At 52.9% G+C, this 71,583-nt stretch overlaps 3 protein-coding genes across 3 annotated transcripts in view; 1 reads left to right on the forward strand and 2 right to left on the reverse strand.

Annotated features, from left to right (window-relative positions):
- The window catches only part of LOC144952213 (anosmin-1-like), a 70,786-nt gene extending 53,977 nt beyond the window's left edge, over positions 1 to 16,809 (forward strand). The window contains 12 exon segments of the mRNA XM_078882625.1: positions 1 to 36; positions 1,170 to 1,299; positions 1,762 to 1,864; positions 1,903 to 2,065; positions 3,791 to 4,085; positions 6,571 to 6,735; positions 11,212 to 11,330; positions 12,963 to 13,203; positions 14,056 to 14,219; positions 14,221 to 14,289; positions 14,412 to 14,604; positions 16,011 to 16,809. The exon segment at positions 1 to 36 is cut by the window's left edge and continues 98 nt beyond it. Coding sequence (XP_078738751.1) covers positions 1 to 36; positions 1,170 to 1,299; positions 1,762 to 1,864; positions 1,903 to 2,065; positions 3,791 to 4,085; positions 6,571 to 6,735; positions 11,212 to 11,330; positions 12,963 to 13,203; positions 14,056 to 14,219; positions 14,221 to 14,289; positions 14,412 to 14,604; positions 16,011 to 16,066 — 1,734 coding nt within the window. The 3' untranslated portion in view covers positions 16,067 to 16,809.
- A 21,241-nt stretch (positions 16,810 to 38,050) lies between these two features.
- Positions 38,051 to 44,517, reverse strand: LOC144952136 (protein phosphatase 1L-like). The gene is made up of 2 exons (XM_078882540.1): positions 44,467 to 44,517; positions 38,051 to 39,229 (listed from the first exon to the last, which is right to left on the reverse strand). The coding sequence occupies exon 2, from the start codon at positions 39,177 to 39,179 to the stop codon at positions 38,835 to 38,837; it is 345 nt and encodes a 114-aa protein (XP_078738666.1). The 5' UTR covers positions 39,180 to 39,229; positions 44,467 to 44,517; the 3' UTR covers positions 38,051 to 38,834.
- Positions 44,518 to 44,782: 265 nt separating this feature from the next.
- Positions 44,783 to 47,027, reverse strand: LOC144952174 (protein phosphatase 1L-like). The gene is made up of 3 exons (XM_078882575.1): positions 46,758 to 47,027; positions 45,958 to 46,135; positions 44,783 to 44,973 (listed from the first exon to the last, which is right to left on the reverse strand). Exons 1-3 carry the CDS (start codon positions 47,025 to 47,027, stop codon positions 44,783 to 44,785), a joined length of 639 nt encoding a protein of 212 aa, XP_078738701.1.
- Positions 47,028 to 71,583: the final 24,556 nt, after the last annotated feature.

The raw sequence follows: 71,583 nt of genomic DNA on the forward strand, positions 1-71,583 counted from the left end.
GAGTTGGCCGCGTCGCCCTGGGAGACCGTCTCCATGGTAACTAGCGTCTCCGTGGTAACTAGCGTCTCCTTAGTAACTAGCGTCTACCGTGGTAACTAGCGTCTCCGTGGTAACTAGCGTCTCTGTGGTAACTAGCGTCTCTGTGGTAACTAGCGTCTCCGTGGTAACCGGTGTCTCCGTGGTTACTGGCGTCTCCGTGGTAACTAGCGTCTCCGTGGTAACTAGCGTCTCCGTGGTAACTAGCGTCTCTGTGGTAACTAGCGTCTCTGTGGTAACTAGCGTCTCTGTGGTAACTAGCGTCTCTGTGGTAACTAGCGTCTCTGCAGGGTGACGGCATCTCTGTGTGTCTCTGAGTGTCTCCGCGCGTATCTCCGCGTGTCTCTCCGTGTGTCTCCATGTGTCTCCGCGTGTCTCCATGTGTTTTCGCGTGTCTCCGTGTGTCTCACCGTGTCTCACCGTGTCTCTCCGTGTGTCTCCATGTGTCTCCGCGTGTCTCCGTGTCTCCACGTGTCTCCGCGTGTCTCACCGTGTCTCTCCGCGTGTCTCCGCGTGTCTCCCCAGACATCCGAGTCCCGAGTCCGTGTCTCCGCGTGTCTCACCGTGTCTCCCCAGACGTCCGAGTCCCATGTCCGTGTCTCCGTGTCTCACCGCGTGTCTCTCCGTGTCTCTCTGTGTCTCTCACCGTGTCTCTCTGTGTCTCCGTGTGTCTCTGTGTCTCCGCGTGTCTCACCGTGTGTCTCCGCATGTCTCCCCAGACGTCCGAGTCCCGTGTCCGTGTCTCCGGCCTGCGTGGCGCCCGCTGGTACAAGCTGCGTGTATCTCCGTGTCTCTCCGTGTCTCCGCGTGTCTCCGTGTCTCTCCGTGTCTCTCCGCTTCTCTCCACGTGTCTCCACGTGTCTCACCGTGTGTCTCTGTGTGTGTCTCCGCGTCTCTCCTCAGACGTCCGAGTCCCGTGTCCGTGTCTCCGTGTCTCTCCGTGTCTCTCCGCTTCTCTCCACGTGTCTCCACGTGTCTCACCGTGTGTCTCTGTGTGTGTCTCCTTGTCTCTCCCCAGACGTCCGAGTCCCGTGTCCGTGTCTCCGTGTCTCTCCGTGTCTCTCCGCTTCTCTCCACGTGTCTCCACGTGTCTCACCGTGTGTCTCTGTGTGTGTCTCCTTGTCTCTCCCCAGACGTCCGAGTCCCGTGTCCGTGTCTCCGGTCTGCGTCCCGCCCGCTGGTACCAGCTTCGTGTGGCCGCCGTGAACGCCGAGGGCACCCGCGGGTTCACCACCCCCTCACGTCACTTCACCCTGCCCCGAGGTGGACACTCACTGGGGGTGGACAATCACTGGGGGTGGACACTCACTGGGGGGGGGGGGGTGGACACTAATGGGGGTGGACACTCACGGGGGGGTGGACACTCACTGGAGAGGGGGGGGGGTGGACACTCACGGGGGGGGGGGGTGGACACTAATGGGGGTGGACACTCACGGGGGGGTGGACACTCACTGGAGAGGGGGGGGGGGGTGGACAATCACTGGGGGTGGACACTCACTGGAGAGGGTCGGGTGTGGACACTCACGGGGGGGTGGACACTCACTGGAGAGGGTCGGGTGTGGACACTCACGGGGGGTGGACACTCACGAGAGGGTGGACACACACTGGAGAGGGGGGTGGGGGTGGACACTCTCGGGGGGGGGTGGACACACACTGAAGAGGGTCAGGGGTGGACACACACGGGGGGGTGGACACTGTGACCCCCACTCTCTCTCCCACCCTCAGATCCGTTACCTCCTCCCCCGCCCTCCTCCCTCCGGCTGAGTCACATGACCTTCGCGGGGGGCAAGGGGGGGGCCCCCGAGCCCCCCCGGAGGGGGATGGCGGTGGGGGCTGGGGGGGCGGGGGGGGCGGGGGGGGGAGGGGGGGGGCGGGGGGAGGGGTCCGGGCTCGAGTTTCTTGGGAGCCACCTGTGGACCCGGATGTACCGGTCCGTTACTACCGCGTGTCCATCACCACCACCGCCACCAGCGCCACCACCGGAACCACGCGGGGAGAGGGGAACAGGAGGAGGAGGAGGGTGGACACGGTGAGATCGCACTCACCCACCAGCTCGCCCACTCGCTCGCCCACTCAGTCGCCCGCTCACTCGCCCGCTCACTCGCCCGCTCGCCCACCCGCTCACCCACTCGGTCACCCATTCACCCACCCACTCATCTGTTCACTCGCCCACTCATTGACCCACTCATCCATTCACCCACCCACTCACTCGCCCACTCATTGACCCACTCACCCATTCACCCACCCACTCACTCGCCCACTCACCCGGCCACCCACTCACCCGCTCACTCACCCACCCACTCACTCGCCCACTGACCCACCCACTCACTCACCCACTCACTCGCCCACTAACCCACTCACCTATTCACCCGCCCACTCATCCGTTCACTCGCCCACTCATTGACCCACTCACTCACCCACTCACCCATTCACCCATTCACCCTCCCACTCATCCGTTCACTCGCCCACTCATTGACCCACTCACTCACCCACTCACCCATTCACCCATTCACCCTCCCACTCATCCGTTCACTCGCCCACTCATTGACCCACTCACTCACCCACTCACCCATTCACCCACCCACTCATCCGTTCACTCGCCCACTCATTGACCCACTCACCTACTCACTCACCCACCCACTCACTCACTCACCCACTCACTCACCCACCCACTCACTCGCCCACTCACCCACCCACTCACCCACCCACTCACTCGCCCAACCACTCGCCCACCCACTCACCCACTCACTCGCCCACTCACCCGCCCACCCACTCACCCGCTTACTCACCCACCCACTCACTCGCCCACTCATTGACCCACTCACCCATTCACCCACCCACTCACTCGCCCACTCACCCGCCCACCCACTCACCCGCTCACTCACCCACCCACTCACTCGCCTACTGACCCACCCACTCACTCACCCACTCACTCGCCCACTAACCCACTCACCCATTCACCCGCCCACTCATCCGTTCACTCGCCCACTCATTGACCCACTCACTCACCCACTCACCCATTCACCCATTCACCCTCCCACTCATCCGTTCACTCGCCCACTCATTGACCCACTCACTCACCCACTCACCCATTCACCCATTCACCCTCCCACTCATCCGTTCACTCGCCCACTCATTGACCCACTCACTCACCCACTCACCCACTCACCCATTCACCCACCCACTCATCCGTTCACTCGCCCACTCATTGACCCACTCACCTACTCACTCACCCACCCACTCACCCACTCACTCACCCACCCACTCACTCGCCCACTCACCCACCCACTCACCCACCCACTCACTCGCCTGCTGCTGATGCTGATGACACTGCTGATGCTGATGACACTGCTGCTGCTGATGACACTGCTACTGATGATGATGATGACACTGCTGATGATGATGATGACACTGCTGATGACACTGCTGATGATGCTGTGTGTGTGTACCAGCCACACTCGTGGCTGGAGGTGAGTGGACTGGCCCCGGGCTCTCGCTGCTGCTGCTGATGATGATGATGATGACGCTGCTGCTGCTGCTGATGATGATGATGATGACACTGCTGATGACACTGCTGATGATGATGATGATGACACTGATGATGATGACATTGCTGATGGAGATGACACTACTGATGATGATGATGACACTGCTGCTGATGATGATGACACTGCTGCTGATGATGATGACACTGCTGCTGCTGCTGCTGATGATGACACTGCTGCTGCTGATGATGCTGCTGTGTGGTTACCAGGCACACACGAGGCTGGAGGTGAGTGGGCTGGCCCCGGGCTCTCGCTGCCGCGTGTCGGTGCAGGCGGTGAGCGTGCACGGGGCGCTGCGTCTGCGCAGCATCCACGCTCGCCTCTACTTCACCACGCCGACACTGCCGGCGTTGACCACCACCACCATCACCACCAGCACCACCACCACCACCAGCACCACCACCACCAGCACCACCACCATCACCACCACCAGCACCACCACGACACCGGCGGTGGTGACGGTGGAGGAGGAGGAAGAGGAGGAGGCTGCGCTGTGGAGCGAAGGTGATGGCGGTGGTGATGGTGGTTGTGATGATGGTGGTGGTGATGGTGGTGATGGTGATGATGGTGGTGATGGTGGTGGTGATGGTGGTGGTGATGGTGGTGATGGTGGTGATCATGATGGTGGTGATGGTGGTGGTGATGGTGGTGATGATGGTGGTGGTGATGATGGTGGTTGTGATGATGTTGGTGATGGTGGTGGTGATGGTGGTGATGGTGGTGATGGTGGTGATGGTGGTGGTGATGGTGGTTGTGATGATGTTGGTGATGGTGGTTGTGATGATGGTGGTTGTGATGATGTTGGTGATGGTGGTTGTGATGATGTTGGTGATGGTGGTGGTGATGGTGGTGATGGTGATGGTGGTGGTGATGATGATGGTGGTTGTGATGATGTTGGTGATGGTGGTTGTGATGATGGTGGTTGTGATGATGGTGGTTGTGATGATGGTGGTGATGGTGGTGGTGATGGTAGTGATGGTGGTAATGATGGTGGTTGTGATGATGTTGGTGATGGTGGTGGTGATGGTGGTGGTGGTGATGATGGTGGTTGTTATGATGTTGGTGATGGTGGTGGTGATGGTGGTGGTGATGGTGGTGGTGATGGTTGTGTTGGTGGTGATGGTGGTGGTGATGGTGGTTATGGTGGTGTGATGGTGGTGGTGGTGGTGATGGTGGTGGTGTTGGTGGTGATGATGGTGATGATGATGGTGGTGGTGGTGATGGTGGTTGGTGGTGATGGTGACGGTGGTGGTGATGGTGGTGATGGTGGTGGTGGTGATGGTGGTTGTGATGGTGGTGGTGATGGTGGTATTGGTGGTGATGGTGGTGATGGTGGTGGTGATGGTGGTGTGATGGTGGTGGTGGTGGTGGTGATGGTGATGATGATGGTGATGGTGGTGATGGTGGTTGGTGGTGATGGTGACGGTGGTGGTGATGGTTGTGATGGTGGTGGTGATGGTGGTTATGGTGGTGTGATGGTGGTGGTGGTGGTGATGGTGGTGGTGTTGGTGGTGATGATGGTGATGATGATGGTGGTGGTGGTGATGGTGGTGGTTGGTGGTGGTGTTGGTGGTGGTTGGTGGTGGTGATGGTGGTGATGATGGTGGTGGTGATGGTGGTGATCATGGTGGTGATGATGGTGATGGTGGTGGAAGTGATGTTGGCGGCGGCGGTGGTGGTGATGGTGGTGGTGGTGATGATGAGAGAGACACGCAAACTCCACATCTACAGCAGCAGCAGGCATCGTCAGGGTCGGGATCGAACCCACGACCTCCTGTACACCAGGCGAGGTAGTCAACATCTCCTAGCCACCGTGATGATGATGATGAGATACACGAAAACTCCAAACATACAGCAGCAGGCATCATCAGGGTCAGGATCGAGCCCACGACCTCCTGCGCACCAGGCGAGGTAGTCAACATCTCCTAGCCACCGTGATGATGATGATGAGATACACGAAAACTCCAAATATACAGCAGCAGGCATCATCAGGGTCAGGATCGAGCCCACGACCTCCTGTACACCAGGCGAGGTAGTCAACATCTCCCAGCCACCGTGATGATGATGATGAGATACACGAAAACTCCAAATATACAGCAGCAGGCATCATCAGGGTCAGGATCGAGCCCACGACCTCCTGTACACCAGGCGAGGTAGTCAACATCTCCTAGCCACCGTGATGATGATGATGAGATACACGAAAACTCCAAATATACAGCAGCAGGCATCATCAGGGTCAGGATCGAGCCCACGACCTCCTGTACACCAGGCGAGGTAGTCAACATCTCCTAGCCACCGTGATGATGATGAGAGAGAGACACGCAAACTCCACATCTACAGCAGCAGCAGGCATCGTCAGGGTCGGGATCGAACCCACGACCTCCTGTACACCAGGCGAGGTAGTCAACATCTCCTAGCCACCGTGATGATGATGATGAGATACACGAAAACTCCAAACATACAGCAGCAGGCATCATCAGGGTCAGGATCGAGCCCACGACCTCCTGCGCACCAGGCGAGGTAGTCAACATCTCCTAGCCACCGTGATGATGATGATGAGATACACGAAAACTCCAAATATACAGCAGCAGGCATCATCAGGGTCAGGATCGAGCCCACGACCTCCTGTACACCAGGCGAGGTAGTCAACATCTCCCAGCCACCGTGATGATGATGATGAGATACACGAAAACTCCAAATATACAGCAGCAGGCATCATCAGGGTCAGGATCGAGCCCACGACCTCCTGTACACCAGGCGAGGTAGTCAACATCTCCTAGCCACCGTGATGATGATGATGAGATACACGAAAACTCCAAATATACAGCAGCAGGCATCATCAGGGTCGGGATCGAGCCCACGACCTCCTGTGTACCAGGCGAGGTAGTCAACATCTCCTGGCCACCGTGATGATGATGAGAGAGGGACACGAAAACTCCAAATATACAGCAGTTGAGTGAACGGAACGGCCTTGCCCCCCTCTCCGCAGGTTCCATGGTGGTGGGGGGGCCCCCCCCCTCCCCCGCGCCCCCCGGGCCCCCCCCCGGCAGCGTGAGGGGTGGGGGGCCCACGGTGTACGGAGTTCGGGTTGGAGCCCCCTTCTACAGGGAGAGGCAGCTACGGGCCAAGGCTGAGTGGCAGGCGGACATCAATGGTGAGTGGGTGGGTGGGTGAGTGGGTGGGTGGGTTGGTGGGTGGGTGGGTTGGTGAGTTGGTGAGTTGGTGGGTGGGTGAGTTGGTGGGTGGGTGGGTTGGTGGGTGGGTGGATGGGTGAGTAGGTGGGTGGGTGGGTGGGTTGGTGGGTGGGTGGGTGAGTGGGTGGGTGAGTTGGTGGGTGGGTGGGTGAGTTGGTGGGTGAGTGGGTGAGTGGGTGGGTGGGTGAGTGGGTGGGTGGGTGAGTGGGTGGGTGAGTTGGTGGGTGGGTGGGTGGGTTGGTTGGTGGGTGAGTGGGTGGGTAAGTTGGTGGGTGGGTGGGTGGGTGAGTGGGAGGGTGGGTGGGTTTGTGGGTGGGTTGGTGGGTGGGTGGGTTGGTGGGTGGGTGGGTTGGTGGGTGGGTGGGTTGGTGGGTGGGTGGGTTGGTGGGTTGGTGGGTGGGTGGGTTGGTGAGTTGGTGGGTGGGTGAGTTGGTGGGTGGGTGGGTTGGTGGGTGGGTGGATGGGTGAGTAGGTGGGTGGGTGGGTGAGTGGGTGAGTGGGTGGGTGAGTTGGTGGGTGGGTGGGTGAGTTGGTGGGTGAGTGGGTGGGTGGGTGAGTGGGTGGGTGGGTGAGTGGGTGGGTGAGTTGGTGGGTGGGTGGGTGGGTTGGTTGGTGGGTGAGTGGGTGGGTAAGTTGGTGGGTGAGTGGGAGGGTGGGTGGGTGGGTTTGTGGGTGGGTTGGTGGGTGGGTTGGTGGGTGGGTGAGTTGGAGGGTGGGTTGGTGGGTGGGTGGGTTGGTGAGTGGGTGGGTGGGTGGGTGGATGGGTGAGTGGGTGGGTGGGTGAGTTGGAGGGTGGGTTGGTGGGTGGGTGGGTGAGTTGGTGGGTGAGTGGGTGGGTGGGTGAGTGAGTGGGTGGGTGAGTTGGTGGGTGGGTGGGTGGGTGGGTGAGTTGGTGGGTGGGTGGGTTGGTTGGTGGGTGAGTGGGTGGGTAAGTTGGTGGGTGGGTGGGTGGGTAAGTTGGTGGGTGGGTGGGTGGGTGGGTGGGGTTGTGGGTGGGTTGGTGGGTGGGTTGGTGGGTGGGTGGGTTGGTCGGTGGGTGGGTGAGTTGGAGGGTGGGTTGGTGGGTTGGTGGGTGGGTGGGTTGGTGAGTGGGTGGGTGGGTGGGTGGGTGGATGGGTGAGTGGGTGGGTGGGTGAGTTGGAGGGTGGGTTGGTGGGTGGGTGGGTGGGTGGGTGGGTGGGTGAGTGGGTGGGTGAGTTGGTTGGTGGGTGGGTGAGTGGGTGAGTGGGTGGGTGAGTGGGTGGGTGAGTGGGTGAGTGGGTGAGTGGGTAGGTGGGTGGATGGGTGGGTGGGTGGGTTGGTGAGTTGGTTGGTGGGTGAGTGGGTGAGTTGGTGGGTGGGTGAGTCGGTTGGTGGGTGGGTGGGTGAGTTGGTTGGTGGGTGGGTGAGTCGGTTGGTGGGTGGGTGGGTGAGTTGGTGGGTAGGTGGCTGGTTGAGTTGTTGGGTGGCTGGGTGGGTGAGTGGGTGGGTGGGTGAGTTGGAGGGTGGGTTGGTGGGTGGGTGGGTGGGTGGGTTGGTGGGTGGGTGGGTGGGTGGGTGAGTGGGTGGGTGAGTTGGTTGGTGGGTGGGTGAGTGGGTGAGTGGGTGGGTGAGTGGGTAGGTGGGTGGATGGGTGGGTGAGTGGGTGGGTGGGTGGGTTGGTGGGTAGGTGATTGGGTGGGTGGGTGAGTTGGAGGGTGGGTTGGTGGGTGGGTGGGTGGGTGGGTTGGTGGGTGGGTGGGTGGGTGGGTGAGTGGGTGGGTGAGTTGGTTGGTGGGTGGGTGAGTGGGTGAGTGGGTGGGTGAGTGGGTGGGTGAGTGGGTGAGTGGGTAGGTGGGTGGATGGGTGGGTGGGTGGGTGGGTTGGTGAGTTGGTTGGTGGGTGAGTGGGTGAGTTGGTGGGTGGGTGAGTCGGTTGGTGGGTGGGTGGGTGAGTTGGTTGGTGGGTGGGTGAGTCGGTTGGTGGGTGGGTGGGTGAGTTGGTGGGTAGGTGGCTGGTTGAGTTGTTGGGTGGCTGGGTGGGTGAGTGGGTGGGTGGGTGAGTTGGAGGGTGGGTTGGTGGGTGGGTGGGTGGGTGGGTTGGTGGGTGGGTGGGTGGGGAGGTGGCTGGGTGAGTGGGTGGGTGGGTTGGAGTGTGGGTGGGTGAGTTGGTGGGTAGGTGAGTTGGTTGGTGGGTGGGTGAGTCGGTTGGTGGGTGAGTGGGTGGGTGAGTGAGTGGGTGGGTGGGTGAGTTGGTGGGTGGGTAGGTTGGAGTGTGGGTGGGTGAGTGGGTGGGTAGGTGAGTTGGTTCGTGGGTGGGTGGGTTGGTGGGTGGGTGAGTGGGTAGGTGGGTGGGGAGGTGGCTGGGTGAGTGGGTGGGTGGGTTGGAGTGTGGGTGGGTGAGTTGGTGGGTAGGTGAGTTGGTTGGTGGGTGAGTGGGTGAGTTGGTGGGTGGGTGAGTCGGTTGGTGGGTGGGTGGGTGAGTTGGTTGGTGGGTGGGTGAGTCGGTTGGTGGGTGGGTGGGTGAGTTGGTGGGTAGGTGGCTGGTTGAGTTGTTGGGTGGCTGGGTGGGTGAGTGGGTGGGTGGGTGAGTTGGAGGGTGGGTTGGTGGGTGGGTGGGTGGGTGGGTTGGTGGGTGGGTGGGTGGGTGAGTGGGTGGGTGAGTTGGTTGGTGGGTGAGTGGGTGAGTGGGTGGGTGAGTGGGTAGGTGGGTGGATGGGTGGGTGAGTGGGTGGGTGGGTGGGTTGGTGGGTAGGTGATTGGGTGGGTGGGTGAGTTGGAGGGTGGGTCAGTTGGTGGGTGGGTTGGAGGGTGGGTGGGTTGGTGGGTGGGTGGGTGGATGGATGGGTGAGTTGGTGGGTGGGTGGGTGGATGGGTGAGTGGGTGGTTGGGTGAGTGGGTGAGTGGGTGGGTTGGTGGGTGGGTGAGTGGGTAGGTGGGTGGGGAGGTGGCTGGGTGAGTGGGTGGGTGGGTTGGAGTGTGGGTGGGTGAGTTGGTGGGTAGGTGAGTTGGTTGGTGGGTGGGTGAGTCGGTTGGTGGGTGAGTGGGTGGGTGAGTGAGTGGGTGGGTGGGTGAGTTGGTGGGTGGGTAGGTTGGAGTGTGGGTGGGTGAGTGGGTGGGTAGGTGAGTTGGTTCGTGGGTGGGTGGGTTGGTGGGTGGGTGAGTGGGTAGGTGGGTGGGGAGGTGGCTGGGTGAGTGGGTGGGTGGGTTGGAGTGTGGGTGGGTGAGTTGGTGGGTAGGTGAGTTGGTTGGTGGGTGAGTGGGTGAGTTGGTGGGTGGGTGAGTCGGTTGGTGGGTGGGTGGGTGAGTTGGTTGGTGGGTGGGTGAGTCGGTTGGTGGGTGGGTGGGTGAGTTGGTGGGTAGGTGGCTGGTTGAGTTGTTGGGTGGCTGGGTGGGTGAGTGGGTGGGTGGGTGAGTTGGTTGGTGGGTGGGTGGGTGAGTGGGTGAGTTGGTTGGTGGGTGGGTGAGTGGGTGAGTGGGTGGGTGAGTGGGTGGGTGAGTGGGTGAGTGGGTAGGTGGGTGGATGGGTGGGTGAGTGGGTGGGTGGGTGGGTTGGTGGGTAGGTGATTGGGTGGGTGGGTGAGTTGGAGGGTGGGTCAGTTGGTGGGTGGGTTGGAGGGTGGGTGGGTTGGTGGGTGGGTGGGTGGATGGATGGGTGAGTTGGTGGATGGGTGGGTGGGTGGGTGGATGGGTGAGTGGGTGGATGGGTGAGTGGGTGGTTGGGTGAGTGGGTGAGTGGGTGGGTGAGTGGGTTGGTGGGTGGGTGAGTGGGTAGGTGGGTGGGGAGGTGGCTGGGTGAGTGGGTGGGTGGGTTGGAGTGTGGGTGGGTGAGTTGGTGGGTAGGTGAGTTGGTTGGTGGGTGGGTGAGTCGGTTGGTGGATGAGTGGGTGGGTGAGTGAGTGGGTGGGTGGGTGGGTGAGTTGGTGGGTGGGTAGGTTGGAGTGTGGGTGGGTGAGTGGGTGGGTAAGTCAGTTGGTGGGTGGGTGAGTTGGTGGGTGGGTGAGTCAGTTGGTGGGTGAGTGGGTGGGTGGGTTGGTGGGTGAGTGGGTGGGTGGGTGGGTTGGAGGGTGGATGAGTGGGTGGGTGAGTGGGTGGGTGGGTAGGTTGGAGTGTGGGTGGGTGAGTGGGTGGGTGGGTGGGTTGGTAGGTGGGTGGGTGAGTGGGTTGGTGAGTGGGTTGGTGGGTGGGTGGGTTGGTGGGTAGGTGGGTGGGTGGGTGAGTTGGTGGGTGGGTAGGTGAGTTGGTGGGTAGGTGAGTTGGTTGGTGGGTGAGTGGGTGAGTTGATGGGTGGGTGAGTCGGTTGGTGGGTGGGTGGGTGAGTGGGTGGGTGAATGGGTAGATAGGTGGGTGGATGGGTGAGTTGGTGGGTGAGTTGGTGGATGACTGGGTGAGTTTGTGAACGTCTGCGTGGTTGTAATCGTTGTGGGTTGACCCACGTTGACTGCGGCCACGATGTTGTCGGGTGACGACTCTCGGCAGCTGTGCACGGCGCAGGCGACGCTGGCGCTGCATCGACGCCGCCGTGGTTCCTGGTCCGCTGGACTTCGGAGTCGTGTGCCGGGGACGTCCCCCATCACTCGCACCGCGTCCTCACCCAGGTTGATAACCCCGCTCGGCCAACTCCGCTGAGATGTGACTCGCGATGTTACTGTCCTGGCTGGCACACGCAGACTCCACGCGTACAGCAGCAGGCGTCGTACAGGGGTCGGGATCGAACCCACGACCTCCTGTACACCAGGCGAGGTAGTCAACATCTCCTAGCCACCGTGATGATGACGATGATGAGAGAGACACGCAGACTCCAAATATACAGCAGCAGGCGTCAGGGTCGGGATCGAACCCACGACCTCCTGTACACCAGGCGAGGTAGTCAACATCTCCTAGCCACCGTGATGATGGTGAAAGAGAGAGACACGCAGACTCCAAATATACAGCAGCAGGCGTCAGGGTCGGGATCGAACCCACGACCTCCTGTATACCAGGCGAGGTAGTCAACATCTCCTAGCCACCGTGATGATGATGATGGTGAGAGAGAGAGACACGCAAACTCCAAATATACAGCAGCAGGCGTCAGGGGTCGGGATCGAACCCACGGCCTCCTGTACACCAGGCGAGGTAGTTAACATCTCCTGGCCACGGTGATGATGATGAGAGAGAGACGCAGACTCCAAATATACAGCAGACGTGGTTAGGGTCGGGATCAGGCGAGGTAGTTAACATCTTGCCAAATTACAGACATCAGGGTTGAAATTACACCCACGACCTCCTGTACACCAGGCGAGGTAGTCAACATCTCCTAGCCACCGTGATGATGGTGAGAGAGAGAGACACGCAAACTCCAAATATACAGCAGCAGGCGTCAGGTTCGAGATCAAACCCATAACATCCTACGTACCAGGCGAGGTGGTCAACATGAGTGTGAGTGGGTGAGTGAGTGTGAGTGGGTGAGGGTGAGCGTAGTGAGTGAGTGAGCGTGAGTGGGTGAGTGAGTGTGAATGGTGGGTGAGTGAGTGTGAAAGTGAGTGTGAGTGAGTGTGAGTGGGTGAGTGAGTGTGAAAGTGAGTGTGAGTGGGTGAGTGAGAGTGAGTGTGAGTGGGTGAGCGTGAGTGGGTGAGTGAGTGTGAGTGAGTGAGTGTGAGTGGATGAGTGATGATGATAAGAGAGAGACACGCAAACTCCAAATATACAGCAGCAGGCGTCAGGGTCAGGATCGAACCCACGACCTCCTGTGCACCAGACAAAGTAGTCAACATCTCCTAGCCACCGTCATGATGATGAGAAAGAGAGAGAGACGCAGACTCCAAATATACATCAGCAGGCGTCGTCAGGGTCGGGATCGAACCCACGACCTCCTGTACACCAGGCGAGGTAGTCAACATCTCATAGCCACCGTGATGATGATGATGAGAGAGAGAGACGCAGACTCCAAATATACATCAGCAGGCGTCGCTAGGGTCGGGATCGAACCCACGACCTCCTGTACACCAGGCGAGGTAGTTAACATCTCATAGCCACCGTCATGATGATGAGAAAGAGAGACGCAGACTCCAAATATACATCAGCAGGCATCGTCAGGGTCCGGATCGAACCCACGACCTCCTGTACACCAGACGAAGTAGTCAACATCTCCTAGCCACCGTGATTTTAACCTGGGGCTCCCCACCCCCCCCACCACCCCCCCCCACCCCCCCACCCCCCACCACCCCCCTACCCCCCCCCCCCCCCAACAGGAACGGTGGCTGCTGCTCAACTGGCTGCATCTGGGCTGCTCCTATCGGGTCAACGTCTCCCCCTCCCCCGCGGTTGCCGGGGGCGACGGCCCCCCTTCCTCCTCCGCGGTTGCCGGGGGCGACGGCCCCCCCGTCGCCACGGCGACCGCCTCCTTCTCCACCCCGCCTTGCCTGGCGACAGGGGAGGCTGCGGCCTTCTGGGTTAAAGGTCACGGCCGCCACCCTTGCTCCATCACGGCAGGTGAGGTGGTAACTCGGAGGTGGCTGGGAGATGTTGACTACCTCGCCTGGTACGCAGGAGGTCGTGGGTTCGATCCCTACCCTGAAGATGCCTGTGCTTAGAGAGATGTTGACTACCTCGCCTGGTACGCGGGAGGTCGTGGGTTCGATCCCGACCCCAGACAATGCCTGTATTTGGTGAGATGTTGACTACCTCGCCTGGTACGCGGGAGGTCGTGGGTTCGATCCCGACCCTGACGATGGCTGTGCTTGGAGAGATGTTGACTACCTCGCCTGGTACGCAGGAGGTCGTGGGTTCGACCCCGACCCCTGACGATGCCTGTGCTTAGAGAGATGTTGACTACCTCGCCTGGTACGCGGGAGGTCGTGGGTTCGATCCCGACCCTGACAATGCCTGTATTTGGTGAGATGTTGACTACCTCGCCTGGTACGCAGGAGGTCGTGGGTTCGATCCCGACCCCAGACAATGCCTGTATTTGGTGAGATGTTGACTACCTCGCCTGGTACGCGGGAGGTCGTGGGTTCGATCCCGACCCTGACGATGCCTGTGCTTGGAGAGATGTTGACTACCTCGCCTGGTACGCAGGAGGTCGTGGGTTCGATCCCGACCCCTGACGATGCCTGTTACTGTATATTTGGAGTTTGCGTGTCTCTCATCATCATCATCATCATCACGGTGGCTATGAGATGTTGACTACCTCGCCTGGTACACAGGAGGTCGTGGGTTCGACCCCGACCCTGACGATGCCTGCTGCTGTATATTTGCCTCTCTCCCTCTCCCTGTGGTCGCTCAGCGGTCGATTTGAACGCGTCTTTTTCTCACCGTTAAAACTTTCACCGATTCACTCGCCAGCGGACGAGGCCCCGGGCCCGCGGGTCCGGAACATCTCCGCCACCTTCACGTTCGACGGAGCCTACCTGACGGGCCGCTTCCATTGGCTGCTGGCGGCACAGCCGCCCCCCCCGCCGGCTCGGCCAATCAGGGGCTTCCAGGTCACGTGGACACTGCTGTCGGCGGGGGGGGGGCGGCACCGACGAGGCAGCGGCAGCCAATAGCGTCGTCTCTCAGTCGCGGATCCTTCCACCGGTGAGAACGACTCACGGACACGGCAGCGGGTCGCACAGCCAGGACAGCAGTCTTTGTTTGACCGCTGCCGCTGCCGCCGTTACATTGCCCCCCTCCCCCATCTCCGGTGTTGACCCTCCTAGGCGAGGCCGTGGATGGTGTTGCCGGGTCTGCGTGCCGGGCGGCTCTACCGACTCACGGTGACGCCCGTGTGGTCTGGTGGTGGTGGTGGTGGTGGCGGTGGTGGCGGTGGTGGTGGTGGCGGTGGTGGTGGTGGTGGTGCCGCTCGCGTCTTCCGCACGCCGCTGATGCCCAGCAGCAGCAACAGCAGCAGCAGTACGACATCAACATCATCATCATCAACATCATCACCAACATCATCATCACCATCATCATCATCACCATCATCATCATCAACATCATCACCAACATCATCACCAACATCATCATCATCATCACCAACATCATTCATCATCATCATCACCAACATCATCATCACCAACATCATCACCAACATCATCATCATCATCACCATCATCATTACCAACATCATCACCAACATCACCACCAACATCATCATCATCACCAACATCATCATCATCATTACCAACATCATCATCATTACCAACATCATCACCAACATCACCACCAACATCATCATCACCACCAACATCATCATCACCACCAACATCATCATCACCACCAACATCATCATCACCACCAACATCATCATCATCACCAACATCATCATCATTACCAACATCATCACCAACATCATCACCAACATCATCATCATTACCAACATCATCATCATCACCAACATCATCACCAACATCATCATCATCACCAACATCATCATCACCACCAACATCATCATCACCACCAACATCATCATCATCACCAACATCATCATCATTACCAACATCATCACCAACATCATCACCAACATCATCATCATTACCAACATCATCATCATTACCAACATCATCATCATCACCAACATCATCACCAACATCATCATCATCACCAACATCATCATCAACACTGTGTGTGTGTGTCATGTGTGTGTCTCACTGTGTGTCTCTGTGTGTGTGTCTCACTGTGTGTGTGTCTCACTGTGTGTCTCTGTGTGTGTGTCTCACTGTGTGTGTGTCTCACTGTGTGTGTGTGTGTGTCTCACCGTGTGTGTCTCTGTGTGTGTGTCTCACCGTGTGTGTGTCTGTGTGTGTGTGTCTGTGTGTGTCTCACTGTGTGTCTATGTGTGTGTGTGTCTGTGTGTGTCTCACTGTGTGTCTTTGTGTGTGTGTGTCTGTGTGTGTCTCACTGTGTGTCTGTGTGTGTGTCTCACTGTGTGTGTGTCTCACTGTGTGTGTGTCTCACTGTGTGTGTGTCTCACTGTGTGTGTGTGTCTCACTGTGTGTGTGTGTCTCACTGTGTGTCTCTGTGTGTGTGTGTGTCTCACCGTGTGTCTCTGTGTGTCTCACTGTGTGTGTGTCTCTGTGTGTGTCTCTGTGTGTGTCTCTGTGTGTGTGTGTGTCTCTGTGTGTGTCTCACTGTGTGTGTGTGTCTCACTGTGTGTCTCTGTGTGTGTGTGTGTGTCTCTGTGTGTGTGTGTGTCTGTGTGTGTCTCTGTGTGTGTGTCACTGTGTGTGTGTATGTGTGTGTGTCTCACTGTGTGTCTCTGTGTGTGTCTCACCGTGTGTGTCTCTGTGTGTGTGTCTCTGTGTGTGTGTCTCTCACAGGAGAAGGAAAACAGAAGCAAACTGCAACAATGAATGCCGTGAAAGTGGCTCACTGAGAACAACAGCCGCACACACAAAGACAAAGATCCCCCGTGTAGCCTTAACAGACTGTAGGAGCAAGTGCTGTTAGCGAGCACCTCGCACACACGCACACATACACACCTATACACTCACACACCTACACCTACACCCCTACACACACCTACGCCCCTCAACCTACACACCTACACACCTACACACCTACACACAAAGATCCCCCGTGTAGCCTTAACAGACTGTAGGGGCAAGTGCTGTTAGCGAGCACCTCGCACACACGCACACATACACACCTATACACACACACACCTACACCCCTACACACACCTACACACACCTACGCCCCTCAACCTACACATCTATACACCTACACACCTACACACAAAGATCCCCCGTATAGCCTTAACAGACTGTAGGGGCAAGTGCTGTTAGCGAGCACCTATGAAGGCCGGAACGGCACACGAGGGGGTGGGTGGCCAGCACCACGCCCGACCGCCTTTGTCTCCCCAGTTGCGATGTTTACACACCGCACCAGGTACTCATTTCAGGCTGAGTCGACCTAGGGGAGGCCCAGGACCGGTTCAGATAATCGTCACTGGTGTTGGCCCTGAGCGGGAATCGAAGCCGGGTCGCCAGGTTCATAGCGCAGCGTAGCGCTAACCACTACACCCACCGCTCCCCACACCTACACACCTGTACACCCCTACACCTACACACTCCACCTGTACACCCCCACACACTTACACACACCTACACCCACACACCTACACCCACACACCTACACCCACACACCTACACCCACACGCCTACACCCACACGCCTACACCCCTCCACCTACACACACACACCCTCCACACACACACCTACACACACACACCCCTCCACACACACACCTACACACCTGTACACCCCTACACCTACACACTCCACCTGTACACCCCCACACACCTACACCAACACACCTACACCCACACACCTACGCCCCTCAACCTACACATCTATACACCTACACACCTACACACACACCTATACACACCTACACCCCTAGACCTACACCCACACACCCACACACCTGTACACCCCTACACCTACACACTCCACCTGTACACCCCCACACACCTACACACACCTACACCCACACACCTACACCCACACACCTACGCCCCTCAACCTACACATCTATACACCTACACACCTACACACACACCTATACACACCTACACCCACACACCCACACACCTACACCCCTACACCCCTACACCTCCACACTCCACCTGTCCACCCCTACACACCTACACACACCTACACCCACACACCTACACCCACACACCTACACCCACACGCCTACACCCCTCCATCTCCACACACACACCTACACACACATACACCCACACACACACACCCCCTCCACACACACGCCTACACACACACACCCCTCCACACACACACCTACACACACACACCCCTCCACACACACACCTACACACACACACCTACACACACACACACACACCTACACACACACACACCTACACACACACACACCTACACACACACACACCTACACACACCTACACACACACACACCCCTACACCTACACACACCCACACCCCTACACCTACACACCTACACACCTACACACACCCACACCCCTACACATACACACCTACACCGACAAACCTACACACACCTACACCCCTACACCTACACACCTACACCTACACACACACACACCCACACACACCCACACACCTACACACCTACACACACACCCACACACCCACACCTACACACCTACACACACCCACACCCCTACACCTACACACCTACACCCACGCTACTCCCACACCTGCCCTGAACGTGGCAACCCCCACCACGACCCAGTCTTGAGTGTGCCCAGTCATCATCATAGCGATGATGATAATGATGTCGATTTTAAGCTTTCGTGACTGCAGGGATTCATCTTCTTGGTTCTTTCGGTAAAGTCACGTAGAAGGGAAGTAATAAAATAATAAAAATAAAACATAATAAAATACAATTCTCACGACGTTTCGGCCACAACGCAAGCAGCCGTCTTCAGGTGAAGACCAGGTCTGTCGGGGAGACGCTGTCTTTCCGACAGACCTGTTCATTCAGACGCTGTCTTTCCGACAGACCTGTTCATTCAGACGCTGTCTTTCCGACAGACCTGTTCATTCAGACGCTGTCTTTCCGACAGACCTGTTCATTCAGACGCTGTCTTTCCGTCAGACCTGTTCATTCAGACGCTGTCTTTCCGACAGACCTGTTCATTCAGACGCTGTCTTTCCGACAGACCTGTTCATTCAGACGCTGTCTTTCCGTCAGACCTGTTCATTCAGACGCTGTCTTTCCGACAGACCTGTTCATTCAGACGTTGTCTTTCCGACAGACCTGTTCATTCAGACGCTGTCTTTCCGACAGACCTGTTCATTCAGACGCTGTCTTTCCGACAGACCTGTTCATTCAGACGCTGTCTTTCCGACAGACCTGATCATTCAGACGTTGTCTTTCCGACAGACCTGTTCATTCAGACGCTGTCTTTCCGTCAGACCTAATCATTCAGACGTTGTCTTTCCGACAGACCTGTTCTTCACCTGAGGACGGCTGCTTGCGTTGTGGCCGAAACGTCGTGAGAATTGTATTTTATTATGTTTTATTTTTATCATTTTTTTACTTCCCTTCTACGTGATGACTTTACCGAAAGAACCCAGAAGATAATGATGTCGTTAACTATCTTATCGTATTAAGGACAATTAGCAGTGCCTTTTATATAGACACACACACACACATGTATACAACAATCCACCCTTTATATAACTTTTAATAATTATAAAAGGCTGTAGGGGCAAGTGCTGTTAGCAGCGACTATCAGCGCCTGTGAAGGCTACCGGCGCTGTGGCACACGAGAGGGGTGGGTGGCTACCAGCACCACGCCCGGCCGCCTTTGTCTCCCCAGTGGCGATGTTTACCACACAGCGCACAACCAGGTACTCATTTTTGGCCGAGTCAACCTAGGGGAGGCCCAGGACGGATTCCGTGACCACTGCACCACTCACAACAACAACGGCCGCCATTCGCCACTTAGTGGCGGTGATGTCACCACGGCGCCTGTGCCAGGCTAGGTGCACGTTGAGGCCACGTGGTGTGTTGAAGGCTTGCTGCTAACAGGAGGTCACGGGACAGACCCAGCAGGTGCCTTGGGTTGACCGACTGAGACGACCGGCAGATGCACCACCACCTGTGCCAGGCTAGGTGCATGAGGTCACGGGACAGACCCAGCAGTTGCCTTGGGTTGACCGACTGAGATGACCGGCAGATGCACCACCACCTGTGCCAGGCTAGGTGCATGAGGTCACGGGACAGACCCAGCAGGTGCCTTGGGTTGACCGACTGAGATGACCGGCAGATGCACCACCACCTGTGCCAGGCTAGGTGCATGAGGTCACGGGACAGACCCAGCAGGTGCCTTGGGTTGACCGACTGAGATGACCGGCAGATGCACCACCACCTGTGCCAGGCTAGGTGCATGAGGTCACGGGACAGACCCAGCAGGTGCCTTGGGTTGACCGACTGAGATGACCGGCAGATGCACCACCACCTGTGCCAGGCTATGTGCATGAGGTCACGGGACAGACCCAGCAGGTGCCTTGGGTTGACCGACTGAGATGACCGGCAGATGCACCACCACCTGTGCCAGGCTAGGTGCATGAGGTCACGGGACAGACCCAGCAGGTGCCTTGGGTTGACTGATTGAGATGACCGGCAGATGCACCACCACCTGTGCCAGGCTATGTGCATGAGGTCACGGGACAGACCCAGCAGGTGCCTTGGGTTGACCGACTGAGATGACCGGCAGATGCACCACCACCTGTGCCAGGCTAGGTGCATGAGGTCACGGGACAGACCCAGCAGGTGCCTTGGGTTGACCGACTGAGACGACCGGCAGATGCACCACCACCTGTGCCAGGCTAGGTGCATGAGGTCACGGGACAGACCCAGCAGGTGCCTTGGGTTGACCGACTGAGATGACCGGCAGATGCACCACCACCTGTGCCAGGCTAGGTGCATGAGGTCACGGGACAGACCCAGCAGGTGCCTTGGGTTGACCGACTGAGACGACCGGCAGATGCACCACCACCTGTGCCAGGCTAGGTGCATGAGGTCACGGGACAGACCCAGCAGGTGCCTTGGGTTGACCGACTGAGACGACCGGCAGATGCACCACCACCTGTGCCAGGCTAGGTGCATGAGGTCACGGGACAGACCCAGCAGGTGCCTTGGGTTGACCGACTGAGATGACCGGCAGATGCACCACCACCTGTGCCAGGCTAGGTGCATGAGGTCACGGGACAGACCCAGCAGGTGCCTTGGGTTGACCGACTGAGATGACCGGCAGATGCACCACCACCTGTGCCAGGCTAGGTGCATGAGGTCACGGGACAGACCCAGCAGGTCCTTCTCGACACTGCACGGCTGACAGATGACCCCCGTGACCAACCCCGTGACCCCTCCCCCCTCGTGACTCCTCCCCCCCCGTGACCCCCCCCCCCGTGACTCCTCCTCGTGACTCCTCCCCCCTCGTGACTCCTCCCCCCTCGTGACTCCTCCCCCCTCGTGACTCCTCCCCCTCGTGACTCCTCCCCCCTCGTGACTCCTCCCCTCTCGTGACTCCTCCCCCCGTGACTCCTCCCCCCTCGTGACTCCTCCCCCCTTCGTGACCCCCCACCCACGACTGGCAGATCCCCCCCTCACCCCGTGACCCCCCCCCGCCACTGCCCCACGTGGTGCGTCGTTGTGGGGCCGCTCGTTGAGCCGCCTGCGGTGTCTCGACAAATAAATAAACAAACAGCCGCAGTAGGCTCGTCCAGCACACGGAGCCCCACACTCTGTGACTGCCTGTGTGTGACTGTGTGTGTGACTGTGTGTGTGACTGTGTGTGACTGTGTGTGTGACTGTGTGTGTGACTGTGTGACTGCGTGACTGCCTGTGTGTGACTGTGTGTGTGACTGTGTGACTGTCTGCCTATGTGACTGTGTGACTGTGTGACTGTGACTGCCTGCCTGTGTGACTGTGTGACTGCCTGCCTATGTGACTGTGTGCCTGTGACTGCCTGCCTATGTGACTGTGTGCCTGTGACTGCCTGCCTATGTGACTGACTGTGTGACTGTGACTGCCTGCCTATGTGACTGTCTGTGTGACTGCATGCCTGCCTGTGTGACTGTGTGACTGTGACTGCCTGACTGTGTGACTGTGTGCCTGTGACTGCCTGCCTATGTGACTGTGTGCCTGTGACTGCCTGCCTATGTGACTGACTGTGTGACTGTGACTGCCTGCCTATGTGACTGTGTGACTGCATGCCTGCCTGTGTGACTGTGTGCCTGTGACTGCCTGCCTATGTGACTGTGTGACTGTGACTGCCTGCCTATGTGACTGTGTGACTGTGACTGCCTGCCTATGTGACTGTGTGACTGTGACTGCCTGCCTATGTGACTGTCTGTGTGACTGCCTGCCTATGTGACTGACTGTGTGACTGTGACTGCCTGCCTATGTGACTGTGTGACTGCATGCCTGCCTGTGTGACTGTGTGCCTGTGACTGCCTGCCTATGTGACTGTGTGACTGTGACTGCCTGCCTATGTGACTGTGTGACTGTGACTGCCTGCCTGTGTGACTGTGTGACTGTGACTGCCTGCCTATGTGACTGTGTGACTGTGACTGCCTGCCTATGTGACTGTCTGTGTGACTGCATGCCTGCCTGTGTGACTGTGTGCCTGTGACTGCCTGCCTATGTGACTGTCTGTGTGACTGCATGCCTGCCTATGTGACTGTGTGACTGTGTGACTGTGACTGCATGCCTATGTGACTGTGTGACTGTGACTGCCTGCCTATGTGACTGTCTGTGTGACTGCATGCCTGCCTGTGTGACTGTGTGCCTGTGACTGCCTGCCTATGTGACTGTCTGTGTGACTGCATGCCTGCCTGTGTGACTGTCCGTCGTGCATCCAAAAATGGGAGGGGTGGGGCTGGGTGGGGAGGGAAGGGCTGGGTGGGGAGGGTGGGGCTGGGTGGGGAGGGAGGGGAGGGGCTGGGTGGGGAGGGAGGGGAGGGGCTGGGTGGGGAGGGAGGGGAGGGGCTGGGTGGGGAGGGAGGGGAGGGGCTGGGTGGGGAGGGGCTGGGTGGGGAGGGGTGGGGAGGGGCTGGGTGGAGAGGGGTGGGGCTGGGTGGGGAGGGGCTGGTCATCCCGTGGTGCCCTTATAAAACTCAACGTTTCACCTACTCACGCCGGCTTGTGCCCGCCCTCACAGTCGGCCATATTTGCGGAATACACCACGCCCTGGCCGTTGACCCTACAGGCCATTGACCGAGCAACCCAACAACGTTCCTACCAGCTCCCTCCGCAGGAGGATCGTGTTTTTTCACCCCTTGCCTGTAGCAGCTTTATCACCACTTTTCGCCTGTTGACGGACGCGTGCGTTGCGTTCGAAACGTGGTCATCTATGACTTTGGCCACCCACGTGGCTTTACCGAAAGACCCAAAAGGGCGGGGATTCCTGCGGTCACGAAAGTTTCAAATCGAGTTTGTGGGCAGAACGCACGGAGTGTGGAAGACAAGCAAGGCAGAGGTCGCAACCGGGTACCCGATACCCGTACCCTACCCGATACCCGGCTACCCGTACCCGGCCGGGTACGGGTCCCTGTTTACGACCCTGGTGCGGCCGGGTACGGGTAAGGAATCAAAACCCGTTTGCGACCTCTGGTTGGTGGGTGAGTAAGTGGGTGCGTGGGTGAGTGGGTGAGTGCGTGGGTGGGTGAGTGAGTGAGTTCGTGAGTGGGTGAGTGCGTGGGTGGGTGAGTGGGTGAGTGAGTGAGTGAGTTCGTGAGTGGGTGAGTGGGTGGGTGAGTGAGTGAGTAGCTGAATTAGTGGGTGAGTGAGTGAGTTCGTGAGTGGGTGAGTGGGTGGGTGAGTGAGTGAGTAGCTGAATTAGTGGGTGAGTGAGTTCGTGAGTGGGTGAGTGAGTGGTTCAGTGAGTGGGTAAGTGGGTGGGTGAGTGAGTGAGTAGCTGAATTAGTGGGTGAGTGAGTTCGTGAGTGGGTGAGTGAGTGGTTGAGTGAGTGGGTAAGTGGGTGGGTGAGTGAGTGAGTAGCTGAATTAGTGGGTGAGTGAGTTCGTGAGTGGGTGAGTGAGTGGTTCAGTGAGTGGGTAAGTGGGTGGGTGAGTGAGTGAGTAGCTGAATTAGTGGGTGAGTGAGTTCGTGAGTGGGTGAGTGAGTGGTTGAGTGAGTGGGTAAGTGGGTGGGTGAGTGAGTGAGTAGCTGAATTAGTGGGTGAGTGAGTTCGTGAGTGGGTGAGTGAGTGGTTGAGTGAGTGGGTAAGTGGGTGGGTGAGTGAGTGAGTGAGTAGCTGAATTAGTGGGTGAGTGGGTGGGTGAGTGAGTGAGTAGCTGAATTAGTGGGTGAGTGAGTTCGTGAGTGGGTGAGTGAGTGGTTGAGTGAGTGGGTAAGTGGGTGGGTGAGTGAGTGAGTGAGTAGCTGAATTAGTGGGTAAGTGGGTGGGTGAGTGAGTGAGTAGCTGAATTAGTGGGTGGGTGAGTGAGTGAGTGGGAGAGTTGCGACCCTGGTGCGGCCGGGTACGGGTAGGCCGTGAGTCACTGGTGAGTCACCGTCTGTCACTCATTTCCCAACGTCTTGTCTCTTCTCACAATTCAAGATTCTAGAATCAACCCACCCGCGCCTGCAACATGGCTTCATCCCAGAGGTCGCAATCGGGTACCCGATACCCGTACCCTACCCGTACCCGGCCGGGTACAAGTAGGGTACGGGTACGGCCGGGTACGGGTACCCGTTTGCGACCCTGGTGCGGCCGGGTACGGGTAAGGAATCAAAACCCGTTTGCAAACTTCTGCCGCAAGGCCGCGTCGGATAGGCCAAAGTCGTTCCTCTCGGCCAGTGGCGATGTTCACACACCACATCAGTTACTCGTTTGAGGCCGAGTTGACCTAGGGGGAGGCCCAGGAGCGGTTCAAATAATCGTCACCGCTGGTGGCTGTGAGCGGGAATCGAACTCGGGTCGCCGGGTTCGTAGCACGGCGTAGCGCTAACCACTGCACCACCACTCCCCCCACTCACACTCACAGTGCGCTAACCACTGCACCACCGCTCCCCACTCACACACAGTGCGCTAACCACTGCACCACCACTCCCCCCACTCACACTCACAGTGCGCTAACCACTGCACCACCGCTCCCCACTCACACACAGTGCGCTACCCGCTACACTACAATGCGTGACGCTTCCACGTGTGCGGGTCACGTGACAGATGTGACGTCACAGCTCACTTGCCGTGCAAAAAATCAATGCATTATTGAGCTCCCCCCCCCTAATTTCAAGTTTGTTGCATATCGGGAAGTACGCTAAACATTTTGAACAGATTTTGATATAAAGCTTTCGTGACTGCAGGGATTCATCTTCTTGGTTCTTTCGGTAAAGTCACGTAGAAGGGAAGTAATACAATAATAAAAATAAAACATAATAAAATGAAATATTAATACAAATAAAACATAATAAAATGAAATATTATTTCATTTTATTATGTTTTATTTTTATTATTTTATTACTTATTTCATTTTATTATGTTTTATTTTTATTATCGTATTACTTCCCTTCTACGTGACTTTACCGAAAGAACCAAGAAGATTTTGAACAGACACACACAATCACAAGTTTGCCTTTTATATACATAGATAGCCCTGTGAGCCACGCAGCTCTTGAGTCGGATGCAACCGCAACGAAACAAAAACGTGAACAGAGAAAACATCTTAAAGCGACGACGCACAACAGAAACATCCTGGGATAACACTATGAGACATCTCCTTTACCAGTGGCAAAATATAGTAGTAGATTTTTACCCTTTCAACTGGTACAAAAACTGACACCTTTATACAAGGCATCATGTTTGCAATAACCACAACACAAGCAGTCAAATTGCAAACAAAAAGAAACAACTCTGATGATGATAATGATATGCACTGTCCTTGAAGTTGATTGGTCCACACCCGAGACAGCTTTCTTTAGAGCCTAGTCTCCATCGGTGTTGGACCAGGTGACGCCAAAAGGCGCACAACTCAAAGACAGCGCACCATCAGAGTATTGAGAGCTCGGGGTAAGCATTTACACTATGAGACATCTCCATTACTAGTACCAGTTGAAAGGGTAAAAACCTATTACTATATTTTGCCACTGTTAAAGGAGATGTGTAAATGCTTACCCCGAGCTCTCAATACTCTGATAGTGCGCTGTCTTTGAGTTGTGCGCCTTTTGGCGTCACCTGGTCCAACAGCAATGGAGACTAGGCTCTAAAGAAAGCTGTCTCGGGTGTGGACCAATCAACTTCAAGGACGGTGCATATCATTATCATCATCAGAGTTGTTTCTTTTTGTTTGCATTTTGACTGCTTGTGTTGTGGTTATTGCAAACATGATGCCTCGTATAAAGGTGTCAGTTGTTGTACCAGTTGAAAGGGTAAAAACCTACTACTATATCCTGGGATAAAGCAGCAAATCTTCTTGGTTCTTTCGGTAAAGTCACGTCGAAGGGAAATAATGAAATGATAACAATAAAACATAATGAAATACAATTCTCACGACGTTTCGGCCACAACGCAAGCAGCCGTCCTCAGGTGAAGAACAGGTCTGTCTGAAAGACAGCGTCTGAATGAACACCGCCAATAAAATAAAAAAGATAGAAATAAAATAATTAAATTTTATTATTTTATTTCTATTATTTTTATTTTATTAAAATTTAAATAATATAAATAAAAGTTTCTCTCTTATTTGATTTCTGTTTGTATTTCTATTATTTTAAATTTATTATTAAAATTAAAATAATAGAAATAAAATAAATTCGAGTTTATTATTTTATTTCTATTATTTAAATTTTATTATTAAAAGAAAAATAATAGAAATCAAATAATTTGATTTTATTATTTTATTTCTATTAGTAGAAAAATGTATTATTATTTTATTATTAAAATAAAAATAATAGAAATCAAAGAATTTGATTTTATTATTTTATTTCTATTAGTCTTGCAAATTTGTATTATTTTATTATTTAAATAAAAATTATAGAAATAAAATAAATAGATTTTAATCTTTTATTTCTATTTTTATTAAAATTAATTTTTTACCTACGTGACTTTACCGAAAAAATCTAAGAGTATGAATCCTTGCAGTCACGAAAGCTTCAAATCTAGAATGAACACCGCTAAGCTTGGCAGCGTATTTTTAAGCTGGGTGGGAGGGGCAGAGAGCCTTGATACTGGTAGGAACGAAGTGTAACCAGCCTACAATAGATTATATCGTCCGTCTGTCCGTCCGTGTAGCAGCATCGCCCCCTACTGCAAACACTTGGCAGGACCCTACAAAAACCTTTAGACTCAGTGAGGCTTTCCTGGCTAAACAAGTGTAACATTCCCTTATAATTCCCTGACATAGACTATGGGAACCTCATTTGCCAGTAAAAATATGATAATTGGTTCTTTACCCTTCTATCTGGCAACAAAACTGACACCTTTTTACAAGGAGTCATGTTTGCATAGACCGCAATACCTGCAGTCATAATACAAACAAAAGAACACAACTCTGATAATGTGCACTGTCCTTAAAGTTGATTGATCCACACCCGAGACAGCTTTCCTTAGAGCCTAGTCTCATATGGGTTGGACCAGATGACGCCAAAAGGCGCACAACTCAAAGACAATGCACCATCAGAGTATGAGAGCTCGGGGCAAGCATCTACACTATGGGAACCTCATTTGCCAGTAAAAATATGATAATTGGTTCTTTAGATAGAAGGGTAAAGAACTAATTATCCCTGACATAGCTTTTAATTAAAACATTTAAATAAAAAATTAACTCACAGCGGCCTAAAGCCTACAGCTAGGCCTAAAGCCTAGAACTAGGCCTCAAACTCTCCCTTCGTATCGTACCCCCGCGTGTGTGAAAGGGAGTTAATGTTTAACAATGTTACATTCCCTGATGTTTTTTTTTTAAATACAAACATTTACATTTAAAGCTTTTACATTAATAATTAAAACATTTAAATTAAAAATTAACTCACAGCGGCCTAAAGCCTACAGCTAGGCCTAAAGCCTAGAACTAGGCCTCAAACTCTCCCTTCGTATCGTACCCCCGCGTGTGTGAAAGGGAGTTAATGTTTAACAATGTTACATTCCCTGATGTTTTTTTTTTAAATAGAAACATTTACATTTAAAGCTTTTACATTAATAATTAAAACATTTAAATTAAAAATTAACTCACAGCGGCCTAAAGCCTACAGCTAGGCCTAAAGCCTAGAACTAGGCCTCAAACTGTCCCTTCGTATCGTACCCCCGCGTGTGTGAAAGGGAGTTAATGTTTAACAATGTTACATTCCCTGATGTTTTTTTTTTTAATAGAAACATTTACATTTAAAGCTTTTACATTAATAATTAAAACATTTAAATTAAAAATTAACTCACAGCGGCCTAAAGCCTACAGCTAGGCCTAAAGCCTAGAACTAGGCCTCAAACTGTCCCTTCGTATCGTACCCCCGCGTGTGTGAAAGGGAGTTAATGTTTAACAATGTTACATTCCCTGATGTTTTTTTTTTAAATAGAAACATTTACATTTAAAGCTTTTACATTAATAATTAAAACATTTAAATTAAAAATTAACTCACAGCGGCCTAAAGCCTACAGCTAGGCCTAAAGCCTAGAACTAGGCCTCAAACTCTCCCTTCGTATCGTCCGATTAGGTGTAGCAGCATCGTCCCCTACTGCAAACACTTGGCAGGACCCTACAAAAACCTTTAGACTCAGTGAGGCTTTCCTGGCTAAACAAGTGTAATAATACATCATGCTTATATTATTTGGTTATTCGTTCCTACCAGCCCACCCCGCAAGGGACCTGTTATGTAAACTCCTTTGTCAAGGCTCTCTGCTCCTCCCACCCAGCATCCAAATACGCTGCCAAGCTTAGCGGTGTTCATTCTAGATTTTAAGCTTTCGTGACTGCAAGGATTCATACTCTTAAGTTTTTTTCGGTAAAGTCACGTGGGTAAAAAAGAAATAATAAAATCTAAATAATAGAAATATTAATAGAAATAAAATTATTTTATTTCTATTATTATTTCTATTTTATAATAAAAGAAAAATATTTTATAATAAAATAAAAGTATTTTATTTCTATTATTTTTATTTTATAATAGAATAAAAGTATTTTATTTCTATTATTTAGATTTTATAATAAAATAAAAGTATTTAATTTCTATTATTATTTCCATTATTTTTATTTTATAATAACATACAATTATTGTATTTCTATTATAATTTATATTATTTGTATTTTATAATAAGATAAAATTATTTCATTTCTGCTATTATTTCCATTATTTTTATTTTATTCGCGGTGTTCATTGGGACGCTGTCTTTCAGACAGCTCCGTTCTTCACCTGAGGACGGCCGCTTGCGTTGTGGCCGAAACGTCGTGAGAATTTTATTTTATCATGTTTTATTATTTTCATTATTTCCCTTCTACGTGATGACTTTACCGAAAGAACCAAGAAGATGAATCCCTGCAGTTACACGAAAGATTTCAATCGAAACCAGCAAATCTTCGAGAACTCGGGTGGCTAAGCGAGTTACTTTATTGTTTTTTAAAAACTCCAGTTTTCAGGATACAGTAGTTTGCGAAAAACATATCCGGCAATCGATGGGCAAACCGACCGAGTTCTTGTTGTCAAGGCTGTTGTCAAGGCATTTCATTGTTGTCAAGGCATATCATTGTTGTCAAGGCATATCATTGTTAAGGCATTTCATTGTTGTCAAGGCATATCATTGTTAAGGCATATCATTGTCAAGGCATTTCATTGTTGTCAAGCCATATCGTTGTTAAGGCATGTCATCAGCCACTTCCTGGTTGTAACTCTGCCTGTGATTGGACAAAACGGGTCACGGTGAGGCTTAGTCATCAGTCACTTCCTGGTTGTAACTCTGCCTGTGATTGGACGAAATGGGTCACGGTGAGGCTTAGTCATCAGCCACTTCCTGGTTGTAACTCTGCCTGTGATTGGACGAAATGGGTCACGGTGAGGCTTAGTCATCAGTCACTTCCTGGTTGTAACTCTGCCTGTGATTGGACGAAATGGGTCACGGTGAGGCTTAGTCATCAGTCACTTCCTGGTTGTAACTCTGCCTGTGATTGGACGGAATTAGTAACTCAACTTCCCGCTGGAGTTACGCTCATATCTCGGATCAACTCTACGAGAGCCACCGTGAACCGCTCCCGCCCCTCCACAGCATTGCACGGACGAGACACGCAGAGCTCACGCGAGTCTCTAACGGCGACACGACTTCCCGCGAGAGTTTCAGAATCTTATCGGATCGACTCTACGACAGCCATCGTGAAGACAACCCACAAGGTTACAGAAGACGGGCCACACAGAGCTCACCAGAGGTCGCAACCGGGTACCCGATACCCGTACCCTACCCGATACCCGGCTACCCGTACCCAGCCGGGTAAGGGGTACGGGTAGCCGTTTGCGACCCTGGTGCGGCCGGGTACGGGTACGGGTAAGGAATCAAAACCTGTTTGCGACCTCTGGAGCTTACACATTAATATTCTTAGGTTTGTTCGGTAAAGTCACGTAGGTAAAACATTAAAATTAATAAAAGTAAAATAAAAATCACGACGTTTCGGAGGCAACACAAGCTTCCACCTCCGAAACGTCGTGATTTTTATTTTATTTTACTTTTATTAATTTTAATGTTTTACCTACATGGTGACTTTACCGAAAAAACCTACGAATATGAATCCTTGCAGTCACGAAAGCTTCAAATCTAGCTTACACATTAACCCTGCGGTCAACGCGTCCGGCCTCCACCAGCGGCGAGTCCCCGTCAGCGACACAACTTCCCGCGAGAGTTTCATTCGTATCGGATCGACTCTATGAGAGCCACCGTGACCTCCCCCACCACGTTACAGATGGACGTCCGTTCGTCCGTACGTACGTCCATCGGGTGCATGAGAACCCTTCGGCAGAGGTCGCAAACGGGTTTTGATTCCTTACCCGTACCCGGCCGCACCAGGGTCGCAAACTCTCCCACTCACTCACTCACTCACCCACCCACCCACTAATTCAGATACTCACTCACTCACCCACCCACTTACCCACTCACTCACCCACTCACTCACCCACTCACGAACTCATTCACTCATCCACGCACCCACACACCCACTTACTCACCCACCAACCAGAGGTCACAAATGGGTTTTGATTCCTTACCCGTACCCGGCCGCACCAGGGTCGCAAACGGGTACCTGTACACGGCTGGGTACGGGTAGCCGGGTATCGGGTAGGGTACGGGTATCGGGTACCCGGTTGCGACCTCTGCGGGAGGCCCAAATTTGCAGGGTTTTTTGTGTTTTGTTTTGCACGTGCTCATCAACATCATCAAAGACAACAATAACAACAATATAAACTGGTGGTTCTTAACCTTCACTGCAGCCTTTGCACCCCTTTGGTTTCTCACTCGTTATTTTTTTTTTAACAATCTTAATAACTTACGCAGGGTTTGATGTAACAAAGTCGTAACGTGACGTGCAGCCCGTGGGTTAATTCGTGTTCTCGATGATTCGCCTTCGAAAAAAATCCGGGCCAAGACTCGCTCGCCCCCAGAGAGGGCTTCATGCACCCCCAGGGAGTGCGTGATGCACTGCAGGTTAAGAACCACTGGTGTAGTGTATAGTGTAGTGTATAGTGTAGTGTATAGTGTAGTGTATAGTGTAGTGTATAGTAGTGCAGTGTATAATGTAGTGTATAGTGTAGTGTAGTGTGTAGTGTATAGTGTAGTGTGTAGTGTATAGTGTAGTGTATAGTAGTGTATAGTGTATAGTAGCGTAGTGTATAGTGTATAGTAGTGTAGTGTATAGTGCAGTGTATAGTAGTGTAGTGTGTAGTGTATAGTAGTGTAGTGTATAGTAGTGTAGTGTATGGTAGTGTAGTGTATAGTGTAGTGTATAGTAGTGTAGTGTGTAGTGTAGTGTAGTGTGTAGTGTAGTGTATAGTAGTGTATAGTAGTGTAGTGTGTAGTGTATAGTGTATAGTAGTGTAGTGTATAGTAGTGTAGTGTGTAGTGTATAGTGTGTAGTGTATAGTGTATAGTAGTGTAGTGTATAGTAGTGTAGTGTATAGTAGTGTAGTGTATAGTGTAGTGTATGGTGTAGTGTATAGTAGTGTAGTGTATAGTAGTGTAGTGTAAAGTGTAGTGTATAGTAGTGTATAGTAGTGTAGTGTATAGTAGTGTAGTGTATAGTGTGTAGTGTATAGTGTGTAGTGTATAGTGTGTAGTGTGCAGTGTGTAGTGTGTAGTGTGCAGTGTGCAGTGTGTAGTGTATAGTGTGTAGTGTATAGTAGTGTAGTGTATAGTAGTGTAGTGTATAGTAGTGTAGTGTATAGTAGTGTAGTGTATAGTGTGAAGTGTATAGTGTGTAGTGTATAGTGTATAGTGTGTAGTGTGCAGTGTGTAGTGTGTAGTGTATAGTGTGTAGTGTGCAGTGTGTAGTGTGTAGTGTATAGTGTGTAGTGTATAGTGTGTAGTGTATAGTGTGTAGTGTGCAGTGTGTAGTGTGTAGTGTGCAGTGTGCAGTGTGTAGTGTATAGTAGTGTAGTGTATAGTAGTGTAGTGTATAGTAGTGTAGTGTATAGTGTGTAGTGTATAGTGTGTAGTGTATAGTGTGTAGTGTATAGTGTGTAGTGTATAGTGTGTAGTGTATAGTGTGTAGTGTATAGTGTGTAGTGTATAGTGTGTAGTGTATAGTGTGTAGTGTATAGTGTGTAGTGTATAGTGTGTAGTGTTTAGTGTATAGTGTGTAGTGTATAGTGTGTAGTGTATAGTGTGTAGTGTATCGTGTGTAGTGTATAGTGTGTAGTGTATAGTGTGTAGTGTATAGTGTGTAGTGTGTAGTGTATAGTGTGCAGTGTGTAGTGTATAGTATGTAGTGTATAGTAGTGTAGTGTATAGTAGTGTAGTGTATAGTGTGTAGTGTATAGTGTGTAGTGTATAGTGTAATGTATAGTAGTGTAGTGTATAGTGTGTAGTGTATAGTGTGTAGTGTATAGTGTGTAGTGTATAGTGTGTAGTGTATAGTGTGTAGTGTATAGTGTGTAGTGTTTAGTGTATAGTGTGCAGTGTGTAGTGTATAGTGTGTAGTGTGTAGTGTATAGTGTGCAGTGTGTAGTGTATAGTGTGTAGTGTATAGTGTGTAGTGTATAGTGTGTAGTGTGCAGTGTGTAGTGTATAGTGTGTAGTGTGTAGTGTATAGTAGTGTAGTGTGTAGTGTATAGTGTGTAGTGTGTAGTGTATAGTGTGCAGTGTGTAGTGTATAGTGTGTAGTGTGTAGTGTATAGTATGTAGTGTATAGTGTGTAGTGTGTAGTGTGTAGTGTGTAGTGTGTAGTGTATAGTATGTAGTGTATAGTGTGTAGTATATAGTGTGTAGTGTGTAGTGTATAGTGTGTAGTATGTAGTGTATAGTGTGTAGTGTGTAGTAGTGTAGTGTATAGTGTGTAGTATATAGTGTATAGTATGTAGTGTATAGTGTGTAGTATATAGTGTGTAGTATGTAGTGTATAGTGTGTAGTGTGTAGTAGTGTAGTGTATAGTGTGTAGTGTGTAGTGTATAGTATGTAGTGTATAGTGTGTAGTATGTAGTGTATAGTGTGTAGTGTGTAGTAGTGTAGTGTATAGTGTGTAGTGTGTAGTGTATAGTGTGTAGTGTATAGTGTGTAGTGTATAGTGTGTAGTGTATAGTGTGTAGTGTGTAGTGTGCAGTGTGCAGTGTGTAGTGTATAGTGTGTAGTGTATAGTGTGTAGTGTATAGTGTGTAGTGTGTAGTGTATAGTGTGTAGTGTATAGTGTGTAGTGTATAGTGTGTAGTGTGTAGTGTATAGTGTGTAGTGTATAGTGTGTAGTGTATAGTGTGTAGTGTATAGTGTGTAGTGTGTAGTGTGTAGTGTATAGTGTGTAGTGTATAGTGTGTAGTGTGTAGTGTATAGTGTGTAGTGTATAGTGTGTAGTGTATAGTGTGTAGTGTATAGTGTGTAGTGTGTAGTGTATAGTGTGTAGTGTATAGTGTGTAGTGTATAGTGTGTAGTGTGTAGTGTATAGTGTGTAGTGTGTAGTGTGTAGTGTATAGTGTGTAGTGTATAGTGTGTAGTGTATAGTGTGTAGTGTGTAGTGTGCAGTGTGCAGTGTGTAGTGTATAGTGTGTAGTGTATAGTGTGTAGTGTGTAGTGTGTAGTGTAGAGTGTGTAGTGTATAGTGTGTAGTGTATAGTGTGTAGTGTATAGTGTGTAGTGTATAGTGTGTAGTGTGTAGTGTATAGTGTGCAGTGTGTAGTGTATAGTGTGTAGTGTATAGTGTATAGTGTGTAGTGTATAGTGTGCAGTGTGCAGTGTGTAGTGTGTAGTGTGTAGTGTGTAGTGTGTAGTGTGTAGTGTGTAGTGTGTAGTGTGTAGTGTGTAGTGTGTAGTGTGTAGTGTATAGTGTGTAGTGTGTAGTGTATAGTGTGTAGTGTGTAGTGTATAGTGTGCAGTGTGTAGTGTATAGTGTGTAGTGTGTAGTGTATAGTGTGTAGTGTATAGTGTATAGTGTGCAGTGTGTAGTGTATAGTGTGTAGTGTATAGTGTGTAGTGTATAGTGTGTAGTGTATAGTGTATAGTGTGCAGTGTGTAGTGTATAGTGTGTAGTGTGTAGTGTATAGTGTGCAGTGTGTAGTGTATAGTAGTGTAGTGTGTAGTGTATAGTATGTAGTGTATAGTAGTGTAGTGTATAGTAGTGTAGTGTGTAGTGTATAGTATGTAGTGTATAGTAGTGTAGTGTATAGTAGTGTAGTGTATAGTGTGTAGTGTATAGTGTGTAGTGTATCGTGTGTAGTGTATAGTGTGTAGTGTATAGTGTTAGTGTTTAGTGTAGTGTGTAGTGTATAGTGTGTAGTGTATAGTGTATAGTGTGTAGTGTTTAGTGTATAGTGTGTAGTGTATAGTGTGTAGTGTGTAGTGTGCAGTGTGCAGTGTGTAGTGTATAGTATGTAGTGTATAGTAGTGTAGTGTATAGTAGTGTAGTGTATAGTAGTGTATAGTGTATAGTGTGTAGTGTATAGTGTGTAGTGTATAGTGTGTAGTGTATAGTGTGTAGTGTATAGTGTGTAGTGTATCGTGTGTAGTGTATAGTGTATAGTGTGTAGTATATAGTGTGTAGTGTATAGTGTGTAGTGTGTAGTGTATAGTGTGTAGTGTATAGTGTGTAGTGTATAGTGTGTAGTGTATAGTGTGTAGTGTATAGTGTGTAGTGTATAGTGTGTAGTGTATAGTGTGTAGTGTATAGTGTGTAGTGTATAGTGTGTAGTGTATAGTGTGTAGTGTATAGTGTGTAGTGTATAGTGTGTAGTGTATAGTGTGTAGTGTATAGTGTGTAGTGTATAGTGTGTAGTGTATAGTGTGTAGCGTATTATTGACAATCATGAAAACAATACAAACAATAAACACCAAAACCACTTTTAAACGACTGGCGTCTCTGTGTGATGAGTCTGTGGGTCTCTGTGTGATGAGTCTGTGGGTCTCTGTGTGATGAGTCTGTGGGTCTCTGTGTGATGAGTCTATGGGTCTCTGTGTGATGAGTCTATGGGTCTCTGTGTGATGAGTCTGTGGGTCTCTGTGTGGTGAGTCTGTGGGTCTCTATGTGATGAGTCTGTGGGTCTCTGTGTGGTGAGTCTATGGGTCTCTGTGTGGTGAGTCTGTGGGTCTCTGTGTGATGAGTCTGTGGGTCTCTATGTGATGAGTCTGTGGGTCTCTGTGTGATGAGTCTGTGGGTCTCTGTGTGGTGAGTCTGTGGGTCTCTGTGTGATGAGTCTATGGGTCTCTGTGTGATGAGTATGTGGGTCTCTGTGTGATGAGTCTATGGGTCTCTGCGTGATGAGTCTGTGGGTCTCTGTGTGGTGAGTCTGTGGGTCTCTGTGTGATGAGTCTATGGGTCTCTGCGTGATGAGTCTGTGGGTCTCTGTGTGATGAGTCTGTGGGTCTCTGTGTGATGAGTCTATGGGTCTCTGTGTGATGAGTCTATGGGTCTCTGTGTGATGAGTCTATGGGTCTCTGCGTGATGAGTCTGTGGGTCTCTGTGTGATGAGTCTGTGGGTCTCTGTGTGATGAGTCTGTGGGTCTCTGTGTGGTGAGTCTGTGGGTCTCTGTGTGATGAGTATGTGGGTCTCTGTGTGATGAGTCTGTGGGTCTCTGTGTGGTGAGTCTGTGGGTCTCTGTGTGATGAGTCTATGGGTCTCTGCGTGATGAGTCTGTGGGTCTCTGTGTGATGAGTCTGTGGGTCTCTGTGTGATGAGTCTGTGGGTCTCTGTGTGGTGAGTCTGTGGGTCTCTATGTGATGAGTCTGTGGGTCTCTGTGTGGTGAGTCTATGGGTCTCTGTGTGGTGAGTCTGTGGGTCTCTGTGTGATGAGTCTGTGGGTCTCTATGTGATGAGTCTGTGGGTCTCTGTGTGATGAGTCTGTGGGTCTCTGTGTGGTGAGTCTGTGGGTCTCTGTGTGATGAGTCTATGGGTCTCTGTGTGATGAGTATGTGGGTCTCTGTGTGATGAGTCTATGGGTCTCTGCGTGATGAGTCTGTGGGTCTCTGTGTGGTGAGTCTGTGGGTCTCTGTGTGATGAGTCTGTGGGTCTCTGTGTGATGAGTCTATGGGTCTCTGCGTGATGAGTTTGTGGGTCTCTGTGTGATGAGTCTGTGGGTCTCTGTGTGATGAGTCTATGGGTCTCTGTGTGATGAGTCTATGGGTCTCTGTGTGATGAGTCTATGGGTCTCTGCGTGATGAGTCTGTGGGTCTCTGTGTGATGAGTCTGTGGGTCTCTGTGTGATGAGTCTGTGGGTCTCTGTGTGGTGAGTCTGTGGGTCTCTGTGTGATGAGTATGTGGGTCTCTGCGTGATGAGTCTGTGGGTCTCTGTGTGATGAGTATGTGGGTCTCTGTGTGATGAGTCTGTGGGTCTCTGTGTGGTGAGTCTGTGGGTCTCTGTGTGATGAGTCTATGGGTCTCTGCGTGATGAGTCTGTGGGTCTCTGTGTGATGAGTCTGTGGGTCTCTGTGTGATGAGTCTATGGGTCTCTGCGTGATGAGTCTGTGGGTCTCTGTGTGATGAGTCTGTGGGTCTCTGTGTGATGAGTCTATGGGTCTCTGTGTGATGAGTCTGTGGGTCTCTGTGTGATGAGTCTATGGGTCTCTGTGTGATGAGTCTATGGGTCTCTGTGTGATGAGTCTATGGGTCTCTGCGTGATGAGTCTGTGGGTCTCTGTGTGATGAGTCTGTGGGTCTCTGTGTGATGAGTCTATGGGTCTCTGTGTGATGAGTCTATGGGTCTCTGTGTGATGAGTCTATGGGTCTCTGTGTGATGAGTCTGTGGGTCTGTGTGATGAGTCTATGGGTCTCTGTGTGATGAGTCTATGGGTCTCTGTGTGATGAGTCTGTGGGTCTCTGTGTGATGAGTCTATGGGTCTCTGTGTGATGAGTCTATGGGTCTCTGTGTGATGAGTCTATGGGTCTCTGTGTGATGAGTCTATGGGTCTCTGTGTGATGAGTCTATGGGTCTCTGTGTGATGAGTCTATGGGTCTCTGTGTGATGAGTCTATGGGTCTCTGTGTGATGAGTCTATGGGTCTCTGTGTGATGAGTCTATGGGTCTCTGTGTGATGAGTCTGTGGGTCTGTGTGATGAGTCTGTGGGTCTGTGTGATGAGTCTATGGGTCTCTGTGTGATGAGTCTGTGGGTCTCTGTGTGATGAGTCTGTGGGTCTCTGTGTGATGAGTCTGTGGGTCTCTGTGTGATGAGTCTATGGGTCTCTGTGTGATGAGTCTGTGGGTCTCTGTGTGATGAGTCTATGGGTCTCTGTGTGATGAGTCTATGGGTCTCTGTGTGATGAGTCTATGGGTCTCTGTGTGATGAGTCTGTGGGTCTCTGTGTGATGAGTCTGTGGGTCTCTGTGTGATGAGTCTGTGGGTCTCTGTGTGATGAGTCTATGGGTCTCTGTGTGATGAGTCTGTGGGTCTCTGTGTGATGAGTCTATGGGTCTCTGTGTGATGAGTCTATGGGTCTCTGTGTGATGAGTCTATGGGTCTCTGTGTGATGAGTCTATGGGTCTCTGTGTGATGAGTCTGTGGGTCTCTGTGTGATGAGTCTGTGGGTCTCTGTGTGATGAGTCTATGGGTCTCTGTGTGATGAGTCTGTGGGTCTCTGTGTGATGAGTCTATGGGTCTCTGTGTGATGAGTCTATGGGTCTCTGTGTGATGAGTCTATGGGTCTCTGTGTGATGAGTCTATGGGTCTCTGTGTGGTGAGTCTGAGTCTCTGTGTGATGAGTCTGTGGGTCTCTGTGTGATGAGTCTGTGGGTCTCTGTGTGATGAGTCTGTGGGTCTCTGTGTGATGAGTCTGTGGGTCTCTGTGTGATGAGTCTGTGGGTCTCTGTGTGATGAGTCTATGGGTCTCTGTGTGATGAGTCTGTGGGTCTCTGTGTGGTGAGTCTGTGGGTCTCTGTGTGGTGAGTCTGTGGGTCTCTGTGTGGTGAGTCTGTGGGTCTCTATGTGATGAGTCTGTGGGTCTCTGTGTGTGAACGGTTAACTTCTTTCGCATCGTATCTATCCAACCGCGCTAATCGAATCGACACAAACAGCCCTCACCCACTTGGCAGGACCCTCCTGCAACAAAAACGGAGTCCCTGGACTCGGAAACGCGTTGATGTTCACCGCACCTCCGATTAGTACGACTACGTACACGCACGTCATGACGTCATGACGTCACGACGTGATGACGTCATGACGTGCATCATCACGTGCGTGCAAGTGATGAATAACCACAATATCGCGATGACCTTTTGACCCCAATCCCACCCTGACCCTCCGCCGTTCCGGATGTCGCCGATGGGCCCGTGACCCGCTCAGCGGTCCGTCCACCCCCCCCCCCCCGCCGGATGACCCCTCCCCGTGAACCCCGGCGTGGGGCAGAGGGGGGGGGGGGGTGTGAAGCCACAACATCGGGATGACCTCTTGACCCCAAAAATCACTTTCACCTCGACGGTTCTGAAGGTCGCCGACTGTCCATCGAACCCCCTCCATGTCTGTGAGTAGCACCCCGGTTGACCCCCCCCCCCTGCCCCATGAACCCTGGTGGAATGAGGGGGTCGAGAGGGGGGGGGTGCCAATCCACAACATCGGGATGACCTCTCGACCCCAAATCCCACCTTCACTTTGACGGTTCCAAAGGTCGCCGACTGTCCATCGAACCCCTCCGTGGGTAGCCTCCCGGTTGACCCCCGCCCCGTGAACCCCGGTGGGGTGAGGGGGGGGGGTCGAGAGGGGGGGGGAACGGGTTGTGAATACACATCGGGATGACCTCTCGACCCCAAAAATCACCTTCACCTCGGCGCTTCCGAAGGTCGCCGACCGTCCATCGAACCACCTCTGTGAGTAGCCTCCCGGTTGACCCCCACCTCGTGAACCCCGGTGGGGTCAGGGGGGGGGAGAGGGGGGGGTGGGGGGGGGGGTACCACCGGGGTGTGAATCCACAACATCTGGATGACCTCTCGACCCCAAAAATCACCTTCACCTCGACGGTTCCGAAGGTCGCCGACTGTCCATCGAACCCCTCCGTGGGTAGCCTCCCGGTTGACCCAGCCCCTGCCCCGCCCTTCAATCTCGGCCGCCCCGGTCCACCCTCACCACCAGCACGGCCACGTTGTCCCGGCTGCCCCTGCGGAAGGCCTCAGCCGCCAGCCTCCCGGCACCCATCAGCGGCCCGCCGGCGTGTCTCCGCGCCAAGTCTACGGCCTCCTGGCTGGCCACGGCATCCCAGAGGCCGTCGGATGCGAGCAACAGGAAGAGCGGCGGCCCTCCCGGTGGGCCTCCCGGTGGGCCTCCCGGTGGGCCTCCCGGTGGCCCCCCTGGTGGGCCTCCCAGGGCCACGGTGGCCACGTCGGCACGCGCCGTGATCACCCCGAGGCGCTTGAGGCGAGCGTCGCCCAGAGCCCGCGACATCGCCAGTTCGCCCTGCACACGCCACACGCCACTCAGGCGGATGAAGCCGCCTGGGACGGGGGGTGGGGGGAGGGGGTGGGGGGGGTGGGGGTGGGGGGGGGGCACAGGGTGGGGGTGGGGGGGGGTGAGCGTGCGGTGGAGGTGAACTATCCAATAAAAGCTGCTCAGCCGGGTGAAGTCGCTAGGCACGGGGGGGGGGGGAATGGGGGGGGGAGTGGGGGGGGAGTGGTGAGGGGGGTGTGGGGGGGGAGTGGGGGGGTGTGGGGGGGGTGGGGGTGTGGGGGGGGGAGTGGGAGGGTGGGGGGGTTGGGTTGGTGGGGGGTGGGAGTGGGAGGGTGGGGGGGTTGGGTTGGTGGGGGGGGTTAGGCTGGTGGGGGGGGGTTAGGGGGGCAGGAGGGTGGGGTTAGTGGGGGGGGGGGGCGGTAGGGTGGGGGTTGGGGGGTTGTGTGGGGAGATTTGGGGGTGTGGTTCACTATCCACGGTGGAGGGGTTTTTATTTGTTGAGGCTTTCATGGCGTGAACATAAATGTTTCGTGAAACCCGCCTTTGTTGTGTACACTAGGTGTGGCTGATGTAAAGCTGCGTGTAAATGGTTGACTGAGCCTTTTGTTATGTAGAGGTGGTGCGGCTGAAATCGCTGCCAGGAAATGAGTCTTTGTTGTGTAGAATGGTTGACTGAGCCTTTTGTTATGTAGAGGTGGTGCGGCTGAAATCGCTGCCAGGAAATGAGTCTTTGTTGTGTAGAATGGTTGACTGAGCCTTTTGTTATGTAGAGGTGGTGCGGCTGAAATCGCTGCCAGGAATGAGTCTTTGTTGTGTAGAATGGTTGACTGAGCCTTTTGTTATGTAGAGGTGGTGCGGCTGAAATCGCTGCCAGGAAATGAGTCTTTGTTGTGTAGAATGGTTGACTGAGCCTTTTGTTATGTAGAGGTGGTGCGGCTGAAATCGCTGCCAGGAAATGAGTCTTTGTTGTGTAGAATGGTTGACTGAGCCTTTTGTTATGTAGAGGTGGTGCGGCTGAAATCGCTGCCAGGAATGAGTCTTTGTTGTGTAGAATGGTTGACTGAGCCTTTTGTTATGTAGAGGTGGTGCGGCTGAAATCGCTGCCAGGAAATGAGTCTTTGTTGTGTAGAATGGTTGACTGAGCCTTTTGTTATGTAGAGGTGGTGCGGCTGAAATCGCTGCCAGGAAATGAGTCTTTGTTGTGTAGAATGGTTGACTGAGCCTTTTGTTATGTAGAGGTGGTGCGGCTGAAATCGCTGCCAGGAATGAGTCTTTGTTGTGTAGAATGGTTGACTGAGCCTTTTGTTATGTAGAGGTGGTGCGGCTGAAATCGCTGCCAGGGAATGAGTCTTTGTTGTGTAGAATGGTTGACTGAGCCTTTTGTTATGTAGAGGTGGTGCGGCTGAAACCGCTGCCAGGAATGAGTCTTTGTTGTGTAGAATGGTTGACTGAGCCTTTTGTTATGTAGAGGTGGTGCGGCTGAAATCGCTGCCAGGGAATGAGTCTTTGTTGTGTAGAATGGTTGACTGAGCCTTTTGTTATGTAGAGGTGGTGCGGCACATATCCAAATGGCCCTTGGCAGAGAACAGGTATAACCCGTAAAAACAAAGTTTTTCACTCTAAATCCTTTATATGCGTGGCGGCTAGAGTCCTCTCGTCCTCTGGCTTGAGATGGCTGCCACCTATGGGTCAGATGATTGCCTGCCACCATTAAGCAATTGGTAATTAAATAGAATTTTTTGTCCTAAAAAGTGTAAAATTTTGGAAAACATTTTCACGAAAATTCATTGTCACGCACAACGAGTCTGTGTGCAAAATGTCAGCTCGATTGGATCACGGGAAGTGGGTTGAAAAACGACCGAAAGATTTGCACGGTCGTAAGCGAGCAAGCGAACTTAATATAAAGGATTTAAAAAAGATTCCCCTACCCCTGCCACTACATCGCTACGGGCGGAACGTCACGGCTACTGGAATTGTAAATGTTGCAGCCGCGGGTTTAACTCTCCAGCCCACAGCAAGAGGTGTGTGTGCACTGTACGAGCTACGGATTGGCCACGTTCTGTTAGCGTGACACAAACCTCCTTCCCGATCGGCTGCGTCGGGTGGTGGCGGGTTCAACGACACAACATGATGGATATTGGCCGCGAAAAACTCCTCCTCCTGCTACGTGTTGACTACCTCGCCTGGTACGCAGGAGGTCGTGGGTTCGCTACCGACCCTGACGACGCCTGCTGCTGTATATTTGGAGTTTGCGTGTCTCTCATCATCATCATCACACACTGGCTAGGAGATGTTGACTACCTTGCCTGGTACGCAGGAGGTCGTGGGTTCGCTCCCGACCCTGACGACGCCTGCTGCTGCTGCTGTATATTTGGAGTTTACGTGTCTCTCTCTCATCATCACTCACCCACTCACACTCACTCACTCACTCACCCACTCACGCTTACTCACTCACACACTCACCCACTCACGCTCACTCACCCACTCACACTCACTCACTCACTCACCCACTCACCCACCATTCACACTCACTCACTCACCCACTCACGCTCACTCACCTACTCACACTCATCCACTCACACTCACTCACCTACTCACGCTCACTCACCCACTCACACTCACCCACTCACTCACTCACTCACCCACTCACACTCACTCAGCCACTCACTCACCCACTCACTCACGCTCACTCACTCACCCACTCATGCTCACTTACTCACCCACTCACGCTCCCTCACTCACTACGCTCACCCTCACCCACTCACCCACCATTCACACTCACTCACTCACCCACCCACTCACGCTCACTCACCCACTCACACTCACCCACTCACGCTCACTCACCCACTCACACTCACTCACCCACTCACACTCACTCACGCACCCACTCACTCTCATTCACTCACCCACTCACTCACGCACCCACCCATTCACACTCACTCACCCACCATTCACACTCACTCACTCACCCACTCACACTCACTCACTCACTCACCCACACTCACCCACTCACTCACCCACTCACACTCACTCACTCACTCACCCACTCACTCACTCACGCTCACTCACCCACTCACTCACTCACTCACTCACACTCACTCACCCACTCACTCACTCACTCACGCTCACTCACCCACCAACTCACACTCACCCACTCACGCTCACTCACTCACTCACTTACTCACCCACTCACACTCACTCACCCACTCACACTCACTCACTCACTCACCCACTCACTCACTACGCTCACCCACTCACTCACTCACCCACTCACTCACTCACACTCACTCACCATCTCACTCACTCACCCACTCACTCACTCACCCACTCACCCACTCACTCACCCACTCACGCTCGCTCACTCACTTACTCACCCACACTCACACTCACTCACCCACTCACGCTCACTCACCCACCCACTCACTCACCCACTCACTCACTAACCCACTCACTCACTCACCCACTCACTCACCCACTCACTCACTCACTCACCCATTCACCCACTCACTCACTTACTCACCCACACTCACTCACCTGCCACTCACACTCACTCACTCACTCACCCACTCACTCACACTCACACTCACTCACCCACTCACACTCACCCACCCACTCACTCACGCTCACTCACTCACCCACTCACTCACCCACTCACACTCACTCACCCACCCACTCACACTCACTCACCCAGTCACACTCACTCACCCACCCACTCACTCACCCACTTACTCACTCACTCACTCACACTCACACACCCACTCACTCACCCACTCACGCTCACTCACCCACTCACCCACTTACCCACTCACTCACGCACTCACTCACTTACTCACTCACCCACTCACACTCACTCACCCACTCACACTCACCCACTCACACCCACTCACTCACCCACTTACTCACTCACTCACTCACACTCACACACCCACTCACTCACACTCACTCACCCACTGACGCTCACTCACACTCACTCACCCACTCACGCTCACTCACCCACACTCACTCACCCATTTACCAACTCACACTCACCCACTCACACTCACTCACTCACTCACCCACTCACACTCACTCACTCACACTCACTCACTCACCCACTCACTCACTCACTCACACTCACTCACTCACCCACTCACTCACTCACTCACCCACTCACTCACACTCAGTCACTCACTCACTCACTCACCCACTCACTCACCCACTCACACCCACTCACTCACTCACCCACCCACTCACCCACTCACTCACTCACTCACCCACTCACTCACACTCAGTCACTCACACTCACTCACTCACCCACTCACTCACCCACTCACTCACTCACTCACTCACACACTCATCCACTCACTCACTCACTCACACTCACTCACTCACCCACTCACACTCACTCACTCACCCACTCACTCACCCACTCACAAACTCACTCACACCCACTCACTCACGCTCACTCACTCACCCACACCCACTCACTCACTCACCCACTCACTCACTCACACTCACTCACTCACTCACCCACTCACTCACCCACTCACACCCACTCACTCACTCACTCACACCCACTCACTCACCCACTCACTCACACTCACTCACTCACTCACTCACTCACCCACTCACACTCACTCACTCACTCACCCACTCACACTCACTCACTCACCCACTCACTCACTCACCCACTCACCCACTCACTCACAATCTCACTCACCCACTCACTCACTCACCCACTCACTCACCCACTCACACTCACTCACCCACCCACTCACGCTCACTCACCCACTCACTCACTCACCCACTCACTCACGCACCCACCCACTCACACTCACTCATTCACACCACTCACTCACACTCACTCACTCACGCACCGACCCACTCACACTCACTCACCCACTCACTCACTCACCCACTCACTCACACTCACTCACTCACTCACTCACCCACTCACACTCACTCACTCACTCACCCACTCACACTCACTCACTCACCCACTCACTCACTCACCCACTCACCCACTCACTCACAATCTCACTCACCCACTCACACTCACTCACCCACCCACTCACGCTCACTCACCCACTCACTCACTCACCCACTCACTCACGCACCCACCCACTCACACTCACTCATTCACACCACTCACTCACACTCACTCACTCACGCACCGACCCACTCACACTCACTCACCCACTCACTCACTCACTCACCCACCCACCCACTCACACTCACTCACTCACCCACCCACTCACACACACTCACCCACTCACGCTCACTCACTCACCACCCTCACCCTCACCGGCGCGCTGTATGCGTCTGCGCTCAGCGGGGAGGTACGGCTTGTGTTCCGTGGTGTCTCTCTCATCATCATCATCACTCACCCACTCACACTCACTCACTCACCCACTCACTCACTCACCCACCCACTCACGCTCACTCACCCACTCACCCACTCACCCACTCACTCACCCACTCACTCACTCACCCACCCACTCACTCACACCCACTCACACCCACTCTCACCCACCCACTCACCCACTCACTCACCCACATTCACACTCACTCACTCACTCACCCACCCACCCACTCACTCACCCACCCACCCACCCACTCACTCACTCACTACGCTCACCCTCACCCTCACCGGCGCGCTGTATGCGTCTGCGCTCAGCGGGGAGGTACGGCTTGTGCTCCGTGGTGAGCGGCACCGCACGGCCGTGCCCGTCACTCACCACCGCCCTCGAGTCTCCCACACTCGCCACGGTGAGCGAGTCGCCGCTCACCACCGCCAGCACGCACGTCGACCCTGGGGTGAGCGAGGGGGGGGGGGGGGTGGGTGAGTGGGGTGGGCGAGGGGGGTGGTGAGTGAGAGGGGTGGGTGAGCGGGGCGGGGGGGTGGGTGAGCGGGTGGGTGAGCGGGGTGAGTGAGGGGGGTGGGTGAGGGGGTGGGTGAGGGGGGGGGGGGGTGAGGGGGTAGGTGAGCGGGGGGGGCGGTGGGTGAGCGGGGTGGGTGAGTGGGGTGGGTGAGGGGGGTGAGTGAGGGGGGTGGGTGAACGGGGGGGGAGAGCAGGGTGGGTGAGGGGGTGGGTGAGCGGGGGGAGGGGGGTGGGTGAGTGGGGTGGGCGAGGGGGGTGGTGAGGGGGGTGAGTGAGGGTGGGGTGGGTGAGCGGGGTGTGTGAAGGGGGTGGGTGAGGGGGGTGGGTGAGGGGGGTGGGTGAGGGGGGTGGGTGAGCGGGGTGTGTGAAGGGGGTGGGTGAGGGGGGTGGGTGAGGGGGGTGAGTGAGCGGGGGGGGGTGAGCGGCGGGGGTGAGCGGGGGGGGGGGCGGTGGTGAGCAGGGTGGGTGAGGGGGGGAGTGAGGGGGGTAAGGGGGGTGGGTGAGGGGGGTGGGTGAGGGGGGTGAGTGAGCGGGGGGGGTGAGGGGGGGGGTGAGCGGGGGGGGGGGGCGGTGGTGAGCAGGGTGGGTGAGGGGGGGGGTGAGGGGGGTAAGGGGGGTGGGTGAGTGGGGTGGGTGAGTGGGGTGGGTGAGTGGGGGGGTGAGGGGGGTGGGTGAGGAGGGTGAGTGAGGGGGGGTGGGTGAGTGAGGTGGGTGAGCGGGGTGGGTGAGCGGGGTGGGTGAGGGGGGTGGGTGAGCGGGGTGGGTGAGCGGGGTGGGTGAGGGGGGGTGAGCGCGTGAGGGTGAGCGCGTGAGGGGTGAGCGCGTGGTGAGCGAGCGCGCGGTGGTTCAGTGAGCGAGCGTATGTTGAGCGTGGTGGTTGAGCGAGCGAGCGCGTGGTGGTCGACAGCATTCACCAGACTCGTCCCCGCCGATGTCGTCCAGGTGACGCAGCAAGGCCTCGTCCGTGGCCAGGATCTCGCGCGCCACCAGCGCCCGCAGCGCCGCCCCGTCGTCCTGCCGCCCCGGCGGGGACGACGCCAGAGTCGCCCGCAGTCTCCGTGGCAACGTCCGCGACACGAAGTCGACCGCGGCCTGAGACGGGGCGTGTGCGGGGGAAAGGGGGAAAACGAGAACCAAAATAGAAGAATAGTGATGAGGAGTTACAAGGTTTTTCGATTGAAAGCTTTGGTGACTGCAGGGATTCATCTTCTTGGTTCTATCGTCGTGAGAATTATTTTATTATGTTTAATTTTTTATTATTTTATTATTTCCCTTCTACGTGACTTTACCAAAAGAACCAAGAAAATGAATCCCTGCAGTCACGAAAGCTTTAAATCGAAATCTTTCGGTAAAGTCACGTAGAAGGGAAATAATAAAATAATAGAAATGAAACACAATATAAAATACAATTCTCACGACGTTTCGGCCACAACGCAAGCAGCCGTCCTCGGGTGAAGAACAGGTCTGTCGGAAAGACAAGTTTCATTCAGACGCACACACAGACACACAGACACACACACAGACACACATACACACACAGACACACACACACAGCCCCACACACACACACACTGACACACACACAGACACACACACAGACACACACACACAGATACACACACAGACACACACACACACACATGGCCCCACACACACACTGACACAGACACACAAACAGCCCCACACACACACACACACAGACGCACGTACGCACCTCTCCCCCGTGGCCGTCAAAGAGGCCGTAGATCCTGTGGGTGCTGTTCATGTCCTCATTGTCCTCCTCGTCGTAACGGCCATCGTCCTCATCACTTCCTCTTCCACCGCCACCGTCACCACCACCGTCATCTTCGCCGTAATCTCCTCCTGCACCGTAGCCACCACCACCACCGCCACCACCGCCACCACCGCCACCACCACCGTAGCCGCCACCGCCACCACCGGGCGTGCCATAGACGCGCGAGCCGATGGTGAAGCGGTCTTCCATGGAGGGCCGGCGGCCTCGGATGGCAAAGCCGGCCGCGCGCCCCCTCGCCGCAGACCAGACGGGGCCCGGGTCAGACTCCCGGCCGCGGCGGTGGTGGTGGCCGTGGTGGCCGTGGTGGTGGCCGCTCAGCGCCAGCAGGAACGAGGACAGTGCCGACGACGACGAGGAGGAGGAGGTGGAGGAGGTGGAGGAGGTGGAGGTGAGGGTGAGCCACACGGCGGCGAGGAGGAGGGGAAGGGCGAGCGACGTGACGAGGCAGCGGCGCGACACGCGGACAACGCGGCGGCAACACGGGGGCGGTGGTGGGGGCATCGCTGTGGTGGTGGTGGTGGTGCTGTGGTGGTGGTGGTGTGGTGGTGTGGTGGTGGTGTGGTGGTGTGGTGGTGCTGTGGTGCTGTGGTGGTGGTGTGGTGGTGGTGGTGGTGTGGTGGTGGTGGAGGTGCTGTGGTGGTGGTGGCGGTGGTGAGATGGTGGGTGAGTGGGTGGGTGAGATGGTGGGTGAGTGAGATGGTGGGTGGGTGGGTGAGATGGTGGGTGGGTGAGTGAGATGGTGGGTGGGTGGGTGAGATGGTGGGTGGGTGAGTGGGTGAGTGGGTGAGATGGTGGGTGAGATGGTGGGTGGGTGAGATGGTGGGTGAGTGGGTGAGATGGTGGGTGGGCGAGTGGATGGGTGAGTGGGTGAGATGGTGGGTGGGCGAGTGGATGGGTGAGTGGGTGAGATGGTGGGTGGGCGAGTGGATGGGTGAGTGGGTGAGATGGTGGGTGAGCGGGTGAGTGAGATGATAGGTGCACGGGTGAGGTCAAAGTTCAAGTTGTTTTTGTTTTAACCAGGTGTGGGAGGCGCATTGTTGGTGCGCGTAGGTGAGCGGGTGGGTGAGCGGGTGGGCGAGCGGGTGGGCGAGCGGGTGGGCGAGCGGGTGGGCGAGCGGGTGGGCGAGCGGGTGGGCGAGCGGGTGGGCGAGCGGGTGGGCGAGCGTGTGGGTGAGCGGGTGGGTGAGCGGGTGGGTGAGCGTGTGGGTGAGCGTGTGGGCGAGCGGGTGGGTGAGCGGGTGGGTGAGCGTGTGGGCGAGCGGGTGGGTGAGCGGGTGCATGGTGAGCTGTCGCCCTCGAGTTGACCGGAGTTGCAGCGGCAGCGTTGGCGTTGATCGGGAGTTGAAGCAACTCGGAGCGCCTAAAATGAGGACGGGACAAAGCGGTGACGCACTTTTGTACGGTGCTCTGGGCAACTGTGTGCGAAAATTCACTTGGTAGCTCATCGGATTCCTCCGGTCTAAAGATCCGGGATTGCGGTGAAAGCATTCGGGTTCAGGCAATGAATTTGCACGCGCGATGATGTACCGTGCGTTGTGCACACGCGTTGAACTGTTCTCGCACTCCGCGTAGCCGACCGTCCTAAACGGAGGAGGCACGGGAAGTCGGACGATTAATTAAACACAACAACAACAAGAAGCGGTTCACTATGAGATCTCTTTTACCAGCGGCAAAATATAGTAGTAGGTTTTTACCCTTTTAAACTGGTACACAAAACTGACAGCTTTATTCAAGGCATCATGTTTGCAATGACCACTACACAAGTAGTCAAAAAAGCAAACTAGGCTCTAAAGAAAGCCGTCTCGGGTGTGGACCAATCAACTTCAAGGACAGTGCATATTATTATCATCATCAGAGTTGCTTCTTTTTAAATCCTTTATATTAAGTTCGCTTGCTTGCTTGCGTGCTTGCTTGCTTGCTTACGACCGTGCAAATCTTTCGGTCGTTTTTTAACCCACTTCCCGTGATCCAATCGAGCTGACATTTTGCACACAGACTCGTTGTGCGAGACAATTAATGTTCGTGGAAAAAAATTCCCAAAATTTTACACTGTTTAGGGAAAACTAATTAAATATTTATTTACCAATTGCTTAATACTGGCAGACAATCATCTGACCCATAGGTGGCAGCCATCTCAAGCCAGAGGACGAGAGGACTCTAGCCGCCACGCATATAAAGGATTTATAGTGAAAAACTTTGTTTTTACGGGTTTACTTGTTGTTTGCTTTGTTGACTGCTTGTGTTGTGGTTATTGCAAACATGATGCCTTGAATAAAGGTGTCAGTTTTGTGTACCAGTTTAAAAGGGTAAAAACCTACTCCTATAAGAAGCAGTTCTACAGAAATCAGTTTGTTAATGGTAGAAACCTCCTTGGTTACTCCAGCCCACAGGGGATTATTGTGTCCGTCCGTCGTGCAGGGAGGGGCTGGGTGGGGAGGGAGGGGCAAGTGCTGTTAGCGAGTAGTAGCAGCACCTATACACAGACAAAGGTCCCCCGTGTAGCCTCAACAGACTGCAGAGGCAAGTGCTGTTAGCGAGTAGTAGCAGCGCCTATACACAGACAAAGATCCCCCGTGTAGCCTCTAGCAGGCTGCAGGGGCAAGTGCTGTTAGCGAGTAGTAGCAGCACCTATACACAGACAAAGGTCCCCCGTGTAGCCTCAACAGACTGCAGAGGCAAGTGCTGTTAGCGAGTAGTAGCAGCACCTATACACAGACAAAGATCCCCCGTGTAGCCTCTAGCAGGCTGCAGGGGCAAGTGCTGTTAGCGAGTAGTAGCAGCACCTATACACAGACAAAGATCCCCCGTGTAGCCTCTAGCAGGCTGCAGGGGCAAGTGCTGTTAGCGAGTAGTAGCAGCACCTATACACAGACAAAGATCCCCCGTGTAGCCTCTAACAGACTGTAGGGGCAAGTGCTGTTAGCGAGTAGTAGCAGCGCCTATACACAGACAAAGATCCCCCGTGTAGCCTCTAGCAGACTGTAGGGGCAAGTGCTGTTAGCGAGTAGTAGCAGCACCTATACACAGACAAAGATCCCCCGTGTAGCCTCTAGCAGACTGTAGGGGCAAGTGCTGTTAGCGAGTAGTAGCAGCACCTATACACAGACAAAGGTCCCCTGTGTAGCCTCTAACAGACTGCAGGGGCAAGTGCTGTTAGCGAGTAGCAGCAGCACCTATACACAGACAAAGGTCCCCCGTGTAGCCTCTAACAGACTGCAGGAGCAAGTGCTGTTAGCGAGTAGCAGCAGCACCTATACACAGACAAAGGTCCCCCGTGTAGCCTCTAACAGACTGTAGGGGCAAGTGCTGTTAGCGAGTAGCAGCAGCACCTACACACAGACAAAGGTCCCCCGTGTAGCCTCTAACAGACTGTAGGGGCAAGTGCTGTTAGCGAGTAGCAGCGCCTATACACAGACAAAGGTCCCCCGTGTAGCCTCAACAGACTGTAGGGGCAAGTGCTGTTAGCGAGCAGCACCTATGAAAGTTACACGAGGGGGTGGGTGGCTACCAGCAACCACGCCCGGCCGCCTTTGTCTCTCCCCCAGGAGCGCTGTTATAACCTCCAAAATACAAGCGTTCAAAAACATCTTCTTGGTTCTTTCGGTAAAGTCACGTAGAAGGGAAGTAATACAATAATAACAAAAAGAAGGCGCTCTTCCACCTCCAACCCAGTTTATATATAAGCTCCTAGCTTGGTAGTGTCTCATTCTTCACCTGAAGACGGCTGCTTGCGTTGTAGCCGAAACGTCGTGAGAATTATTTCATTTTATTATGTTTTATTTTTTATTATTTTATTACTTCCCTTCTACGTGACTTTACCGAAAAAACCAAGAAGATGAATCCCTGCAGTCACGAAAGCTTTAAATCGAAACGTTCAAAAACAGTTCAAAACACCGCTACTATGTTGAGCATTAGACATTTAAAACGCGACCTCGAGTTGAACTTGACGCGTCTGTTAACTCGTGAAGGTTTAAAGTTATTTTTAAAACTTTTTAATGCAACAACGACAAGAATTGTAGCGGCAAATCAAAGCGAACTGTACCAGCGAAGGTCTTTGCAACTTTACAATTCGTGAGACGCTCACTGTACTTTGGGCTAAACCATTAGCGGGTGGTAGTGGGTAGGGGTGTAATACAATTGGCACACGCATTTTTTTAAAAGAATGTTTATTTTAAAAGATCGAATTAGAAGAACAACAAACACACACACGTTATTTTTTTTTTAAATTATCGTATGCTTATATATATATATTTTTTATTATGTTGAAATATAGTTGGATTAAGATATTAAATAAAACCAACCCCCCCCCCCCTCACAACTGGGATGATGGTACCCGCCCAACCCGGATCGTCTGACGTGGCCTCGTGACGTAGGAGGCGACGCGTGTTTTGATTTCAATCTTCCGGAAGATATCTTCCAGTTTCGGAAGAAGTCTTCTAGTTTCGGAAGACGGTATTCTAACTATTCTTATCTCGAAAGATATCTTCTATTTTGATTTAAAGCTTCTTTCGTGACTGCAGCAGGGATTCACCTTCTTGGTTCTTTCGGTAAAGTCACGTAGAAGGGAAATAATAAAATAATAAAAATAAAACAATAAAATATTACATTTCGATTTAAAGCTTTCGTGACTGCAGGGATTCATCTTCTTGGTTCTTTCGGTAAAGTCACGTAGAAGGGAAATAATAAAATAATAAAAATAAAACATAATAAAATATTACATTTCGATTTAAAGCTTTCGTGACTGCAGGGATTCATCTTCTTGGTTCTTTCGGTAAAGTCACGTAGAAGGGAAATAATAAAATAATAAAATTAAAAAATAATAAAATAATTCTCACGACGTTTCGGCCACAACGCAAACAGCCGTCCTCAGGTGAAGAACAGGTCTGTCGAGAAGACAGTGTCTGAATGAAACAGCGTCTGAATGAAACAGCGTCTGAATGAAACAGCGTCTGAATGAAACAGCGTCTGAATGAAACAGCGTCTGAATGAAACAGCGCCTGAATGAAACAGCGTCTGAATGAAACAGCGCCTGAATGAAACAGCGCCTGAATGAAACAGCGCCTGAATGAAACAGCGCCTGAATGAAACAGCGCCTGAATGAAACAGCGCCTGAATGAAACAGCGCCTGAATGAAACAGCGTCTGAATGAAACAGCGTCTGAATGAAACAGCGCCTGAATGAAACAGCGTCTGAATGAAACAGCGTCTGAATGAAACAGCGTCTGAATGAAACAGCGTCTGAATGAAACAGCGTCTGAATGAAACAGCGTCTGAATGAAACAGCGTCTGAATGAAACAGCGTCTGAATGAAACAGCGTCTGAATGAAACAGCACACGTGCTTGGAGCATCTATATAAGCTGGGCGCCTTTGCAAAGGAATTTGCATATCAAGATGAATTTAGCATATTTATGGGAAATGCAGGAATGTGATTAGTACTACATATGCATGTGTAGACTAAGGGACACTAGTTAGACACTCTAGTAGACTAATGGACACTAGTTAGACACTCTAGTAGACTAATGAACACTAGTCAGACACTCTAGTAGACTAATGGACACTAGTCAGACACTCTAGTAGACTAATGGACACTAGTCAGACACTCTAGTAGACTAATGGACACTAGTCAGACACTCTAGTAGACTAATGGACACTAGTCAGACACTCTAGTAGACTAATGGACACTAGTCAGACACTCTAGTAGACTAATGGACACTAGTCAGACACTCTAGTAGACTAATGGACACTAGTCAGACACTCTAGTAGACTAATGGACACTAGTCAGACACTCTAGTAGACTAATGGACACTAGTCAGACACTCTAGTAGACTAATGGACACTAGTCAGACACTCTAGTAGACTAATGGACACTAGTCAGACACTCTAGTAGACTAATGGACACTAGTTAGACACTCTAGTAGACTAATGGACACTAGTCAGACACTCTAGTAGACTAATGGACACTAGTCAGACACTCTAGTAGACTAAGGGACACTAGTCAGACACTCTAGTAGACTAATGGACACTAGTCAGACACTCTAGTAGACTAATGGACACTAGTCAGACACTCTAGTAGACTAATGGACACTAGTCAGACACTCTAGTAGACTAATGGACACTAGTCAGACACTCTAGTAGACTAATGGACACTAGTCAGACACTCTAGTAGACTAATGGACACTAGTCAGACACTCTAGTAGACTAATGGACACTAGTCAGACACTCTAGTAGACTAATGGACACTAGTTAGACACTCTAGTAGACTAATGGACACTAGTCAGACACTCTAGTAGACTAAGGGACACTAGTCAGACACTCTAGTAGACTAAGGGACACTAGTCAGACACTCTAGTAGACTAATGGACACTAGTCAGACACCCGTAGACTAATGGACACTAGTTAGACACTCTAGTAGACTAATGGACACTAGTCAGACACTCTAGTAGACTAAGGGACACTAGTCAGACACTCTAGTAGACTAATGGACACTAGTCAGACACTCTAGTAGACTAATGGACACTAGTCAGACACTCTAGTAGACTAATGGACACTAGTCAGACACTCTAGTAGACTAATGGACACTAGTCAGACACTCTAGTAGACTAATGGACACTAGTCAGACACTCTAGAAGACTAATGGACACTAGTCAGACACTCTAGTAGACTAATGGACACTAGTCAGACACTCTAGTAGACTAATGGACACTAGTCAGACACTCTAGTAGACTAATGGACACTAGTCAGACACTCTAGTAGACTAATGGACACTAGTCAGACACTCTAGTAGACTAATGGACACTAGTCAGACACTCTAGTAGACTAATGGACACTAGTCAGACACTCTAGTAGACTAATGGACACTAGTCAGACACTCTAGTAGACTAATGGACACTAGTCAGACACTCTAGTAGACTAATGGACACTAGTCAGACACTCTAGTAGACTAATGGACACTAGTCAGACACTCTAGTAGACTAATGGACACTAGTCAGACACTCTAGTAGCCTAATGGACACTAGTCAGACACTCTAGTAGACTAATGGACACTAGTCAGACACTCTAGTAGACTAATGGACACTAGTCAGACACTCTAGTAGACTAATGGACACTAGTCAGACACTCTAGTAGACTAATGGACACTAGTCAGACACTCTAGTAGACTAATGGACACTAGTCAGACACTCTAGTAGACTAATGGACACTAGTCAGACACTCTAGTAGACTAATGGACACTAGTCAGACACTCTAGTAGACTAATGGACACTAGTCAGACACTCTAGTAGACTAATGGACACTAGTCAGACACTCTAGTAGACTAATGGACACTAGTCAGACACTCTAGTAGCCTAATGGACACTAGTCAGACACTCTAGTAGACTAATGGACACTAGTCAGACACTCTAGTAGACTAATGGACACTAGTCAGACATTCTAGTAGACTAATGGACACTAGTCAGACACTCTAGTAGACTAATGGACACTAGTCAGACACTCTAGTAGACTAAGGGACACTAGTTAGACACTCTAGTAGACTAATGGACACTAGTCAGACACTCTAGTAGACTAATGGACACTAGTCAGACACTCTAGTAGACTAATGGACACTAGTCAGACACTCTAGTAGACTAATGGACACTAGTTAGACACTCTAGTAGACTAATGGACACTAGTCAGACACTCTAGTAGACTAATGGACACTAGTCAGACACTCTAGTAGACTAATGGACACTAGTCAGACACTCTAGTAGACTAATGGACACTAGTCAGACACTCTAGTAGACTAATGGACACTAGTTAGACACTCTAGTAGACTAATGGACACTAGTTAGACACTCTAGTAGACTAATGGACACTAGTCAGACACTCTAGTAGACTAATGGACACTAGTCAGACACTCTAGTAGACTAATGGACACTAGTCAGACACTCTAGTAGACTAAGGGACACTAGTCAGACACTCTAGTAGACTAATGGACACTAGTCAGACACTCTAGTAGACTAATGGACACTAGTCAGACACTCTAGTAGACTAATGGACACTAGTTAGACACTCTAGTAGACTAAGGGACACTAGTCAGACACTCTAGTAGACTAATGGACACTAGTCAGACACTCTAGTAGACTAATGGACACTAGTTAGACACTCTAGTAGACTAATGGACACTAGTCAGACACTCTAGTAGACTAATGGACACTAGTTAGACACTCTAGTAGACTAATGGACACTAGTTAGACACTCTAGTAGACTAATGGACACTAGTTAGACACTCTAGTAGACTAATGGACACTAGTCAGACACTCTAGTAGACTAATGGACACTAGTTAGACACTCTAGTAGACTAATGGACACTAGTCAGACACTCTAGTAGACTAATGGACACTAGTTAGACACTCTAGTAGACTAATGGACACTAGTCAGACACTCTAGTAGACTAATGGACACTAGTCAGACACTCTAGTAGACTAATGGACACTAGTCAGACACTCTAGTAGACTAATGGACACTAGTCAGACACTCTAGTAGACTAATGGACACTAGTCAGACACTCTAGTAGACTAATGGACACTAGTCAGACACTCTAGTAGACTAATGGACACTAGTCAGACACTCTAGTAGACTAATGGACACTAGTCAGACACTCTAGTAGACTAATGGACACTAGTTAGACACTCTAGTAGACTAATGGACACTAGTCAGACACTCTAGTAGACTAATGGCCACTAGTCAGACACTCTAGTAGACTAATGGACACTAGTTAGACACTCTAGTAGACTAATGGACACTAGTCAGACACTCTAGTACACTAATGGCCACTAGTTAGACACTCTAGTAGACTAATGGACACTAGTCAGACACTCTAGTAGACTAATGGACACTAGTCAGACACTCTAGTAGACTAATGGACACTAGTCAGACACTCTAGTAGACTAATGGACACTAGTTAGACACTCTAGTAGACTAATGGACACTAGTCAGACACTCTAGTAGACTAATGGACACTAGTCAGACACTCTAGTAGACTAATGGACACTAGTCAGACACTCTAGTACACTAATGGCCACTAGTTAGACACTCTAGTAGACTAATGGACACTAGTCAGACACTCTAGTAGACTAATGGACACTAGTCAGACACTCTAGTAGCCTAATGGACACTAGTTAGACACTCTAGTAGCCTAATGGACACTAGTTAGACACTCTAGTAGACTAATGGACACTAGTTAGACACTCTAGTAGACTAATGGACACTAGTCAGACACTATAGTAGACTAATGGACACTAGTCAGACACTCTAGTAGACTAATGGACACTAGTTAGACACTCTAGTAGACTAATGGACACTAGTCAGACACTCTAGTAGACTAATGGACACTAGTCAGACACTCTAGTAGACTAATGGACACTAGTCAGACACTCTAGTAGACTAATGGACACTAGTCAGACACTCTAGTAGACTAATGGACACTAGTCAGACACTCTAGTAGACTAATGGACACTAGTCAGACACTCTAGTAGACTAATGGACACTAGTCAGACACTCTAGTAGACTAATGGACACTAGTCAGACACTTTTATATGGTGCTTGCTTAATCGCCTCTGGCAACTAGGAGATTTGTACTGTATCGTATCTCTTTTCAAACATCCCCAAGTAGCAGCTGCCCCTGTGTGGCACAAGGAGGTGGCCCTGCACCGGCCTGCGTGTGGACAAGAGCCTGTCAGTGGGGGGCGATGGTTGATGTGGCATCTTGGTTGTGGAGTTTGTAGGTAATGGTAGGTTTTTACCCTTTTAACTGGTACAAAACTGACACCTTTATTCAAGGCATCATGTTTGCAATGACCACAACACAAGTAGTCAATAAAGCAAACAAAAAGAAGCAACTCTGATGATGATAATAATATGCACTGTCCTTGAAGTTGATTGGCCCACACCCGAGACGGCTTTCTTTAGAGCCTAGTCCCCATTGGTGTAGGGCCAGATGACACCAGAAGGCGTACAACTCAAAAACAGTGCAATATCAGAGTATTGAGAGTTCGGGGTAAACATTTACACTATGAGATCTCTTTTACCAGTGGCAAAATATAATGGTAGGTTTTTACCCTACCATTATATTGCAAACATGATGCCTTGAATAAAGGTGTCAGTTTTGTACCAGTTTGTAGGTAATGTTTGGAATTTGCTCAATTTTGACCCAGACACCAGCATTCGTTTTGAATGGCACAATAGTATGTTGTACATACACTGTTAAGTGGACAGTTTTTTTTCATATCTTGTTAATACGATGTAACCTGATGCAGAACATTTCAGTGCAGTAATTCAACATGGTGAAAATGTTTGTCAATCATTTAGAATGAATACTTGTCTGATTGTGTGTGTACATGTAGCATTTGTCTATACATTGAATCAGTGATGTTAGGACAAAGTTTGTGTTTTGCAGGTAACCTGGACAGATCACTTCTTATGATACATGTCAAAGGGTACTTGTGTGTTCAGGAAGCGTCTGCCTCTGGAGCAACTCCTTGTCTTTTAGATAGCGAGCACGCTCGGATCATTCATCAGTTACAAGGCATACAACACGAATTATAATTTTGTATTACGTGTTGACATAGATTTTGTCGAATTAGGACAAGAAATGGTCCTTGCCGATTGGAAAGTGACGAAAAGAATTGCGCACGAGCGACGCATCCACGCAAGCTCCCGATGCTCCGTTTTGAAGTTTGAAAATGAAACAACTTTGAATTGTATTCTGTTTTGAATCAGATAATTGTATTTATTCATTAGAAGCTTATTCATTGAAAGCGATATTTCGTGTGAGATTTCCAGAGGTGTGGACTCGAGTCATGTGACTTGGACTCGAGTCAAGACTCGAGTCATGAATTTGATGACTTGCGACTCGACTTGGACTTGCATAACAATGACTTTGTCCCACCTCTGAGATGTGGACTCGAGTCATGTGACTTGGACTCGAGTCAGACTCGAGTCATGAATTTGATGACTTGCGACTCGACTTGGACTTGCATAACAATGACTTTGTCCCACCTCTGAGATGTGGACTCGAGTCATGTGACTTGGACTCGAGTCAGACTCGAGTCATGAATTTGATGACTTGCGACTCGACTTGGACTTGCATAACAATGACTTTGTCCCACCTCTGGAGATTTCTCTTGTCGTTAAGTAGATGGCCTTGCTGGGGGTTCGGTTTGATGCGGACTTTCACCTGGTTGGGATCGCGGGATCGAGATGAGGCGATACAGAGCTGGCCGTGCGAGAAAACCGCCGTCTGCAGATCGATTCCAACGCCATCGAACGTCTGTCCCTGCGCCTCCGTCGTTCATGTGCAGAGGGCGCGTAGGTTTGCAGCGCCCCCTGCATAAAAACGACGGAACGTGCAGCGTTCGTCGCATGAAGTTGTGTGTAAGCGCCATAACAAGGCGCTGTCAGCTGACCTGCCACCACGTGCACGGGTCAATAGGGGGCAGGCGAGAGAGAGAGAGCGAGATGCGTAGGGGTCGACCAAAGGTTAAACCCCCGGCCCCCCACCGCGACTGGAGACTAACACCCCTGACCCCCCACTGGGCCCCTTAAGACCTTCCAGAAGGTTCTGGGAGGGGGGGGCGGTCAGGAGGAGAGGGGCGACCCCGACCTGGGGATAAAAGTCCGGCCCTCTGGACGGGCCGGGCGGTGTTCACCAGCTCAAGCCTGAGGACATCCCAAGACCTGAAGACTGGACCAGCACCCGGAGACCCTCAACCGAGGCTGTCACTCCCGTGGGCTGTCGGGTGGAAGGGGTCGTACCCCTTCGTGTTACAGTCGTGTGGAGAGGAGCCGAAGTACATTAGTCTTACAGAAATCAATTTCTTGGGAGCCCACCGCATTAAAACAATGCTCAGCTGAGCGAGGCGAGCCCCGGGGGGGGTGGGGGGGGGGGTCACCTCATCTTTTTCACGTGTGTTGGGGCCGCTGGTCCCCGAAGTCCCTCCCTGCTCCGTGCCTATGGCAGGGGCTCTGCCGTGTGCCGACCCCTCGCTGCTCTGCGAGCAGCTGCTGCCGTCGCTGGGCTCATCGCCCGACGGCTCCCCTCCCTGGTCCGTCCCTCCGCGAGCTCGTGTGAGAGGCATAGCTCGCCGCACGCCCTCGTTCACCTGCGGACGCTGCGTTGCCTCTCCACGGATCACGCGCTATTAAACGGGGGTCAGGGGTCGGAGGGCGAACGACGCTGCCCTCACACTGCGCGAGTCCCGGCGGCGACAGACGGAGCGGGGGCCTGCGGACGCACCGACCCCTTCCCCCACACTACGAGTGCACACACCTGCACACACGCGACACCCACTCGACACCCACTCGTGCGCCGCTCTATGCAGCGCTCACTCACGCGGCGAACCACTGTGTACACACGCGCACCCACACGTTCCCACTGCTCGACAAGATCACGCGAGGCCACGCTTCGCTATTAATGATTTATTATTCGCTACCTGGTAACTAATGTTGAATCAGTGAGTCGACGAGGCTGGCCTATTCCACTAAACCTGTACCTAGTCCTTATCTATCGGCTATTATCCTACTTCACCTTCTTACTCCCTGTTAGATGCCCACGGCGGTTCGTTGATCCCGTACTCGCAGCGTGCCTCGATGCGTCTCACGGACGTTCGGGTCGCTGGACTGGAGAGCGTCCTGTCGCCTGGCGCTGGAGAGAAGAGAGCCCGATCTCTCCTTTGCCCCCCTTTTTTATCCTCCCTACATCAAAGGGATGCGGCTCCGCGCCGGACGGTGGCCCTCAGCTTTTCCTTAACAATGGGCTCGCGCCCCTCTGGCACGCGCACCGCGGTTCCGGGCGCCTGTGATATGCTAATCAGTGTGCGGCGTTGCGCGGCGTACATTCAAATTAATCCCTTTCCCTCCCTAACAATGGTGCCTGCGCGCTCAAGCGTAATTATCCCAACCATCCGTGACTATGCGCAAGAGCCCCTGCGGTCCCGCTACTCATGCCGTCCCGTCCCTCCCCTGCTTGCCCCGTCGACACGTGGGTGGTGTGTGTGGGGGATGCGCTTCAACCGCGGTGGCCGAATGCCCCTCGCCGCGGCCATACCATCTTAAGGCAGGTCGCAGCGCCACGGTGCAACGTAGCGTCGGGGGAAGCCGTCCAATTCCCTGATCGCCGGAAACCGTGAGAGTTAATCCCGATAAGGGTTTCTCGGATAAAAAACGGTCGATCAGGTGACCTTCCCTTCCAGCTCTATGGGGGGGGGGGGGGGAAATGCGTGCAGGTGTGTTCATGTGAGGTGAGGTGAGGGGGACGAGGGGTTGGCTCCGTTGCTTGGTGGTGGCGAGGTCGGGGATGGGGCGCCTGCTGAACGGCTTCGTGGTGGCGGCATCACACGTGCCGTAGCTCACGTGACTTCTGCCTCGATCAAACTCGATGGTCGCGATTTTATTCACCAAAGAATGTTGCAAGTACTGTGCAACGGAGCCGTTTGACGAGTTGACGAGTGGTGGGAGTGCAGCATAGACCAATCTCTGCGAGACTCCACAATGATCACCTCCGATGACAAACCAGTAACTGCGCCCTTTGTACTCGTTTTGATCGGCATGAGTTCATCGACAGCAGTGATGTCATTTTCTAATTGAGTTGCAAATGATTCAAGCAACCATCGACGCACGGATCAAGATGTTTGAGGCTGCTGCTGCTGCTGTTGCTGATGTAGTGGTGGTGTTGACGTGCGCCGACTGTGACAGTGATGGATCACGGGGCGGCGCGGGGTGCGGGGTTGGGCACGCGTTGTGGGCGTGGTGTGGACGCGCGCGCCGGGAGTGACAGATGACGGGGCGGCGCGGCGTGGGTGGTGAGGCACGATGAGATGTGGGAAAACAGGATCGTAGCCAGCGCCCAGCGATTGGTCGAATAAGTGGGTGCTCGCAGCGACGTCCGCAGGTGGGGTATAAAGGGGGACGCGCGAGAGCACTCGGGGAGAGTTACCCAGTTGAAGACCCGAAGACGGAGCCGAAGACCTAGTGCCCCGAGACCCCTAGTCCCGCCGTCCTTGTGGGGACCGGGGCCCTGTGTGGCTCGGAGGCGAGGCTGTGGGACCCGGGGTCCGACGCTCCCGTGGGTCGGGCTGGGGACCCACAGTCGAGACAGATACCCCGGGCAGGGAGTGTCCCGAGTAGCTCAGTGGCGTTAGTCGCCGAGTAGCTAAGTGGATGTTGGTCATCCGAGTAGCTAAGTGGGTGTTTGTCACCCGAGATACTAAGTGGATGTTGGTCATCCGAGTAGCTCAGTGGGCGTTAGTCGCCAAGTAGCTAAGTGGGTGTTTGTCACCCGAGATACAAAGTAGGTGTTTGATAAAATAAAGAGTGTGTTACCCGTGAAGTCGTCTCCCGCCGAGTTACTACATTACACTGATAATAAATCAGGGCCTCGATTTACAGAGCTGGAGTTTAATTGTGTATTGGCACCACAACGTTAACATCACAACGGTGGCATCACAAGCAACAGTGATATCACAAATAATGGTGACATTTAACAGTGGTAGCTGCTAAGAAACACAGTACATTAGTCTACTAGAGTGTCTGACTAGTGTCCATTAGTCTACTAGTGTCTAACTAGTGTCCATTAGTCTACTAGAGTGTCTAACTAGTGTCCATTAGTCTACTAGAGTGTCTAACTAGTGTCCATTAGTCTACTAGAGTGTCTGACTAGTGTCCATTAGTCTACTAGAGTGTCTAACTAGTGTCCATTAGTCTACTAGAGTGTCTGACTAGTGTCCATTAGTCTACTAGAGTGTCTGACTAGTGTCCATTAGTCTACTAGAGTGTCTAACTAGTGTCCATTAGTCTACTAGAGTGTCTGACTAGTGTCCATTAGTCTACTAGAGTGTCTGACTAGTGTCCATTAGTCTACTAGAGTGTCTAACTAGTGTCCATTAGTCTACTAGAGTGTCTGACTAGTGTCCATTAGTCTACTAGAGTGTCTGACTAGTGTCCATTAGTCTACTAGAGTGTCTGACTAGTGTCCATTAGTCTACTAGAGTGTCTAACTAGTGTCCATTAGTCTACTAGAGTGTCTGACTAGTGTCCATTAGTCTACTAGAGTGTCTGACTAGTGTCCATTAGTCTACTAGAGTGTCTGACTAGTGTCCATTAGTCTACTAGAGTGTCTAACTAGTGTCCATTAGTCTACTAGAGTGTCTAACTAGTGTCCATTAGTCTACTAGAGTGTCTGACTAGTGTCCATTAGTCTACTAGAGTGTCTAACTAGTGTCCATTAGTCTACTAGAGTGTCTAACTAGTGTCCATTAGTCTACTAGAGTGTCTAACTAGTGTCCATTAGTCTACTAGAGTGTCTAACTAGTGTCCATTAGTCTACTAGAGTGTCTAACTAGTGTCCATTAGTCTACTAGAGTGTCTGACTAGTGTCCATTAGTCTACTAGAGTGTCTGACTAGTGTCCATTAGTCTACTAGAGTGTCTGACTAGTGTCCATTAGTCTACTAGAGTGTCTAACTAGTGTCCATTAGTCTACTAGAGTGTCTGACTAGTGTCCATTAGTCTACTAGAGTGTCTGACTAGTGTCCATTAGTCTACTAGAGTGTCTGACTAGTGTCCATTAGTCTACTAGAGTGTCTGACTAGTGTCCATTAGTCTACTAGAGTGTCTGACTAGTGTCCATTAGTCTACTAGAGTGTCTGACTAGTGTCCATTAGTCTACTAGAGTGTCTGACTAGTGTCCATTAGTCTACTAGAGTGTCTAACTAGTGTCCATTAGTCTACTAGAGTGTCTAACTAGTGTCCATTAGTCTACTAGAGTGTCTGACTAGTGTCCATTAGTCTACTAGAGTGTCTAACTAGTGTCCATTAGTCTACTAGAGTGTCTGACTAGTGTCCATTAGTCTACTAGAGTGTCTGACTAGTGTCCATTAGTCTACTAGAGTGTCTGACTAGTGTCCATTAGTCTACTAGAGTGTCTGACTAGTGTCCATTAGTCTACTAGAGTGTCTAACTAGTGTCCATTAGTCTACTAGAGTGTCTAACTAGTGTCCATTAGTCTACTAGAGTGTCTGACTAGTGTCCATTAGTCTACTAGAGTGTCTAACTAGTGTCCATTAGTCTACTAGAGTGTCTGACTAGTGTCCATTAGTCTACTAGAGTGTCTGACTAGTGTCCATTAGTCTACTAGAGTGTCTGACTAGTGTCCATTAGTCTACTAGAGTGTCTGACTAGTGTCCATTAGTCTACTAGAGTGTCTGACTAGTGTCCATTAGTCTACTAGAGTGTCTGACTAGTGTCCATTAGTCTACTAGAGTGTCTAACTAGTGTCCATTAGTCTACTAGAGTGTCTGACTAGTGTCCATTAGTCTACTAGAGTGTCTAACTAGTGTCCATTAGTCTACTAGAGTGTCTGACTAGTGTCCATTAGTCTACTAGAGTGTCTGACTAGTGTCCATTAGTCTACTAGAGTGTCTGACTAGTGTCCATTAGTCTACTAGAGTGTCTGACTAGTGTCCATTAGTCTACTAGAGTGTCTAACTAGTGTCCATTAGTCTACTAGAGTGTCTAACTAGTGTCCATTAGTCTACTAGAGTGTCTGACTAGTGTCCATTAGTCTACTAGAGTGTCTAACTAGTGTCCATTAGTCTACTAGAGTGTCTGACTAGTGTCCATTAGTCTACTAGAGTGTCTAACTAGTGTCCATTAGTCTACTAGAGTGTCTAACTAGTGTCCATTAGTCTACTAGTGTCTAACTAGTGTCCATTAGTCTACTAGAGTGTCTAACTAGTGTCCATTAGTCTACTAGAGTGTCTAACTAGTGTCCATTAGTCTACTAGAGTGTCTGACTAGTGTCCATTAGTCTACTAGAGTGTCTGACTAGTGTCCATTAGTCTACTAGAGTGTCTAACTAGTGTCCATTAGTCTACTAGAGTGTCTAACTAGTGTCCATTAGTCTACTAGAGTGTCTGACTAGTATCCATTAGTCTACTAGAGTGTCTGACTAGTGTCCATTAGTCTACTAGAGTGTCTAACTAGTGTCCATTAGTCTACTAGAGTGTCTGACTAGTGTCCATTAGTCTACTAGAGTGTCTGACTAGTGTCCATTAGTCTACTAGAGTGTCTAACTAGTGTCCATTAGTCTACTAGAGTGTCTAACTAGTGTCCATTAGTCTACTAGAGTGTCTGACTAGTGTCCATTAGTCTACTAGAGTGTCTAACGACACAGTAAGTTATCGCTTAACGTGTTGGTGGTCACGCAACGCATTTTCACGACAACACGGTTCTTTCATTGGGGAACACTTTTTGCACAAAGCGCAATGCGGGAGCATGCAACGTCACAATGTGGCTTCTGAGCGGTCGAACAAGGACTTTCTTGAGATGCGTGGCCTGAGCAGGAGTGATACAGGAATGCGGAACGATAGTGACGCAGCAACGTACGCTCTGAAATCCGTCCCGCCATCTCGCCGTGCGGCGTGGCGTATCTCGCGAAAACTTATCGTTGTTCAAATTATTCATGGACAAATTGTTTTCGTTTGACGCGGCACCTTTTTCCCGGAACGCATCTATAACTGCGTTAAAACGAGGACTTCCTGCGCTGTGCGTGTCACATCAGAATCTCTCGGTTGGGGGCACCGAGGTCTGGGCGGATATGTGAACAGGGTCAGATAAGTGAACACCAGTAAATTATTCCAGTTACACCATGTTTGCTTATTATACTCGCTAGGATGGGGACGGGGGGCGAGGTGTGAGTGGTGCCTGAGTGAGTGGGTGGATGAGTGGGTGGATGAGTGGCTAAGTGGGTGGATGAGTGAGTGGGTGGATGAGTGGCTAAGTGGGTGGATGAGTGAGTGGGTGGATGAGTGGCTAAGTGAGTGACTGGTGGTGATAACGATGGTGCGGACACCAACTAACATCATGGATTCTCCCATCCTCACCTCACACCCCAATGCTGCTCCCCCTACAATCCCCCTATCTCTCCCCTCCCTGTGTCTCTCTCCCCTCCCCGTGTCTCTCTCCCCTCCCTGTGTCTCTCTCCCCTCCCCGTGTCTCTCTCCCCTCCCCGTGTCTCTCTCCCCTCCCCGTGTCTCTCTCCCCTCCCCGTGTCTCTCTCCCCTCCCCGTGTCTCTCTCCCCTCCCTGTGTCTCTCTCCCCTCCCCGTGTCTCTCTCCCCTCCCCGTGTCTCTCTCCCCTCCCTGTGTCTCTCTCCCCTCCCCGTGTATCTCTCCCCTCCCCGTGTGTCCCTCTCCCGCCCTGTGTCCCTCTCCGTGTCTCCCCGCGTCTCTCTCTCCTCCCAATGTGTCTTTCCACTTCCCACGTATCCCCGTGTCCCTCTCTCCTCCCTGTGTATCTATCCTCTCCCCATGTCTCTCTCCCTCCCCATGTCTCCCTGGGTCTCTCTACCCTCCCTGTGTCTCTCTCCCCTCCTCGTGTCTCTCTCCTTCCCCATGTGTTCCTACGTCTCTCTCCTCGATTCTCTCTCCCCTCCCCGTGTCTCTCCTCCATCCCCGTGTCTCTTCCCCCTCTCCATGTCTCTCTCCCTCCCTGTGTCTCATGTCTCTCCCCCCTCCCTGTGTCTCTCCCCCCTCCCCGTGTTTCCCTGTGTCGCTCTCCCCTCCCCATATTTCGCCTCCGTCCCCAGGTCTCTCTCCCCTCCCCATGTCCCTCTCCCCTCACCGTGTCTCCCTGGGTCTCTCTCCCTGTGTCTCTCTCCCCTCCCCGTGTCTCTCTCCCCTCCTCGTGTCTCCCTGTGTCTCTCTCCCCGTGTCTCTCCCCCCTCCTCGTGTCTCTCTCTCCTCCCCATGTCTCTCCCCCCTCCCCGTGTCTCTCTCCCTCCCCGTGTCTCCCCGAGTCTCTCTCGCTGTCCCTCCCCCCTCCCAGTCTCCCTCTCCCTCGCCGTGTCTCTCTCAATCCCCGCATCTCCCCGTGTCTCTCTCCCCTCCCCGTGTCTGCCCCCCCTCCCCGTATCCCCCTACGTCTCTCTACACATGTCTCTCTCGCCTCCCCGTATCTCTCTCCCCTCCCCGTGCCTCTCTCCATCCCTGTGTCTCCCTGTGTCTCCCTCCCCGTGTCTCCAAGTGTCTCTCTAGCCTCCCCATGTCTCCCCGTGACTGTCTCCCCTCCTGATGTCTCTCTTTCTCCCCATGCCTCCCCATGTAGCTCTCCTCTCCCTGTGTCTCTCTCCCCACCCCGTGCATCTCTGCGTCTCTCTCCTCTCCCGATGCCTCTCTTCCTTCCCGTGTATCCCCGCGTCTCCCGCCTCTCCGCGGGTATCCCCGTCTCTCTCTCCCCTCCTCCTGTCTCTCTCCCCTCCCCGGGTCTTCCTACGTCTCTCTCCCCTCCCCGTTTCTTTCTCCCTCGCCGTGTCTCTCTCCCCTCCCCGTGTCTCCTCGTGTCTCTCTACCCTCCCCATGTGCCACCGTGTCTCCAACTCCTCCCCGTGTCTCTCGGTCTCTCTCTCCCATCCCTATGGCTTCCTTCCTCCCCGTGTCTCCCTGCATCTCTCTCGCCTCCCCTGATCTCCCCGTGTCTCTCGTCCCTCCCCGTGTCTCTCGCACTCTCGGTGTCTCCCCGTGTTTCTCTCCCCTCCTCGTGTCTCTCTCTTCTCCTCGTGTCTCCATGTCTCTCGTCCCTCCCCGTGTCTCTCTTTGCTCTGCCACTCTCTGTTGTCTGTAAGATCTCCACTTCCTTACTTTGGTGTAAAATCTACCCGTGCCTCTACCCGTGCCTCTCCCCACGTCTCTCCCCACGTCTCTCCCCACGTCTCTCTCTGTAACCCTCTCAAGAGTCTCTTGCGGTGTCTCTCTCCCCGTCTCCCTGTGCGTCTCTCTCCCCGCGTCTCTCCCCGTGTCTCTCCCCGTGTCTCTCCACAACTTCCCCCGAGCACAAAGTGGGGCCGAAAGCGGATGAGTCCGGGTGTCCACAATCCCGGGATCAACGTTCCCGGTTTCCGCTTTCCCAGGATCAACGTTCCCGGGATCAACGTTCCCGGTTTCCGCTTTCCCAGGATCAACGTTCCCGGGATCAACGTTCCCGGTTTCTGCTTTCCCAGGATCAACGTTCCCGGGATCAACGTTCCCGGGATCAACGTTCCCGGTTTCCGCTTTCCCAGGATCAACGTTCCCGGGATCAACGTTCCCGGTTTCTGCTTTCCCAGGATCAACGTTCCCGGGATCAACGTTCCCGGTTTCCGCTTTCCCAGGATCAACGTTCCCGGGATCAACGTTCCCGGTTTCCGCTTTCCCAGGATCAACGTTCCCGGGGTCAACGTTCCCGGGATCAACGTTCCCGGTTTCCGCTTTCCCAGGATCAACGTTCCCGGGATCAACGTTCCCGGGATCAACGTTCCCGGTTTCCGCTTTCCCAGGATCAACGTTCCCGGGGTCAACGTTCCCGGGATCAACGTTCCCGGTTTCCGCTTTCCCAGGATCAACGTTCCCGGGGTCAACGTTCCCGGGATCAACGTTCCCGGTTTCCGCTTTCCCAGGATCAACGTTCCCGGGGTCAACGTTCCCGGGATCAACGTTCCCGGTTTCCGCTTTCCCAGGATCAACGTTCCCGGGGTCCGCGTTCCTGGTGTCCACGTTCCCGGTGTCCACGTTCCCGGCGTTCACGTTCCCGGAATCAATGTTCCGGGAGTCCACGTTCCTGGTGTCCACGTTCCTGGTGTCCACGTTCCCGGAATCAACGTTCCGGGAGTCCACGTTCCTGGTGTCCACGTTCCCGGAATCAATGTTCTGGGAGTCCACGTTCCTGGTGTTCACGTTCCCGGAATCAACGTTCCCGGAATCAACGTTCCCGGTGTCCACGTTCCCGGTGTCCACGTTCCCGGAATCAATGTTCCGGGAGTCAACGTTCCTGGTGTCCACGTTCCCGGTGTCCACGTTCCCGGAATCAACGTTCCCGGTGTCCACGTTCCCGGTGTCCATGTTCCCGGAATCAACGTTCCGGGAGTCCACGTTCCTGGTGTCCACGTTCCCGGTGTCCACGTTCCCGGAATCAACGTTCCGAGAGTCAACGTTCCTGGTGTCCACGTTCCCGGTGTTCACGTTCCCGGAATCAACGTTCCCGGAATCAACGTTCCCGGTGTCCACGTTCCCGGAATCAACGTTCCGGGAGTCAACGTTCCCGGTGTCCACGTTCCCGGAATCAATGTTCCTGGTGTCCACGTTCCTGGTGTCCACGTTCCCGGAATCAATGTTCCTGGTGTCCACGTTCCTGGAATCAGCGTTCCCGGAGTCAACGTTCCTGGTGTCCACGTTCCCGGTGTTCACGTTCCCGGGATCAACGTTTCCAGGGGGAACGTTCTTCGGTAGCCCTGCAGGAAACACGTGCGCACAACCACAGAGTTGACCGCTTGCTGCAAAGGTTCGCGATTCAAATCTGGTGGGCATCTCACTCACCCACCCACCCGCCTACTCGCCATCTCCCTCACTCACAATCTGACCAACTCGCTCACCGACTCACTCACTCACCCACCCACCTACTCGCCATCTCTCTCACTCATAATCTCACCAACTCGCTCACCAACTCGCTCACCGACTCACTCACTCACCCACCCACCCGCCTACTCGCCATCTCTCTCACTCACAATCTCACCAACTCGCTCACCAACTCACTCACTCACCCACCCACCCGCCTACTCGCCATCTCTCTCACTCACAATCTCACCAACTCGCTCACCAACTCACTCACTCACCCACCCACCCGCCTACTCGCCATCTCTCTCACTCACAATCTCACCAACTCGCTCACCGACTCACTCACTCACCCACCCACCCGCCTACTCGCCATCTCTCTCACTCACAATCTCACCAACTCGCTCACCGACTCAGTCACTCACCCACCCACCCACCCGCCTACTCGCCATCTCTCTCACTCACAATCTCACCAACTCGCTCACCGACTCACTCACTCACCCACCCACCCGCCTACTCGCCATCTCTCTCACTCACAATCTCACCAACTCGCTCACCAACTCACTCACCCACCCGCCTACTCGCCATCTCTCTCACTCACAATCTCACCAACTCGCTCACCGACTCACTCACTCACCCACCCACCCGCCTACTCGCCATCTCTCTCACTCACAATCTCACCAACTCGCTCACCGACTCACTCACTCACCCACCCACCCGCCTACTCGCCATCTCTCTCACTCACAATCTCACCAACTCGCTCACCGACTCACTCACCCACCCACCCGCCTACTCGCCATCTCTCTCACTCACAATCTCACCAACTCCCTCACCGACTCACTCACTCACCCGCCTACTCGCCATCTCTCTCACTCACAATCTCACCAACTCGCTCACCAACTCACTCACTCACCCACCCACCCACCCGCCTACTCGCCATCTCTCTCACTCACAATCTCACCAACTCGCTCACCGACTCACCCACTCATTATCCCACCCACCCATTCACCATCTCATCCACTCACCCTTTCAGCCACTCACCCACCCACTCTTGCAAAATGAGACTCCTAGCCTGGACTCTTGAGTTCCCACTCTGGTTCAACATAAAATCAACCTGAACCTTCAACTCCCTCACCCACTACATCACACACACACTCCCTCACCATCCCCACCCACCATCTCACCCCACCCACCCACTCACTCACCATCCCCACCCACCATCTCACCCCACCCACCCACCCACTCACCATCCCCACCCACCATCTCACCCCACCCACTCGCTCACTCACCATCCCCACCCACCATCTCACCCCACCCACCCACCGCCTCACCAACCCCACCCACCATCTCACCCCACCCACCATCTCACCCCACCCACTCGCTCACCATCCCCACCCACCATCTCACCCCACCCACCCACCATCTCACCCCACCCACCCACCATCTCACCCCACCCCACTCACCATCCCCACCCACCATCTCACCCCACCCACCCACCCGCTCACCAACCCCACCCACCATCTCACCCCACCCACCCACCATCTCACCCCACCCACTCACCATCCCCACCCACCATCTCACCCCACCCACCCACTCGCTCACCATCCCCACCCACCATCTCACCCCACCCACTCGCTCACCATCCCCACCCACCATCTCACCCCACCCACTCACCATCCCCACCCACCATCTCACCCCCACCCCACCCACCCACTCGCTCACCATCCCCACCCACCATCTCACCCCACCCACTCACCATCCCCACCCACCATCTCACCCCACCCACTCGCTCACCATCCCCACCCACCATCTCACCCCACCCACCCACCCACTCACCATCCCCACCCACCATCTCACCCCACCCACCCACTCACCATCCCCACCCACCATCTGACCCCACCCACCCACTCACCATCCCCACCCACCATCTCACCCCACCCACCCACTCACCATCCCCACCCACCATCTCACCCCACCCACTCGCTCACCATCCCCACCCACCATCTCACCCCACCCACCCACCCGCTCACCATCCCCACCCACCATCTCACCCCACCCACCCACCCGCTCACCATCCCCACCCACCATCTCACCCCACCCACCCACTCACCATCCCCACCCACCATCTCACCCCACCCACCCACCCACTCGCTCACCATCCCCACCCACCATCTCACCCCACCCACTCACCATCCCCACCCACCATCTCACCCCACCCACTCGCTCACCATCCCCACCCACCATCTCACCCCACCCACCCACTCACCATCCCCACCCACCATCTCACCCCACCCACCCACTCACCATCCCCACCCACCATCTGACCCCACCCACCCACTCACCATCCCCACCCACCATCTCACCCCACCCACTCACCATCCCCACCCACCATCTCACCCCACCCACCCACCCACCCACTCACCATCCCCACCCACCATCTCACCCCACCCACCCACTCACCATCCCCACCCACCATCTCACCCCACCCACTCGCTCACCATCCCCACCCACCATCTCACCCCACCCACCCACTCACCATCCCCACCCACCATCTCACAACACCCACCCACCCGCTCACCATCCCCACCCACCATCTCACCCCACCCACCCACCCACCCACCCACTCGCTCACCATCCCCACCCACCATCTCACCCCACCCACTCGCTCACCATCCCCACCCACCATCTCACCCCACCCACCCACTCACCATCCCCACCCACCATCTCACCCCACCCACCCACCCACTCACCATCCCCACCCACCATCTCACCCCACCCACCCACTCGCTCACCATCCCCACCCACCATCTCACCCCACCCCACCCACTCGCTCACCATCCCCACCCACCATCTCACCCCACCCACTCGCTCACCATCCCCACCCACCATCTCACCCCACCCACCCACTCACCATCCCCACCCATCATCTCACCCCACCCACTCGCTCACCATCCCCACCCACCATCTCACCCCACCCACCCACCCACTCACCATCCCCACCCACCATCTCACCCCACCCACCCACTCACCATCCCCACCCACTCACCCCACCCACTCGCTCACCATCCCCACCCACCATCTCACCCCACCCACCCACTCACTCACCATCCCCACCCACCATCTCACCCCACCCACCCACTCGCTCACCATCCCCACCCACCATCTCACCCCACCCACCCACTCGCTCACCATCCCCACCCACCATCTCACCCCACCCACCCACTCGCTCACCATCCCCACCCACCATCTCACCCCACCCACCCACCCACTCGCCATCCCCACCCACCATCTCACCCCACCCACCCACCCACCATCCCCACCCACCATCTCACCCCACCCACTCGCTCACAG

Source organism: Lampetra fluviatilis, chromosome 66 (genome assembly GCF_964198595.1).
Source record: "Lampetra fluviatilis chromosome 66, kcLamFluv1.1, whole genome shotgun sequence".
Taxonomy (NCBI): Eukaryota; Metazoa; Chordata; class Hyperoartia; order Petromyzontiformes; family Petromyzontidae; genus Lampetra; species Lampetra fluviatilis.

Coding starts and splice junctions, on each gene's coding strand:
- LOC144952136 (XM_078882540.1), bottom strand. CDS start 39,179: ATGTCGCGGGCTCTGGGCGACGCTCGCCTCAAGCGCCTCGGGGTGATC.
- LOC144952174 (XM_078882575.1), bottom strand. CDS start 47,027: ATGGAAGACCGCTTCACCATCGGCTCGCGCGTCTATGGCACGCCCGGT. Junction 46,136..46,757: donor TTGACGGCCACGGGGGAGAG/GTGCGTACGTGC, acceptor GCCCCGTCTCAG/GCCGCGGTCGACTTCGTGTC. Junction 44,974..45,957: donor CATCGGCGGGGACGAGTCTG/GTGAATGCTGTC, acceptor CGCTCACCCCAG/GGTCGACGTGCGTGCTGGCG.